Below are 61,046 nucleotides of genomic sequence, written 5' to 3' on the forward strand. Positions count from 1 at the left end.
TACGGCAAAAATTTGCAAATTATTGTATGTTCGCATGCATTTAATGTACAAAATGTATAATATACTGACTAAAGGTTAGGGTAAGTATCACCATGGTTACAAAATATATACATTTAAAGTACTTTTAGTTCAAATTGCTTCAATCCGACATATACTGGAGTCTGTTATTTATATCAACGCTCCAACTCTGCATTGAGTCGCAGCTATTTCTAATCCCGTACCGTACCCGTACCGTACATTCGTAAACTATAGGTTTTGTTAAAATAAAGGGCGGAAACTTTCATCGTTCTATGCCATCAAAATGCTTCAGAAACACATTAAAATCCGATTTTTAAGAAATCTGCCGTTTGATAATTTTATATATACATTTCTAAGTCATTTGCTCAAACACTGAAAGAGTATTTCGTACCAACCTGCGTTGTATAAATGCCCGCCACACCCCACCTCGTTGTAATTTGATTTAAGCGAAATCTAATATGGTGACCTATCAATTTTCTTTTTGTTTTAGATTAGGTAGACATAACCAAGGGTATGTGCAGAGTTTGATTAAATTCTATTATGTGAAACTAGATAAAATAGCAGAAGTACCTACTTAAAACTGACATATAAATGCAAAAATAGCCCTTGGGTCTGCTGAACAAGTATTCCTTTCATTACAAAATCATGTTCTTTTGATTTCTCTGAGCATGTTTCAAATAGATATATTGTTTTCCGTTATAAAAATGCTTAGATAATCAAATTTATGCTGATTATTGTACTTCACTGAAATATAGTTTAGGATTACAGAAATTTTGAAAAATGTTTAAAATAGCACCATATCTAGGGGCAAATTAAATTGAAACAAAGCTGGTGACCTAGTATTTTTATTTCATTTTTCAATACATCATAACATGATCTTTTAAGGATAACATGGTGTAATAGCCATATTTCATATCTTGTAACTGGATGGTAATATTTAAATGAAATTTGGTCACTTTAAAGTCATTCAAAATTAAAAACTTTTCACCGAGAGATTTTTTTAATTTTATCATTTTTTGGGGAGATAATCTGTATTGAAGTTAACACTTGATGTCTATGGGAAATATATAAATTCGTTGCTTACGAGAATCTAAACTTGAGTTTCGAGAAAATTTTGTGGTAGAAAGCTGCATTATATGATTCTGATACAAAAATCAAAAAGAAATCTAAAATTCCCCGTAGGAAAAAGGAGAAAATCATTTTTTTTTTCTAGTTTTCAGGGGAGATAACTCATGAAAAAAATTATCAGGGGAGGTAAACTAAAGGATTTTTTTGAGAAGTTCTGTCACTTTATAACTTGTCAATATGTACCTTATTTCTATCGTTTGACATTTTTAAAGCTTATATTATCGCTTTTGGTGAAATTGAGGCCTATTACACCATGTTATCCTTAATACAAAACATTTCATCAAAATCTATTATTGAGAAAACAATTACGAAACTGTAGCGAGCGTCCTTAACTGGAATATTGTACACATTTTTTTGTCATATATGGTAAAAGAACGACATGTAATGTATTATTGTGTTAAATCTAACTGACTTCCATCGATGAGTTGATTTGTATATATGTAATTTTAGTTTACACAGTTTTACTTTCAGTTTTTATTCGAGTGAGTTACTGTTCACCGATGATATGACTTATGCTTATTTTTGTCTGTTATCTGGAACTACCAGTACTAATTTCACAAAATATCAGGTAGTACCGTTACTAATTAGAAAACATACCAGGTAGTACCATTACGAATTTCACAGAAAATCTGGTAGTACCGTTACTAACTGCACAAAACCTTACCTGGAGCTCTGCTTGGACGAGTTCGATATTGGGTCATCTGGGGTCCAAAACTAGGTCATCAGGTCAAATCAAAGGAAAAGCTTGTTAACACTCTAGAGGTCACAATTTTGGCCCAATCTTAATGAAACTATCAGAATGATACTCCAATAAAATCTTGGACGAGTTCGATATTGGGTCATCTGGTGTCAAAAACTGGATCACCAGGTCAAATCAAAGGAAAAACTTGTTAACACTCTAGAGGTCACAGTTTTGGCCCAGTCTTAATGAAACTTGGTCGGAATGTTGCCCTCAATAAAGTCTTGGACGAATTTGCTATTGGGTCATCTGGGGTCAAAAACTAGGTCACCAGGTCAAATTAAAGGAAAAGCTTGTTAACACTTCAGAGGTCACAATTTTGGTCCAATCTTAATGAAACTTGGTCAGAATGTTACCTTCAATAAAATCTTGGACAAGTTAGATATTGGGTCATCTGGGGTCAAAAACTAGGTCACCAGGTAAAATGAATGGAAAAAGTTGTTGAAACTGTAGAGGCCACATTTATGACTGTATCTTGGTCAGAATGTTAATCTTGATAGTCTCAAGGTAGAGTTTGAATCTGGGTCATGTAGGATCAAAAACTAGGTCACCAGGTCAAATCAAAGGAAAAGCTAGTTAACACTGTAGAGGCCACATTTATGACCATATCTGTATGAAACATGGTCAGAATGTTGATCTTGATGATCTATAGGTCAAGTTCAGATCTGGGGTGAAAAACTAGGTCACTGGGTCAAATCAAAGGAAAAGCTTGTTAACACTCTAGAGACCACATTTATGACCATATCTTAATGAAACTTGGTCAGAATGTTAATCTTGATGGTCATTAGGTCAATTGGTCAGGTGAGCGATACTGGGCCTTCATGGCCCTCTTGTTTTTTTTTTTTTTTTTTTTTTTATAAAAGATAAGGGTAAAGGTCTTGTTTATTATAGTGTGACACCTTTTAAAAGGGCCAGCCAATTTGGTCTATGAGATGGCTTTATTGTACGTAGAAATTACCTTCCAACTCCTACCACTTTGCTAGGCGCCAGGCGGATAGACGTCGGTAACCATTCATTTAACTGGCTCACGGCTCATGAACCAGTATTTTCGGAATGAGTCCCATGACAAACATCCCCTTTCAACCTCCCGATCCCGAGATGTACGCCTTAACCACTGGGCCATGGTGACTGGTTGTAAGTAAACATAAAATATAAAGAACATGAAAATGTGAATAAATGCAAGGGCCATAACTCCCCTCTAATCACCTGACAACTCGTTTTGCAGATTCTTATTCACATTTGTTTTTAAATTTAGCTCAATATTTGCATGTTTGGAGACAAAGGTTTTGACACCTTTTATAAGAAGACATTTTAGAATTTAGGCCGTGAGCTGGACAAAAAATTGGTACCATTTTTCTGGCAAATTCTCTGTCACTTTTTGAAAGATATATATGTGCACTTCTAAAAAAATTCAGGGGGGCCTGTCAACGGCACAGCTTAAGGTCTGAAATCAAGCGATTTCAAAATGGCTTCCAAGATGGTGGCCATTTATTTGAATATGTAAATTATTCTTATATTTTACCTACCTACTACGTCTTAATGTCTGAAGACATATTCTTGATAGTTTTTAGCACTTACTGATGTGTTTCATACATTAGTACAAAGAAAACAACATTTTGACTTTAAAAAATTGAATTTCCGTGGCAATAAATTAATACAACAACAACAACAACATAATTTTTCATCAAAATAGTATATTTTTTCATTTTACATATGCTGATAATGGTATTTACCGTGATATTTTAACTGAAAATGTCAATTAGGATTATATCTTAAGATAAACACCACTTATTTTAGCTGATGAGGTCTTATTTTTAGTGAATCATGCGAAATAAATGTGGGTGGGGTAATCACATTTAAACACTATTTTTACTGATAGTAACTATAATTCAGGTGTATGCATATAGCTAGCATTTTATTTCCATTTAATTACATTAATTAAGTCCATAAATAAGAAAAATTGAATTTTGAAATATGAAGATGAAGTGTAAAAAGACTAAAAAGGAAAGTGTAACAGTCTTCGGATAGTCACTATTATCCGGATTTTCATAATTGATTGAGCCATGCTCTTAAATAAGTCACTTTATTGCAGTAAACATTGTATACTCAGTTGTACTAGCATCTACCGCACGGCCTTTTCTCATCTATTTAAAACTTAATGAATATCAGTGAAAACAGATCAACAAATACCAGACTTTTCAGAATAAAAAGGTACACAATCACTGTCTTGTAAGCTGTACGGCCGCAAATGTTTAGACACTTCCAAGATGGCGGACGCTGAAAGTCAACACAGGTAGGTGTTTCAGTTTTTCATTGATAACATGTTTTCTTCAACACTTTTAACGGCCACACTTATAGCAAATGATAGCGGGATAACATGTTCCTCCTCGGCATTATCTAAAAGTTTGTTGATTTCATTGTTTCTCGAATTATATTGACGCAAAATGTGCCAATTTGATGAAATTAAAATCGAATCGAGGAACGCACATTATTTTCGGTCGTATCTTATTCAATAATCATATCTGTTTGAATATTTCTGTGGTATTTTGAAGCTTTTTACCAGTTCTTTACGATGGTAATGCTTGATTTTACGAAACATATCTGGAAATATCAATTTTTTTACGATTTCTAAATTGTCAATACAGCGGCGTAGACTATACCAACATATCATGCTGAGCGGTGTAGACATGGTTTATTGTGAACGGTTTATACATAGAATTAAGCGAAAAAACTGAACGGTGTAGATACAAGTTAATTTCGTCTATGCTAAAAATGCCACTTAAAAATATATGTAAATTAACTACGGTTCTGTAATCGTGGCCTCCGAGTATAGGATAAAGGAAGTTCCGACCGTATACTTAGACAACTCTACCAGAAAAGGATAGGATTACGGCAGCATTTGAGGGATATCATACATTATATTTGTTCGGATCCGTAATCCTAGCCACTGCCATTAGTTTTTCACTTTTTTTGTGAATTGTTTAGCAATTTGTTTTTTACCATCAAAATTTATTTTAAATTCAGTTTTTTTATTATTATTCGTAGATATAATGTTTATATTGTTAACAGTTTCACCTTAGTTTAAAGTGTTGTCGGGGACACACGTTGTACGTAGGTTAGGTATTTTTGCCGTCTTCAGACGCAGTATTTGAAAGGGAGATCATTATTTGGCGCTAATAAAAGACGCACTACGGATTTTAACCCTCTCTTGCGATGTTACCGTAATTTAATACCCTGACAAGAAAAATAAATATTTGATATTTTAGTTATATTTGAATAGCTAATAAAATGATTCAAAAGGCGAGTCTAAAATATGCTCGAACTTTGATAATACTTTTATTTTTATTATCCTGTTTGCGTCTTGAGGTAGAAAAGGGGAGATAATAAATGTTAAACAGATGTGGATTCCTATTAATTTTCAGTTTAAAAATTGCAACTTCAATTTTTAGCTCACCTGAGCAATGCTCAGGTGAGTTTTTCTGATCGCTCGATGTCCGGCGTCCGTCGTCCGTCGTCTGTCGTCTGGCGTCTGTCGTCTGTCGTCTGTCGTCCGTCGTCTGTCAACATTTAGCTTGTGTATGCGATAGAGGCTGTATTTTTCAATTAATCTTCATGAATATTGGTCAGAATGATAACCTTGATGAAATCTAGGCCGAGTTCGAAAATGGGTCATCTCGGGTCAAAAACTAGGTCACTAGGTCAAATCAAAGAAAAACCTTGTGTATGCGATAGAGGCTGTATTTTTCATTTAATCTTCATGAATATTGGTCAGAATGATAACTTTGATGAAATCTAGGCCGAGTTCGAAAATGGGTCATCTCGGGTCAAAAACTAGGTCACTAGGTCAAATCAAAGAAAAACCTTGTGTATGCGATAGAGGTGGTATTTTTCAATTAATCTTCATGAATATTGGTCAGAATGATAACCTTGATGAAATCTAAGCCGAGTTCGAAAATGGGTCATCTCGGGTCAAAAACTAGGTCACTAGGTCAAATCAAAGAAAAACCTTGTGTATGCGATAGAAGCTGTATTTTTCAATTCTTCTTCATGAATATTGGTCAGAATGATAACCTTGATGAAATCTAGGCCGAGTTCGAAAATGGGTCATCTCGGGTCAAAAACTAGGTCACTAGGTCAAATCAAAGAAAAACCTTGTGTATGCGATAGAGGCTGTATTTTTCAATTGATCTTCATGAATTTTGGTCAGAATGATTGCCTTGATGAAATCTAGGCCGAGTTCGAAAATGGGTCATCTCGGGTCAAAAACTAGGTCACAAGGTCAAATCAAAGAAAAACCTTGTGTATGCGATAGAGGCGGTATTTTTCAATTGATCTTCATGAATTTTGGTCAGAATGTTTACCTTGATGAAATCTAGGCCGAGTTCGAAAATTTGTCATCTGGGGTCAAAAACTAGGTCACTAGGTCATATCGCGTAAAAACCTTGTGTATGCGATAGAGGCTGTATTTTTCAATTGATCTTCATGAATTTTGGTCAGAATGATTGCCTTGATGAAATTTAGACCAAGTTCGAAAATGGGTCATCTGGGGTCAAAAACTAGGTCACTAGGTCAAATCAAAGAAAAACCTTGTGTATGCAATAGAGGCTGTATTTTCCAACTGATCTTCATGAAATTTAGCCAGAATGATTACCTTGATAAAATCTAGGCTGATTTCGAAAATGGGTCATCTGGGGTCAAAAACTAGGTCACTAGGTCAAATCAAAGAAAAACATTGTGTATGCAATAGAGGATGTATTTTTCAATTGATCTTCATGAAATTTGGTCAGAGTGATTGCCTTGATGAAAACTAGGTCGGTTTTGAATATGGGTTATCTGAGGTCAAAAACTAGGTCACTAGGTCAAATTAAAGAAAAATCTTGTGTATGCGATAGAGACTGTTTTTTTCAGTTGATATTTATGAAATTTGGTCAGGTTGATTTCCTTAATGAAATCTAGGTCGAATTTGAATATGGGTCATCTGAGGTCAAAAACTAGGTCACTTGGTCAAATCAAAGAAAAAACTTCTGTATGTGATAGAGGCTGTATTTTTCAGTTGATCTTCATGAATTTTGGTCAGAATGATTGCCTTGATAAAATCTAGGTCGAGTTTGAACATGGGTCATCTAGGGTCAAAAACTAGGTCATATCTAAGAAAATGCTTGTTTTATCGCAAGAGACCAATTTTTTGGTCCAGTCTTAATGAAAATTGGTCAGAATATTTGTTTCCATGAAATCACTAGGTCAAACATGTTTTACACTGTTATGGAGTGTTTCTTAGGTGAGCGACCTAGGGCCATCTTGGCCCTCTTGTTTAACAAATATGATACGGTTGTTTTTACGTTTATTTCAGATAACGATTTTGTAATAAAAATACTTTTGTTAACAACTTATCTTCGTTGTACAACTAGGCTAGGAAATACCTGATTTTAGAAATAATTAAAGTCGAAACATTCACATATAAGGTGCAAAACGGTTATCAATGAATGCATAAGATCAGTTGTCAAAGTTTAAGAGAAATCCACGGAAGATCAAAACAGATTACCACATTTTGCCACTCGCCGTTGTTGGTTCGAATCCAAAGATGGTACCATTCTTTCATGTATGGAAGCTAAGATGGGTTATGGAAGATCGGTACTTTTACCTAGGTTCTGAAATTCTGAAATAATGCACAGAGGGGAACAGGTGGTGTTCCTCAACTATTTAGAGCTGTCATTTCAATGAAAGCTGTATTTTTTTTAAATGTCCGAGATATTTTTAAAATTTCCCCGAAACGAATTAGGTAGATTTTGCAAACGGCATTGCACCTTGTTCTTTTTCTTTGGCCTATCATTAAATTTTATTTGATTTCCTGTTTTAGGTTAACAATCAATGCACTTGAAGAATCATTTCATGAGGAAACACAGACAAAGCTATATGCTGATTGTAAGGAGAGAGTTCAAGACCAGGAGTGGGCTTAGAAAGCACATGATCCGGCATGAACGTTCGCACAAATACGAATGTGCAGAATGTCATCAGAAATTTGTAGAAAAACACCAGTATGAAGGTCACATGAGAAAACACGGATCAGATATGTTAACATGTGACAAATGCCATAAAAGCTTTACACATTTACAGTCCGTGAAGAGGCATATGAAGACATGCTCCATGAAGGAGGATAACAGTGGTGGTCACTCTTCTTTCAAACGTGATAAACATAATTGTGATTCAAAGCTTATTGTGATATGCATTACAATCATATGTAAATCATTTGGAAATATTCCGAAATAAAGAAGTTATTTTTTAACTTTAGAGATTTACCTTTATGAGATTAATCATTATACATGTTCTATGTTTTTATGTTATTTGATTATATACATGTACTTGTTTTGTTGTTTTATAATATTTATGATTTGCAATATTGAAGTCTAAATAAGACATTTAATAAAAAGATAAACTACATAATTATATGTTATATCATTTTTACTTTCCAATTATTAATAATCAGTTCTTAGCCAACAGTGTAAATATGAAGTATAAGTATTTAAGCAACTGTTGAAAATGGTAGCACATAAACTTATCAAGTTCATATACCACTGTGTAACCATTTTGACATTATGAGTCGTTAAAAGTGTCCAGTTTCTACGAGGTATTAAAAGAGTAGTGTTTCTATGAGTCCTTCAAAGAGTCTAGTTTCTATGAGTCGTTAAAAGTTTAAAGGTTTAACCCACGGCGCACATGGGGAAGTATCTTTGCCTCTGACGCCTTGTGGTACTCCCGAACTGGGAACGGATTTCGTGCTGGCTGATTTGGCTTAGACACTTTTCCAGATTTTCTGGTTCTTTTTCCTCGCTTTCTCTCCTCTAGATCAAACGAATGGTCCCTAATAAATGAAATTTTTAGTAATGAAAGGATTGCATTTGTCAATAAGATACACAAACAAAAACAGAACCTATATTTTTCAATGATTTTTACATGGAGTAATCGTTACCGTATCCAGAGCGGTGTATGGTTCAAGAGGATTGTAAATAAACGAAGTAGCAATACCTACAGATATAATGGTAACACTTTTAGTTATGAAGAAAATATTAATGATTATTGCTATTGGTGTACATACTTACAAATTAAATTACACAGTCAATAACTTGAAATTTCCTAATAGGATGAAAAAAGAGGAACAGACGCATTCAAAATCAATAAATATACCTTAAACGAATGGTTGATACGTCTCTTAAAGGCTCATCCCAGTCATCTATAATCTGCTGTGTTGTGCAGGCAGGCATTTTTTCTTTAGACGAATTTGATTGGAGTGGAGTTCTGTGCAGTGTTCAACAACCATATCAAAGTCGCCCTCGAAGCAACAGTAATAACACGTGAATGGCATAAGCCTGAATAGAAAACAATGTATTGATATCAGTATGTACACCATTCAAAACTTGTATCTACACCGTTCAGTTTTTTCGCTTAATTCTATGTATAAACCGTTCACAATAAACCGTGTCTACACCGCTCAGCGTGATATGTTGGTATAGTCTACGCCGCTGTATTGACAATTTAGAAATCGTAAAAAAATTGATATTTCCAGATATGTTTCGTAAAATCAAGCATTACGATCGTAAAGAACCGGTAAAAAGCTTCAAAATACCACAGAAATATTCAAACAGATATGATTATTGAATAAGATACGACCGAAAATAATGTGCGTTCCTCGATTCGATTTTAATTTCATCAAATTGGCACATTTTGCGTCAATATAATTCGAGAAACAATGAAATCAACAAACTTTTAGATAATGCCGAGGAGGAACATGTTATTCCGTTATCATTTGCTATAAGTGTGGCCGTTAAAAGTGTTGAAGAAAACATGTTATCAATGAAAAACTGGAACACCTACCTGTGTTGACTTTCAGCGTCCGCCATCTTGGAAGTGTCTAAACATTTACGGCCATACAGCTTACAAGACAGTGACAATGTATATCATAATTCATTACAACTGCACTTTATGAAGACTGTATCTGCAATTGTTGAGAAAAAATCTAAGATTGGTATCTGGTGGAAAAATATAAATTTTGCCTAAATTCCAAGTCCAGAAATCCACCACTAGTTATAGAAAATGGAGGCCAGCCAGCAAAAATATGCAATTATGAATCAAACAAATTAACACTTCATTGTTTGAAAGTAACTCATAACTAAATATATTCTAAACAATTTAATATCAATTTAAGATAATAATTTTATTTACTATAATGTCTTCAAACACAACAAAATAAAATAGTTAATATAATGAGTAATCCGCTTCGACCGTCCAACATCGATACTATTTCTTAATTATGTTTCTTTAGATTTAAATGTCTCCAACTTACTTCTATCTCAAATGTTGTTTAGAATCCTCCATACCCTTTCCCTGCCCTATATCACAAATTGTTTATTGTTGTATTGTTTTTGCAATTCTCACACTACCTTATATCTTATATCAAATATTGTTTCTAGTAAGTATTTCTAATACCCCAACCACACTTCTACCTTTCTTTTTCCAATGGCTTGTTTCGTCATTTTGATTCTTAGTACTTCAACCCTGCATTACACTCGTTTGATCAAGTACGTTTTTGAGAGATAATGAAGCGTGTAACACCCCTCAAACCCGCTGGCTTAACCAGAATACTATTACAGCAAAATTGAATAAACTTCATGATCTGTGGCATTCATAAAAGTGTTTAAGACATATTTATGCTAAAAATCACCCTTGCAATTTATGAAACATGACTTTATAGGTGTTATCAAACAAATTAAAAAATGTTTCAACATGAACTCGTATTTCCACACCAACAATGAACTTTCGTATGGACTAGGACAGTGAAATTAAAGTTTTGTTTCGTTAGGTTTAGAGTCACACTGACAGAATTAAGGTTATATGGTGACTTTTAATAGATAGAAAGCAATCTGCAATGATGCTTTCAACGATTGAGTCATTTTATTGTTGTATTCGGAGCAGATTTTCTCCATAGCTTGTTTTAATCAAATTGTGATTGGAATAGTTAAACTGGCCGTAACATTCACATCTGCTTGTATTCGAATTGTTGCTCCTGTAGATGACCCCTATTGATTTTGATATAAGTAGATAAAAGGTCAAGGTCACAGCGACCCTGAACAGTTAAATAATTTCTGGACCATATCTCAAGAATGCTTTGAAAACCGCCTCGGTAGCCTAGTGGTAGAGCGCCCGCTTCGAGTGCGGGAGGTTGTGGGTTCAATCCCCGGCCGCGTCATACCAAAGACGTTAAAAATGGTACTAGTAGCTTCCTCGCTTGGCGCTCAGCATTAAGAGGATAGTGCTAGGACTGGTCAGCCCGGTGTCAGTATAATGTGACTGGGTGAGGTTTCATGTCACGTGTCTACGGCGTGATATTCCAGTGAGGCAGCACTATAAAGTTGGGCATTGTGCTCACTGCTACAAGTAGACACCGTCGTTTATATGACTGAAAAATTGTTGAAAAAGACGTTAAACCCGAACACACACACACACACACACACAAGAATGCTTTGGTCAAGGATTAAACTTGCACACAACTTAATATGCCCCAATTCGGAGAAGGTGTATATTGTTTTGCAGATGTCGTCGGTATGTAGACCAATCTGTTTCCGGATGATAACTCAAGAACGCTTGGGCCTAGGATCATGAAAGTTCATAGGGTTATTGGTCATGACCAGCAGATGACCCCTATTGATTTTCAGGTCAGTAGATCAAGGTCAGGGTCAAAGTGACCTGGAATAGTTAAACTGTTTCTGGACGGTAACTCAAGGAGAACCAGCAGATGACCCCTATTGATTTTGATGTAAGTCAAAGGTCAAGGTCAAAGTGACCCAGAACAGTTAAACAGTTTCAGGACGATAACTTGAGAAAGCTTGGGCTTAGGATCAGGAGATTTAATAGCAAGGTTGATCATGATCAGCAGGTGACCCTTACAGTGACCAAATAGTTTTTGTTTCTTGTGCAATTACTGAATGCATCAAGGGAGCATTTCATGTTCTAAGAGCTCTTGTATTGGCATAATATCTTGATTCCATTTGAAAACTGTCCAGTTCTCATTCTGGGTTCCAGAGTTATGGCTCCTTAAAAAGCCAAAATTTGTTGTTTTTGGCTTGTGAACAAGATAGAGACAACATTTTGCAATCAGCTTTAATCAAACTTGCACACAACTTGTATTGGCATAATGTCTCTTTTTGAAAACTGGCCAGATCCCGTCATGGGTTCCAGAGTTATGGCCCCTTAAAGGTCCAAAATTTGCTATTTTGGCTTCTGTAGCCGTATAGATACTTCATTTATTGTTATGTCTCCCACCACACAGTGGTGTGGGAGACATATTGATTTACTCCAGTCTGTGTGTGTGTGTCTGTGTGTTTGTCACAAAGCTTGTCCGTACTCTAAAGTCGAACATTTCTCATCCGATTTTCACCAAACTTGAACAATATGTGTTTGACCATGAGACCTCGGCCATGTTTGATAACTAGCCAAATCGGTCCAGGCATCTTGGAGTTATGGCCCTTGAATTACCAAAAATCGACCTTTTTACTCTTGTCCGCACTCTAATTCAAACACTTCTCATCCAATCCTCACCAAACTTTAACAAAATGTGTTTGACCATGAGACCTCAGCTAAGTTCGATAACTAGCCAAATCGGTTGAGGCATTTTGGAGTTACGGCCCTTGAAATATTGAAAAATCTGCCTTTTTACTCTTGTCCGCACCCTAAGTCGAACATTTCTCATCCAATCTTCACCAAACTTGAACAAAATGTGTTTGACCATGAGACCTCGGCCAAGTTCGATAACTAGCCAAATCGGTCCAGGCATGTTGGAGTTAAGGCCCTTGACTTACTGAAAAATCTGCCTTTTTACTCTTGTCGGCTCTCTAAGTCGAACATTTCTCATCCAGTCTTCACCAAATTTGAACAAAATGTGTTTGGCCATAAGACCTTAGCCAAGTTCGATAACTAGCCCAATCCGCCCATGCTTTCTTGATTTATGGCCCTTGAATAACTGATTGGATCCAACGAGTTATTAGATTGGGGTATGTCGTTGGTCGGGCAGGCGGGCGGCGTCAAACTGGTGTTTCCGGTCAGTAACTTTTGTTTCGGTAAAGATATTTGAATAAAACTTGGTATGTATGTAGCTTATATCAAGACAAAGGCTGGGATTGATTTTGGGGTTTCTGGGGTCATGGTCAAGGTCACTGTTACTTAAAATAGAAAAAGGGTTTCCGGTCAATAACTTAACTTAGGAATGAGCTATCATGATGAAACTTGGTGTATAGGAAACTTATATAAAGTTGTAGCTTGGGATTGATTTTGGGGTTTCTGGGATCAAGGTCAAGGTCATTGTTACTAAAAATAGGGTTAGGTTTAGGGTTAGGGTTGTGCTTTAAAGTGGTGCACTGTGATTCAGTATACTTTTTTATTCTTATGAAAAGTGTTGAAAATCTGGTTTCATGGCATTGCCGCATTTCTTGTTTCAAATTAAAATGGGTATTTTATTTTTAGCTCACCTGTGAGTTTTTGTGATTGCTCGATGTCTGGCGTCCGGCGTCTGTCGCCTGTCTGTCAGCATTTAGCTTGTGTATGCGATACAGGCTGTATTTTTCAATTGATCTTCATGAAATTTTGTCAGAATGATTACCTTGATGAAATCTAGGCCAAGTCTGAAAATGGTTCATCTGGGGTCAAAATCTAGGTCACTAGGTCAAATCAAAGAAAAACCTTGTGTATGCAATAGGGGCTGTATTTTTCAATTGATCTTCATGAATTTTTATCGGAATGATTACCTTGATGAAATCTAGGCCAAGTTCGAAAATGGGTCATTTGGGGTCAAAAACTAGGTCACTAGGTCAAATCAAAGAAAAACCTTTCATATGCTATACAGGCTGTATTTTTCAACTGATCTTCATGAAATTTTTTCAGAATGATTGCCTTGATAAAATCTAGGCCAAGTTCGAAAATGGGTTATCTGGGGTCAAAAACTAGGTCACTAGGTCAAATCAAAGAAAAACCTTGTGAATGCGATAGAAGCTGTTTTTAGCTCACCTGAGCAATGCTCAGGTGAGTTTTTCTGATCGCTCGATGTCCGGCGTCCGTCGTCCGTCGTCTGTCGTCCGTCGTCCGTCGTCTGTCAACATTTAGCTTGTGTATGCGATAGAGGCTGTATTTTTCAATTAATCTTCATGAGTATTGGTCAGAATGATAATCTTGATGAAATTTAGGCCGAGTTCGAAAATGGGTCATCTCGGGTCAAAAACTAGGTCACTAGGTCAAATCAAAGAAAAACCTTGTGTATGCGATAGAGGCTGTATTTTTCATTTAATCTTCATGAATATTGGTCAGAGTGATAACTTTGATGAAATCTAGGCCGAGTTCGAAAATGGGTCATCTCGGGTCAAAAACTAGGTCACTAGGTCAAATCAAAGAAAAACCTTGTGTATGCGATAGAGGCGGTATTTTTCAATTAATCTTCATTAATATTGGTCAGAATGATAACCTTGATGAAATCTAAGCCGAGTTCGAAAATGGGTCATCTCGGGTCAAAAACTAGGTCACTAGGTCAAATCACAGAAAAACCTTGTGTATGCGATAGAGGCGGTATTTTTCAATTCTTCTTCATGAATATTGGTCAGAATGATAACCTTGATGAAATCTAGGCCAAGTTCGAAAATGGGTCATCTCGGATCAAAAACTAGGTCACTAGGTCAAATCAAAGAAAAATCTTGTGTATGCGATAGAGGCTGTATTTTTCAATTGATCTTCATGAATTTTGGTCAGAATGATTGCCTTGATGAAATCTAGGCCGAGTTCGAAAATGGGTCATCTCGGGTCAAAAACTAGGTCACTAGGTCAAATCAAAGAAAAACCTTGTGTATGCGATAGAGGCGGTATTTTTCAATTGATCTTCATGAATTTTGGTCAGAATGATTACCTTGATGAAATCTAGGCCGAGATCTAAAATGGGTCATCTGGGGTCAAAAACTAGGTCACTAGGTCATATCATGTAAAAACCTTGTGTATGCGATAGAGGCTGTATTTTTCAATTGATCTTCATGAATTTTGGTCAGAATGATTACCTTGATGAAATTTAGACCAAGTTCGAAAATGGGTCATCTGGGGTCAAAAACTAGGTCACTAGATCAAATCAAAGAAAAACCTTGTGTATGCAGTAGAGGCTGTATTTTTCAACTGATCTTCATGAAATTTAGCCAGAATGATTACCTTGATAAAATCTAGGCCGAGTTCGAAAATGGGTCATATGGGGTCAAAAACTAGGTCACTAGGTCAAATCGAAGAAAAACATTGTGTTTGCAATAGAGGATGTATTTTTCAATTGATCTTCATGAAATTTGGTCAGATTGATTGCCTTGATGAAATCTAGGTCGATTTTGAATATGGGTTATCTGAGGTCAAAAACTAGGTCACTAGGTCAAATTAAAGAAAAATCTTGTGTATGCGATAGAGACTGTTTTTTTCAATTGATTTTTATGAAATTTGGTCAGGTTGATTGCCTTAATGAAATCTAGGTCGAATTTGAATATGGGTCATCTGAGGTCAAAAACTAGGTCACTTGGTCAAATCAAAGAAAAAAATTCTGTATGTGATAGAGGCTGTATTTTTCAGTTGATCTTCATGAATTTTGGTCAGAATGATTGCCTTGATAAAATCTAGGTCGAGTTTGAACATGGGTCATCTTGGGTCAAAAACTAGGTCATATCTAAGAAAATGCTTGTTTTATCGCAAGAGACCAATTTTTTGGTCCAATCTTAATGAAAATTGGTCAGAATATTTGTTTCCATGAAATCACTAGGTCAAACATGTTTTACACTGTTATGGAGTGTTTCTTAGGTGAGCGACCTAGGGCCATCTTGGCCCTTTTGTTTCAAATGATCTTCATGAATTTTTGTAAGAATGATTGCCTTGATGAAATCTAGGTCAGGTTCGAATTTGGGTCATCTTGGATCAAAAACTAGGTCACTAGGTCAAATCAAAGAAAAACATTGTGTATGCAATAGGGGCTGCATTTTACACCGGATCTTCATGAAATTTGATCAGAATGTTTGTCCAGATGAAGTCTAGGTCAGATCAGAATATGGGTCATCCAGGGTCAAAAACTAGGTCACTACGTCAAATTAAAAAAAAATAAATTGTGTACGCAACAGGGGCTGCATTTTACACTGGATATTCATAAAATTTAGTCAGAATGATTGCCTTGATAAAATCTAGGTTAAGTCAGAATGTGGGTCATCTGGGGTCAGAAACTAGGTCACTAGGTCAAATGAAAGAAAAACCTTGTGTATGCAATAGAGACTGTATTTTTATGCCCCCAGCATCTACTGATGCGGGTGGCATATAGTGATTGTCCTATCCGTTTCGTCTAGCAACAATACCCCTTACTAGAATGACTTGATACTTATGCAGATGTAACCTATGACCATTCCTCATCTTCAGACATCACCTGACCTCAGTTTGACCTTGACATTGACCTCATTTTGGTCTTAAGTTGCTTTGTATGGGCCATCTCTTGGTTAACCAAATGGGACCATTTTGTCTAGCATTGATACCCCTTACAAGAAAGAATTGATACTAATACAGATGTAAACTGTGACCATTCCTTATCTTCAAACATCACCTGACCTCAGTTTGACCTTGACCTTAACCTTGTTTTGGACTCAAATGCAAAATCTATCGACAAGGATGCCACTGGGGGCATCAAGCATTTGTTGAACACAGCTTCTTGTTCTATTGATCTTCATGAAATTTGGTCAGAATGATTGCCTTGATGAAATTAATATCAAGTTTGAATATGGGTCATCTGGGGTCAAAAACTAGGTCGCTTGGACAAATCAGAGAAAAACATTTTGTATGTGATACAGGCTGTATTTTTCAATTGAGGTTGATGAAATTTGGTCAGAATGGTTGTCTGATCAAATCTAGGTCAAGTTCAAATAAGGTCATCTTGACTCAAAAAATAGGTCATTAGGTCAAATTGAAGAAAATAGTTGTTTACACTTTACAGACTACATTTTTGGTCCAATCTTAATGAGAATTGGTCAGAATATTTGTTTCCTTTAAATCACTAGGTCAGACATGTTAACACTGTTACGGTGTGTTTCTGAGATGAGCGACGTAGGGCCATCTTGGCCCTCCTGTTAACTAATGAAGATACTGATCTGAAATTTCATTTAAGCCATCAGATTGACTTGGACAATCAGTGAAGATACATATTGATTGAATTTATGACAAATTACTACCATTTACTTTTTTTGTAAATGAATAAACCTAGCAGCTTCTAACGAGACTGGTTTGATACATTATTTTTGTCATCCATGGTAAGAAATAGTCATGATTGAATGTTTATTGTTATGAATACTTTCCGACTATATGGTTGTAAAGGCTTGCAATCTGTATCTTCTACATGCATGATTACCTCCCCTGATTTTATTAAGAATGGATTTATCTCAGTAAGTAATTATATGACTCATTTGAAATTTCATTTTTATACCCCCACCAAACATGTTTGGAGGGGGGGTATATAGGAGTCAGTTTTGTCGCGTCGCGTCGTGTCCCGTCGCGTCCCGAAATCTATTATCTCAGTTATTACTAAATGGATTTGATTCAAACTTAAAATAGATGTTCCACCTTATCACCCACATGATGTGACATAAGGTGCATAACTCTGACACCAAGTTTTCATGAATTATGTCCCCTTTTACTTAGAATTTAAGGTTAATTTTGTTGTATTTTCACTATATCTCAGTTATTACTAAATGGATTTGATTCAAACTTAAAATAGTTGTTCCACCTCATCACCCACATCATGTGACATAAGGTGCTTAACTCTGACATCACTTTTTTTATGAATTATGTCCCCTTTTTACTTTAAATTTAAGGTTGATTTTGATGTATTTTCACCATATCTCAGTTATTGTACCCCCCGACAACAAAGTTGTAAGGGGGGGTATACTGGTTTCAGGTTGTCTGTCCGTCTGGCCGTCTGTCCGTCTGTCCGTAGACGCAATCTTGTGCGCACCATCTCTCCTTATCCCCTTGACAGAATTTAATGAAACTTCACACAAGTGATCAGTACCAACAGTAGTTGTACATGGGACATGTTAGGTTCTTTTAGAAAAAAAATTTGCAGAGTTATGGGACTTTGTTTTTTTGTTACTACAGTGTAACTTCCGAAAACCGAACGACCTCCGGACCAGCCTAAAAGTTCGGTATTTGGAAGTTTCCGGAATTCAGAAGTTTGGAAATTGGCAAAGCGGACAGGGCGCACTAGAGTTATCTTTTCTTACACATAGGATGAAGAGATTATTATCCTTTATGATAATTGTACAAGTTTGTAAAGTAATTAATTAATATATTAATGAATTAATTACAAACATTAAGGATATTCTAGTATGTATAAATAAAATACATACATACATACTGAAATATCAAAACATATCTTTAATACATGTAACAGCATTTACTCAAATATTATCCACAGTCCCCGGAGTTCGTCAATATTTAATTGATGTTTATAACGCATAGTTTACTCGATGTTACTAAATCAGTTAAAACATCGATCTTTCTTTCATTCAAACATATAGAAGGTTTTTTACACTTAAGCTATTTAATTCATCAAATTTTCATAAACTGAAAACAAATAAAAGTAATCGCCGATTACTTTACTTTTGCATCAAATGATCATTGTTATTATAATGCGTGTCAAAATAAACGCGTGCCGCTAATAGATACACAAAAGAACATGTTGACAACTTGCCATGGATGTTTTTGGATTTACAGGTGACACTTTTAATCCGGCAAATATTTTGCTGTTCGGTTTTCGGAAGTCAATTTAAGTGTTAAAATATAAACGGTCCTACAGAAACCGTCCGGTTTTCAGAATTCAGAAGTTCCAGTTTTCAGAAGTTAAAAATATATAGAAATAAGAACAAGAAAAACGGGACTTTAAGTTTTGTGCGGTTTTCAAAGGTTTCCGGTTTTCAGAAGGTCCGGTTTTTGGAAGTTACACTGTATACTATATACAGAGACACAATCTTGTGCGCACCATCTCTCCTCATCCCCTTGACACAATTTAATGAAACTTCACACAAGTGATCAGTACCAACAGTAGTTGTGCATGGGACATGTTAGGTTCTTTTAGAAAAAAAATTTGCAGAGTTATGGGACTTTGTTTTTTTTGTTATTATACTATATACAGAGACACAATCTTGTGCGCACCATCTCTCCTCATCCCCTTGACACAATTTAATGAAACTTCACACAAGTGATCAGTACCAACAGTAGTTGTGCATGGGGCATGTTAGGTTCCTTTAGAAAAATTTTTTGCAGAGTTATGGGACTTTGTTTTTTTGTTACTATACTATATACATAGACACAATCTTGTGCGCACCATCTCTCCTCATCCCCTTGACACAATTTAATTAAACTTCACACAAGTGATCAGTAACAACAGTAGTTGTGCATGGGGCATGTTAGGTTCTTTCAGAAAAAAAAATTGCAGAGTTATGGGACTTTGTTTTTTTGTTACTATACTATATACATAGACACAATCTTGTGCGCACCATCTCTCCTCATCCCCTTGACACAATTTAATGAAACTTCACACAAGTGATCAGTACCAACATTAGTTGTGCATGGGGCATGTTAGGTTCTTTCAGCGACAAAAATTGCAGAGTTATGGGACTTTGTTTCTTGTTAACATACTATGTACATACAGTCTGCATATGCAATCTTGTGTGTGCCTAATCTGCCAAACCCTTAAGCTTACACACAATTTAATGAAACTTCACACAAGTGATCAGTACCAACACTAGTTGTGCATGGTGCATGTTACATTCCTTAAGATAAATATTCTGCATAGTTATGGGACTTTGTTTTTTAGCTCGACTATTCAGAGAATAGTAGAGCTATTGGACTCACCCATGCGTCGGTGTCGGCGTCCAGATTTGGTTAAGGTTTTGTATGTAAGCTGGTATCTCAGTAACCACTTGTGGGAATGGATTGAAACTTCACACACTTATTCACTGTGATAAACTGACCTACATTGCACAGGTTCCATAACTCTATTTTGCTTTTTTACAAAATTATGCCCCTTTTTCGACTTAGAAATTCTTGGTTAAGGTTTTGTATGTAAGCTGGTATCTCAGTAACCACTTGTGGGAATGGATTGAAACTTCACACACTTGTTCACTGTGATAAACTGACCTATATTGCACAGGTTCCATAACTCTGTTTTGCTTTTTGACAAAATTATGCCCCCTTTTCGACTTAGAAATTCTTGGTTAAGGTTTTGTATGTAAGCTGGTATCTCAGTAACCACTTGTGGGAATGGATTGAAACTTCACACACTTGTTCACTGTGATAAACTGACCTACATTGCACAAGTTCCATAACTCTATTTTGCTTTTTTACAAAATTATGCCCCTTTTTCGACTTAGAAATTCTTGGTTAAGGTTTTGTATGTAAGGTGGTATCTTAGTACCCACTAAAGGGAATGGATTGAAACTTCACACACTTGTTTACTGTCATGATCTGACATGCACTGTGTAGGTCCCATAACTCTACTTTGCATTTTTTTCAAAATTATGCCCCTTTTTCGACTTAGCAGTTTTTGGTTAAGTTTTTGTATGTAAGCTGGTATTTCAGTATCCACTTATGGGAAAGGATTGAAACTTCACACACTTGTTCACTTTATGAGCTGATAAGCACTATGAAGGTTCCATAACCCTTTCTCCCATTTTTACAAAATTATGCCCCTTTTTCGACTTTTGTATTCATTCAGTTGACAAGGCTGTTGAATAGTCGAGCGTTGCTGTCCTCCGACAGCTCTTGTTGTTACTATACTGTATACGTACAGTCTATATACATACAGTCCACATAATTATGCAATCTTGTGTGCGTCAAATTGCAATGTACTGTGTCAGTGCATGTGGGGGATACATTCATCACCTTTAGTGATAGCTCTAGTTACAAAATGGATTTGATTCAAACTTAAAATAGATGTTCCACCTCATCACCCACATCATTTGACACAAGGTGCATAACTCTGACACCAATTTTTCATGAATTATGCCCCTTTTTACTTAGAATTTAAGGTTAATTTTGATGTATATTCACTGCATCTCAGTTACTACTAAATGGATTTGATTTAAACTTAAAATAGATGTTCCACCTCATCACCCACATCATGTGACACAAGGTGCATAACTCTGACACCAATTTTTCTTGAATTATGTCCCCTTTTACTTAGAATTTAAGGTTAATTTTGATGTATTTTCACTATATCTCATTCTGATTGGCTGAGAGCCAATTGGAAGTTACCTTTTTTTTAACTTTTGTACTGAGTTTCTTCCCCTTAAATTCCAGGAATTAGTCTATTTTTAGAAATCCTATTTTTAGATTTTCAATATTTTTTGTTATTTTTCTAACTTTTTCGGCAACGCCGTCTAAATTCGTTTTCGTTACCTATGCCACGTGACTTCAAACTGCAAATCAAACTGCTTGATAACGCATTATAGATAATTTATCAAAATGGAAGATTTATGCAACACTTGCCTGATTGGACGAGAGTGTCAATTTCTTTCACTCTGTTGATTGTGCTATGCTGAGTGAAATGTAGACAAAGCGTTTATCTTAAACGACGCTGTTCACAGTTTTAAAGGTAACTTTGACTCAGTATATTTAGCAAGAATATTGATATATCTCAAAATGATAAGTAAGTTTAATAAATATGATAAAAACCTGTTCAAATACCAACATATATCAAATTGAAGAAAGAGCTGAATACGGTCTGCGTATCACATGAATAAGGGTGTGATAAGAGTCTTTTATGTAGAGAAGTGCTTTTTAAAAGATTTTCCTTGTTACAATTGTCGTCTGTATATGAAAAGGTTTCTTGCTTTTGTGACTTATTCAGATTGCATATTAAAATGAGTACTTGTTTGCTTTGATATATTTGTTATAAATTATTTAACTGATTTATTATATATGAATATTTTTCTTTAGTATGGTATGCAAATATTGAACTCAGTTGAAATCTGTTTCATTATATATATGCTATATAATGACTGAATCTCATTACACTGTAATGAAGGTACGCTGCATACAGTTTATCTATGTGATATGACTACGGTCAAACTTTGCTTATGAAACAGAAATATTAAAATAATTACAATTGTATGTTTTGCTTGACCTTCACTTTTTTATAGGTGTGACGTCATTGTCCAAAGATTCATGAATAGCGAATATGCATTTGTTAAAGCGGGATCAGCTGTTTTAGAAATAAATAAAAATATAAATAAAAAAAATCCTTTGATTTTTTCTCATGTGTTCTAATCAAACTTGATTTGTAGCATCTTTATTATGCCCGCAGCCAACTTTGATCAGCTGGGACATTTGACCCCTTTTAGGGGCTGCTAGAAATACTAGAAATGCCTTTATACAGCGTCTCATGAACAGCTTGGTGGATCTTTGTCATACTTGGACTGGAGCATCATTACAAGGTCCTCTTCCAAATTTATTTATATAGGAACTTGGGCCCTATTAAGGACCACTATAGCTAAAAGTAGATATGCCTTTCTTCGCATTAACCACTAAAATTTTATGGATTTTTATCAAACTCGATGTGTAACAATATCGTAAGGTCTCCTGCTATTTTGTTACAAATGGGGATAGGGACCAATTTAGCTAAAAATATAAACACGTTTAATGACCTCTTCTCATGAACCGCTTCATCAAACTACTGCTGTAATTATTCGTCTAAGGATAAACGAAACAAAATTGCAACCCTACGAAACCTTTGCGAAAAATTAAAAGAGAACCATTTAAATTGTTAAAGTTCGGTGTTTAGTTTTGCAATTTGAAAAATGTTAGATGAAAGATGAATGTTAGATGAAAAATTCATAAACTTCTTTTCTTATTACAATTCGCCGACCATCATTTTTAAAGATATTTCTTGTTTATTATCAGTCTTGTGTAAAAAGTAAATACATTTTTCTGTGGTAACAAGGGTCGGTAAGACACTTTTTTGTATTCACTTTTAGTGTATCTCTTACCTCATCCCTCATCCAGGGCACATAATAATACTAGTATTACTTATATGTGGAAGCCCAGGATGAAGTACTCCAAAGACGAGTAAACTTCTTTTTAAGTATTAAGCTTTTTTGACATTTTTATATTATTCTAAGTATTTTTAAGATTACTTACAGTTGCCATTCTTCTGTGACAAGACCGTATGGTGGGGGTATGAGTCACTCCTGTGGCAGTTCTAGTTCTCATTAGTTGGACTGAGACAATCAGGGTAGATAACTACGGTCTGATTTATGTCAAATTACCTCCCTTTGTTTCAAATTAAAATCGGTGTATCTCTGTTACAAATAAAAATACAGTGTAACTTCCGAAAACCGGACCTTCTGAAAACCGGAAATCTTTGAAAACTGCACAAAACTCAAGGTCACGTTTTTTTCTGTTCTTATTTCTATATATTTTAAACTTCTGAAAACCGGAACTTTCGAATTCTGAAAACCAGACGATTTTTGAAGCACCGTTTATATTTTAACACTAAAATTGCCTTCCGAAAACCGGACAGCAAAATATTTGCTGGATTAGAAGTGTCACCTGATAATCTAAAATGCTGTCATCATGTTCTTTTGTTTATCTATTAGCGGCGCGTTTATTTTGACATGCTATATAACCACAATGATCACATGATGCAAATGTAAGGAAGTAATCAGTAATAACTTCATTTGTATTCAGTTTATGAAAACGTGATGAATTAAACATCTTACGTGTTAAAAACTTTCTTAATGTTTGAACAAAAGAAAGATATGTGTTTTAATTGATTTAGTTACATCCATGTCATACTATGCATTATCAACATTAATTAAAATTTAATGTTGACGAACTCGGGACTCCAAAGATAGTAAAATGTAAGTGGAAAATGTTTGCTAAAATGCTATTATTAAAGATATGTTGTTTCTTTTTACATTTGTTATTTATGTATTTATTATCCTTAATGTTTGTAATTAATGAATTAATCAATTAATTAACTTTTTTATATGAAATTGAAAAATTAAAAAGGATAATAATCTCCTTCATCCTATATGTAAGAAAACATAACTCTTGTGCACCACGTCCGTCCACTTTGCCTACAAACTTTTAAACTTCCGAATTCTGGAAACTTCCAAAAACCGAACTTTTAAGCCGTTCTGGAGGTCGTTCGGTTTTCGGAAGTTACACTGTACTGATTTGAAATGTCATTTATGCCATCAGATGGACTCGGACAACCAGGGTAGATAACTTTTGAGTGAATTGATGACAAATTACCTCCTTTTATTTTATGTAAGTGAATATACCTCAGTAGCAGCTAATGAGATTTGTTTTAAATGTTATTTCAGTCTTCCAGTATAAGGATTAGTCATGCTAGTACAAAAATGCAGCATTTGAGCCTAGGACCCTCAAACTTGGTATGGAGATTGGCCTTGACTAGTATGTGACACATAGGTCAAAAGGGAGTGTTACAAGAAAATATGTATCCTGATGATATTTAATGTGTATGCCTATGTGATCTATGTCTAAACTTGATTTTGTCATTTTGAGCAATTGTACTCAGATTAGCGATAAAGGGCCAACATGGCCCTGTTTTTGACTGTATTATCATGAAACTAGGTAAGAATGTTAATCTTGATGATCTTTAGGTTGAGTTCAAATCTGTATCAGGTCTAGTCAGAAACTAGGTAACCAGGTCAAATCAAAGGAAAAAATAGTTAACACTCTAGAGGCCACATTTATGGCAATATCTATGAAACTTGGGCAAAATGTTAATCTTGATGATCTTAGGGTAAGATTATATCTGGGTCAAGTTGGGTGAAAAAGTCGCCAGGTCAAAAAAAAAAATCAAAGAACAATCTTGTTAACACTCTAGAGGCTACATTTACGACTGTATCTTCATGAATCTTTTGGTCAAATTTGAATATGGGTCATGTGGGGTCAAAAACTAGGTCACCAGGGCAAACAAAGGAAAAACTAGTTAACCCTCTTGAGGCCACATGTATGACCGTATCTTAATAAATTTAGTCAGAATGTTAATCTTTAGGATCTTTAGGTAAGGTTCCAATCTTGGTCAGGTACGGCCAAAACCTAGGTCACCTGGAAAAGCTTTTAACTCATACACATTGTGATAACTGGTGATAACAGAATAACAAGCTGGAAATTAGCTGGAAAAAACTGAAGATATGCTTGGAATACAATGGTAAAACACTGACAAAAAGTTGGATTTACACCGACAATGTGCACAATAAAATTACCGAAAATATGTACTGAAAATTGTCATTGCTATCAGAAAAACTGTTGCTACTGAAGCACAATTATCTATCATTTACATATACTTGAACAAAAATTACCTGTAATCAGGTAAAAGTTTAAGCAACTCAGATGAATAACATTCCTGCTTCAGTCTATAATTTTTTGTAGTCCTGTGACATATTACAGGTTTAAATTACATTTGAAATTATAAAGTTTAATGTTTTACATTCTAAAAGCATTTTAGAGTTTCCATTTACACAATATTTAACTCCATTCCATGTGCCTCCAACAACAAGAACAAGGCGCTTCCTGTTTACATTCAATTTTTGAGTCGGCTAAACGCTGAAAGCATTTGACGAGTCCTTGCTATCGCCCGATTTCTCATTCACATTAAATGGCCTCACAACACAGCGAATTGATGTAGTTCCATTAGATTGTCTTTAATTTCAAAGAGTTCATTGATCGGATGAAGTTCAGTTATGTCAATCCCATTTGCTATGACCAATATACGATGTAATCTGTCAAATTTATATAGTGTAATTGTGCAATACTCGAATAAAGCCACGTATTTTCTTCTGCGGTAACTCATTAAGCATAAACACGCATAACGATTCTGCGGGATTTGGTAATACATTTGCGCATATGATCATGGTGACTTAATTTTATGCCCTTTTGCCACAAAATAGCAAATATGGTGTTTACAAATTCAAATAAAAACTACATATTAACTTATTAGCCAAATTATCCATTTGTTACCATGTCTGTTTCAAAAAATAATTTTTAAAATCATTGCGCAAATAACAAATTTATTGTGCTGTGCATTTCATGAATTGTGCGGGCTTACCAAGCTTGCGTAACATCCAGCGAAAGACAAAATATAGTTCCAGAACATACTGCTAGTATTTTTAGCCCACCATCATCAGCAGGGTTCCCACGGTCAGGCAAAAGTCAGGGAAAAACATATTTTTTTCAAGGTCAGGGAAAAGTCGGGGAATTTTGTAATTGGCCAGGGAAATTTGGAAATTTAGCAAAAGTCAGGGAAAAGTCAGGGAAATTTGAAACCAAAAGTCAAAAGCAGGAAAATAAAGTTGTGAAAAAAGTAAAAAGGATGAAAATAAAAGGCAAAAGCAGTTTCTTTTCATTTGGCTAAACCAAACATTTAAAAAAAAATACAGTCTGTTAAACAAAATTATTTTTTAACTTTTAACATAATTAAGACCGTATGAATGAATGCTGTGAACTGTGTAGTCCTGCATAGTTGCAAATTTATTTCATCATTTTACTATATAAGCCATAGTAAAACTTTTCTGTTATTTATGTTTGTATGGAAAAGTTATTTAAGAAAACTTAGTACATACCATTCTTACAGTCATATTTACCATTTTCTTTACTCAGATTACTGCTTACAGATTGTAATGTGCAAAACAATGCTATTTTGATTTACCGTAATAATTCTATTTATAGCCCATGCTCTAATAAACGCCCAGTCCCGACTTTTTGTAAAAAAAAACGGCCTTTTTTTTTCGAAAAAAATCAAAAATAGGATGTTATCTAATAAGCGCCCATCCTATGAATCTTAGAAAATAATCCTACCTTTTATCAGTTAAACAGCGAGTTTTCTTATTTCCCATCTGATGTAAGATCGTACATCACTTTTCTTGTCTTTAATTCCATATATTTTATATGAACACAGTATTTCAATGCCCATTCCTTGCACGAACAATAGCACTATCACTGTATTCATTTTCAAGTTCAAATATGCATGTCAGTATAGTTCCGAAAGGATGATTATTTTTATGAATATGATAACCTTTCATGGCTGCTTTAACTGAAACTAACACACATGCCGACATATCATATATACATTGTAATGTGTATTGACCCAGGTAAACATGTGCTAATGCAAAGGCGCGCGCTTTTCGTAATTACGTCACGTCACTAGTCTGGCATTTCGAGACAGGGGTCCCGCAAGGGAAATTTAATCAATATTGGATTCAAGGCGCTTTGATCTAAAACAATAGGGTGTTGTTTAAATTTGCTTGAAAACGACAGAATCACGAACAAAAATACTTGATACTATATTCATGACAGAATAAATTAAATTTAAATCATGTATTTTCTGAGTTTAGCTTGGCCGGTTATAGTACCGATCTAGTATGGCCGTTATCGATTTTTGTACGACTATCACATCATTACTTTCTTATAGTCACCGGTATGTTCGAAAATAAATATTACATCAAGATTTTGAATGTTTGCTGGTGATTTGTCTCTAATATTCACCCATCCCTAACTTCTGAGCCGACCGTGTTTCTAATAAACACCCGGGCTATAAATAGAATTATTATGGTATTTTATATCTAAATAGACCTTAGTCTTCTGGTCAACTCTTCTTAGTAAAGTTCAAAACTAGTTTTCAAGTGCAAAAGTGTTTATGGAAGTTCAGTGTTTAATAAGTTTGAATGGTTATTATTGGTGGATTTTGTTAAAAGTAAAAGTCTATTTTAATAGAATTCTATGCAGCATCTTAATTTTACTCTGTAATATTTTAGAATTCAGCTAACAGAGAAAGACTGAAAGATTAAGAGATATAGAAAAGATGCAAACAAATTGCATACTTAGGGTGGATATTAGGACTTATTTGGCATCATAGAGAAACAATTAAAAATGGAATGATAAACATAAAAGACATCAAACACTGATACCATTGTACATATAGAGGGTTTAAGTAAAGTTAACTACAGCTGGAAAAGTAATTCAGTATGGTAAAAATGTGTAAAGTATGATTTTTATAAGTCATTAAATACTGATGTGTTGAGGCATTTAAAGCTGTATTTCGAAAAATAAACAGGCATTTCTGCTTCAGAGCTCCAGATAAGCTTTTGGTGTAATTGGGTATTTACCCATCACTTTTTGTCTGAATTGGGTATTGGAAATTTAAATTGGGTAAAAATAATATCATTACCCAGCCTTTTCAGAAGTAATTGGGTATTTGCTAAAACTCACTGGGTATTTTACCAATCTCGCACTAACAATTGAGTATTTTTGCTTACAGTATACATGGTATATATCATTAAACAGGACTGACTAAGTACCTTAGTACTTCAATGGCACCCTTCAATGTTTAATACAAAAATGTATTTAAAATTGTAATGAATGTTCCATATTGTGAAGTGTTTTCTTTTTCACTTTTAATGCAGTAGGAGATCATTACATCCACAATATCCCGAACGATGTGGTCACCGCAATATGCATTATCCCAAAAGATGTCATCCAGTATTGGTGACACTACATCGTCACAAACAGATAACTGTCATTGCTGAACAGCAAAATATCCCACTAATTTGTTTGTTTGTGCTGCAACAATGTTTTTCCTACAACCTCTTTACATTTTATCGGCGTAAAATTGTTTACAAAGCATCCAAATAACACCGATCAGCCGACTGAATGGTCCTGTGATTTTTCCAATAAACTGCAACCTGTTCTGCGGTAACCAGTCAGTCAAATCTAGCGTTAAAGTCTCTTACCCGTTCTAGTAATAAGGAAAATGCGATATATTTGTAGAATGCAAACTCAAATACTGTAATGTATAAAGGAAACAAACAATTTCTAAATATATTGCAACATACATATGCTATTAAGTATACAAGAAGACTACCCCTATTAATTATGTGTAAAATGCCATTTTCTACAAAAAATGTACGAATAAAGGCAAATTTTCATAAAATGTTGTACATTTGTCAGAACAGACACAGTAGAAAAATCCAAAACTTGATCATAGGTAGTCTTTTAGTGAATAGTATGGACCTTTCTTGTTGTCTGTTACATCACACTAAAATAATATAGCGATCTGTTAAACTGGAACAAACTTTCCTTACACCCTTTAGTTATCAATATAACAAGAAATATGGTAAGGCTTGGCTGATGGTGAAAATGGAGGCCACATTAATCAATAGATGACCGGGTAAGCGCCCCAGAACGCGAAAGACTTGGTCAGGGAAAATTGGAGTTTGGTCAGTGAAAAGTCAGGGAAAAGTCAGGGAATTTTATTTTCTCTGCTTTGTGGGAACCCTGAATTTTAATTTCAGATATATAGAGACTTATATAGGGAAAAGCTTTTAAAATCTTCTTGTCAATAACCTACAACATTCAAATTTGGACCACATGTATGGTTTTGAGTGGCAAGATGAACCTTGACATGAGTTGACCTTGATTTTGACCTAGTGACCTACTTTCACATTTCTGTAGCTACAGCCTTCAAATTTGGACCACATGCATAGTTTTGTGCACCGAAAAAAACTTTGACCTTGACATTGACCTAGTGACCTACTTTCACATTTTTGAAGGTACAGTCTTCAAATTTGGACCACATGCATAGTTTCTTGTTCCGAAATGAAATTTGGCCTTGATTTTGACCTAATGACCTACTTTCACATTTCTCAAGCTACAGCCTTCAAATTTGGACCACATGCATAGTTTTGTATACCGAAACAAACTTTGACCTTGACATTGACCTAGTGACCTACTTTCTCATTTTTGAAGGTACAGGCTTCAAATTTGGACCACATGCATAGTTTTGTGTACCGAATTAAACTTTGACCTTGATTTTGACCTAGTGACCTACTTTCACATTTCTCAAACTACAGCCTTCAAATTTGGACCACTTGCATAGGATTGTTTACCGAAAAAAACTTTGACCTTGACATTGACCTAGTGACCTACTTTCACATTTTTGAAGGTACAGGCTTCAAATTTGGACCACATGCATAGATTTGTATTCTGAAATGAAATTTGACCTTGATTTTGACCTAGTGACCTACTTGCACATTTCTCAAGCTAAGCCTTCAAATTTGGACAACTTGCATAGTTTTGTGTACCGAAATAAACTTTGACCTTAAGATTGACTTAGTGACCTTCTTTCAGATTTCTCAAACTACAGCCTTCAAACTTGATGCACATGCATAGTTTTGTGTACAAAGAACTTTATCATTGAAATTGATCTAGTGACCTACTTTCACATTTCTCAAGCTACAGCTTTCAAATTTGGACCACATGCATGGACCATATGCCTAGTGTTGTGTACGGAAATGAAATTTGACCTTGAGCTAGTCAATAAGTCTTGAAATTGGGAACACTCAAAAATGGCACATTGGTGGGCGCCAAGATCACTCTGTGATCTCTTGTATTGCGTCAGGTACCTCAGAAAGCATTGGAATATCTCTTATCAAAGAGTTTACCACATTGATGAAATTAAATTATGACAGCTTCAGTTTAAATGACCCGAATAAGATATGTGTAGTACGTTAATTCTTCCGCGAGACTTTGCGGATGAATCCTCATTACATTTTGGGCAGTTGTCGGCGAACACACATGACCTGTTTATAACATCACTTTTACGACTTTGCGTTTGAAAATACGGACTTCGGTTTACCGAAAAAATACTACGAAGATCGGCCAGATAAAAATGATGCAAAATCGCGAGTGGCGAAAATGCAAACGTCTACATACAACTTCGTTCTAAATCGTAACCTTTCTGGAATTTTGACTGGTTCTGATAATTTGCTTACGATTCAGGTCGCAAAAAAATGAAACTGTCACCCATTCATGATGACACATGGGTTGAATTTTGCAGTCAGTAAGTGGATAAATTATCGGGAGAAGAAGCTTTTACTGGTTTGTTTAATTACTACTGATTTTAAAAATGATTTTATTTCTTATTTTTCGAGAAATAAACAATCGGTGCTACATTAAATTTTATTTTCTTGTAGTTTTCGAAATCGAAAATAGATCGTCTATGTTAGACTGCTTTGACGAAACGAAACAACTTTTTTATGAAATGATTTAAATAAGAGGTAATTTCACCGTAAACTTCAATGTCATATACTGCCAATTGCTGCTAAACTGTCTTCGTATCATCACAATTTGTAAAACATATTGTTGAAACTGGAGATTTTGGCAGTATTAAGAAAAGTGTAATTGTATCTGGATATAATATTTTGGGTAAATATCGAGCTGTGTTATGAAATTTTAACATTCAAGGAACAGACATGATAGATATTAATGTAACAGAAATGATTCTAGAATTTATTTTTTTAACACATACATAGAATCTATATCAGACTTATATTCTAGTCCTGAGGCATGACCTGAAAGTAAAAATATGAAGTGACAGTCATTCATACTTTGGATATTGTAATACTAAAAAGAATCTAGGTAATATTTAGAAATTGAAACATAAAATTTGCAGTTAGAAATAGCACCAAAGGCTGTATCAAGGGTGTACATTTTTCAAAATTTTCTTGTGGTGATACCCCAAACCCTACTAGCAGGAGGGGGTATCCTCCCACACCCTCCCCCCATATGGCCACTTTACAGTTTGATACATTTGGCCTTTTACCACCTGCCACAATGCCCATTTCAAAATCTGACTGCAATTCAAAGGAACACCCCTCACCACACCAACCTTGCTACCGACCACGTAAAAATGGCTCATATTTTTCAGCCCAGTCTGGGGGAATCAAAATGGATAATTGAAAGTGCATGGACTTGGGGACTACTGACATGGTTTTGAAGGAGTTAACAGGTCTGAAATAGAATAAATGATGGTTTCAACTAAAAAAGAACTGCATTTATTAATATCAGTTTTCTTTTCCGAAATTGGTAGCTAGTCCAAGTAACTTCCCTTAGTTTCGAATGCACAATTTTCCTGTCAGTGTAAACATTCATGACACTATATATTGACACTCGGCAACATTTACATATCTTTAAACGCAAAAGTAAGTATACTTTAAATTCACATCACTTATAATATGATTGAACAATACCTAATATATGACACGGTTATCGCCAGGCCCATTATCTGTGAAATATCTGAACAGTTCTTTCGTCCATCCGTTACAAATTGTATGTGGCAATCCGCGCTATAAAATTTCAATATATAAATTGTCATATTCAAATTTTATCATGTGCGAATATATACCAGTTGATAATTGCCTGTTTTGGTAATGCTGGAGGCAAATGTTTACTGGAAAAATCTATCATAGTTATGGGCAGTATCTTAGTGTCAGCTGTCAAATTGTAGTTTGTACTTTCAACATTTTTATTTTTGCGAACAACTCTTCAATTTTAGAGAAATATATTGGGTTTAAATACTTTATAATATCAATCAAAGTTTTACTAGGCATCAATTGAATGTCCATTTTATCATACAGTGGTGTGGGAGACATATTGATTTACTCCTGTCTGTTTGTGTGTCTGTCTGTCACAAATCTTGTCCGCACTCGTAGTTGAACATTTCTCATCCAATCTTCACAAAACTTGAACAAAATGTGTTTGACCATAAGTCCTCAGTCAGCTTTGATAACTAGCCAAATTGGCTCAGGCACATTGGAGTAATGGCCCTTGAATTTCCAAAAATCGGCCTTTTTACTCTTGTCTGCTCTCAAAGTCAAACATTTCTCATCTGATCTTCGCCTAACCTGACCAAAATGTTTTTGACCATAAGTCCTCGGCCAAGTTCAGTAATTAGCCCTTGAATTACCCAAAATCAGCCTTTTTACTCTTCAAATGTATATTTGTAGTGAGTAAACAGTGTATAAAGACTAACTATTTAGATGATTAGGCAGTTGTGGGAGATGTGCTTCTCAAAAGCACCTCTAGGTACTAAATTGATTTAATCCAAACTTGAAATAGTTGTTCCACATCATCACCTATATGACTCTTGGTTTTTGAGTTCAATTGGTCTAGTAGAATCTAGGTTACAGTATTTTTGATGCTCCAAATTGTTTGTAGACTTAGTACTTTTATTTTACATTTCAGGAATGCGATATTCCACTTCTGCTGTGGTCATTTATGGCAGTGAGAGAAGTAATGTAACATTACCATGTAGTTCCAGTAAGGATTACCCAGCATGGAAAGGACCTGAAGGAGTATATAATTACCGAGATACTGGAACCTTTAATCCTGCTCTCGGGGACAAATCTAGCCGACTGTCATGGGGGCAAAATAAAAGGGATCTTGTGATAAGCAATGCTATGAGGAATGACAGTGGACAATACTATTGTAATACTTTACCTATGAATCTTTCTGTGAGAGGTAAGTGTTATAAAAGGGTTACCATGTCCATTTTGATTAAGAAATAATATATCCAAATATTTTACTTTTATAGAAGTCTCATTCACATTCATACTTATACATATCCTTTGCGCACCTAGACAATCTTTACAGCGATTGCCTGTTAACAAGTAAAAATTTCGTTGCCTCAAAAACAGGCCAATTTTTACAGCGATTGCCTATTATGTTATAAGACGGGTGCCTTTTTAGCCCACCATCATCAGATGGTGGACTGTTCAAATCATTCTGCATCCGTGGTCCGTCCATCCGTTAACAATATTTCTCATCGCATCTCCTCAGAAACTATGGGGGGATTTTGACCAAACTTTGTCAAAATGATGTATTGGTACCCTAGTTGTGTACTCCTGAAAATCAGACTGGTTCAACAATATTTGAGTAAGTTATGGCCCTTTGTTTAATTTTAGCTTACCTGAGCAATGCTCAGATGAGTTTTTGTGATCGCTCGATGTCCGGCGTCTGTCGTCTGTCTGTCTGTCAACATTTAGCTTGTGTATGCGATAGAGGCTGTATTTTTCAACTGATCTTCATGAATTTTTGTCAGAATGATTATCTTGATAAAATCTAGGCCAAGATCAAAAATAGGTCATCTGGGGTCAAAAAGTAGGTCACTTGGTCAAATAAAAAAAAAACCTTGTGTATGCGATAGAGGCTGTATTTTTCAATTGATCTTCATGAATTTTGGTCAGAATGATTGCCTTGATAAAATCTAGGCTAAATTCGAAAATGGGTTATCTGGGGTCAAAAACTAGGTCACAAGGTCAAATCAAAGAAAAACATTATGTATGCGATAGAGGCTGTATTTTTCAATTGATTTTCATGAAATTCAGTCAGAATGATTGCCTTGATGAAATCTAGGTCGAGGTTGAATATGGGTCATCTAGGATCAAAAAGTAGGTCATTAGGTTAAATCAAAGAAAAACCTTGTGTATGCAATAGAGGCTGTATTTTTCAGTTGATCTTCATGAAATTTGGTCAGAATAATTGCCTTGATGAAATCTAGGTCAGGTTTGAATATGGGTCATCTGGGGTTAAAAACTAGGTCACTAGGTCAAATAAAAGAAAAACCTTGTGTATGCGATAGAGACTGTATTTTACAGTTTGTTTGGTCAGAATGATTACCTTGATGAAATCTAGGTCGAGTTTGAATATGGGTCATCTGGGTTAAAAAAGTAGGTCACTAGGTCAAATAAAAAAAACCTTGTTTATGTGATAGAGGCTGTATTTTTCAATTGATCTTCATAAAATTTAGTCAGAATGATTGATTTGATAAAATCTAGGTCAAGTTTGAATATTGGTCATCTGGGGTCAAAAATTAGGTCACTAGGTCACATCTAAGAAAATACTGGTTTAAACTTGAGAGACTACATTTTTGGTCCAATCTTAATCAAAATTGGCCAGAATATTTGTTTTCACGAATCACTAGGTCAAACATGTTTACACTGTTATGGTGTGTTTCTCAGGTGAGAGACCTAGGGCCATCTTGGCCCTCTTGTTATAATTTACATAAATTTATATAGGGAAAAACTTTAAAAATCTTCTTGTCCAAAACCACAGGCCTAGGGCTTTGATATTTGGTATGTAGCATGATCTAGTGGTCCCCTACCAAGGTTGATCAAATTATTGCCCTGGGGCCCCGCCCCGGGGTCACATGGATTATATAGATTTATATCGGGAAAAACTTTGAAAATCTTCTTGTCCAAACCACAAAGCCTAGGGCTTTGATATTTGTAATGTAGCATCATCTAGTGGTTCTCTACCAAGTTTGTTCAAATTATCCCCCTAGGATCAAATATGACCCCGCCCCGGGGGATGACATGGTTCATATAGACTGATATAGGGAAAATTTTTTAGAATCTTTATGTCCATAACCTCACGGTGCACAATCACGTGACTTGTGACGTTTCAACTGGGGTATCACGCCAAGCAGAATTCGTAAACAAAATGTTGTTTTTCAGGGTAAAGATTTTATGCCCCCACTTTTGGGGGGGGGGGGGGGCATATAGATTTGCCCTTGTCCATCCGTCCTTCCGAGAATGTTGTGTCGTGCCTAGCTCACTTTTTTTGCACACTTTAGGCATGGTATAAGGCATATTTTGTGTTTTGATAGGCTATGTTTGTCTCCTCTAACACACCTATTATTATAAATAAACTAAAATGCTGCTTGTATTTTACTTTGCATTGATTATCAACCTGTAACATTTCTTTGTTATTGTTAATTGAATAGCAATATCTATGTGTTAAAGAAATAAAAGCTTGAATTTATCTCAGTTGCAATAACATTTTAATAATGGGTTTAGGCCAATTTTACTTGTTACAATTTCAGAACACATCATTCTTCGCATGTAATTGATATTTATAAATTTATACATGCAACATACAGAAGATAAATTTTAAACTTCCACTTAAATAAATGAAATAAGGCAAAGTTTTTAACTTACAACACTCTAAATGCAAGTATATAGACTTAAACCTCCTTCAGCATGATGTTATGCATCAATCATATGTTACTTCTTGATTTTATTATAAATACTTCGAAATTTGTTTAGTATTATGTAACGGCCGATTTCAATAAAAGAATTGCCCAGAAACCGATTCCGCAGACGGTCTGAACTCCTGTACAAAATATCATAAAAAGATCGCCAATATCTACAAAATTGGTACTGCTTTCTAAAAGATTAATAAATAATCAATTAAATGTAGGAATCGGAACAAGTTGATGCAAGAATCGGGCATTATTAAAACCAGAGAACCGAAACATGTTTGAAAATTTTCGCGGCATTATGATCGTGCACCTGATAAATTCATGAGTTTTGGATAGGTAAATTTTGGTTATGAATTTAAAGTCTTTAAAGAACTTTTTAGCCCACCATCATCAGATGGTGGGCTATTCAAATCACTCTGCGTCCATGGTCCGTCGTCCGTCCGTCCGTCCGTTAACAATTTCTCATCGCATCTCCTCAGAAACTACTGGGGGGATTTTGACCAAACTTTGTCAGAATGATGAGTTGGTACCCTAGTGTCCCCCTGAAAATCAGACTGGTTCAACAATTTTTGAGTGAGTTATGGCCCTTTGTTTATTTTTATAATTTACATAGATTTATATAGGGAAAAACTTCGATAATCTTCTTGTCCAAAACCACAGAGCCTAGGGCTTTGATATTTGGTATGTAGCATCATCTAGTGGTCCTCTACCAAGATGATTCAATTTTTTTCCCTGGGGTCAAATATGGCCCCGCCCGGGGGTCACATGGTTTATATAGACTTATATAGGGAAAAACTTTGAAAAACCTCTTGACCAAAACCACAGGGCCTAGGGCTTTGATATTTTGTATGTGACATAATCTAATGGTCTTCTGCTAAGATGGTTCAAATTATTCCCCTAGGGTCAAATATGGCCCCGCCCTGGGGGTCTCATGGTTTACATAGACTTATATAGGGAAAAACTTTGAAAATCTTCTTGTCAAAACCACAAAGCATAGGGCTTTGATATTTGTAATATAGCATCATCTTGTGGTTCTCTACCAAGTTTGTTCAAATTATCCCCCAAGGGTCAAATATGGCCCCGCCCGGGGGTCTCATGGTTCATATAGACTTATATAGGGAAAAGCTTTTAAAATCTTCTTGTCAATAATTTACAACATTCAGATTAGGACCTTATGTATAGTAATTTTTTTTGTATAGCTTTGAGTGGCAAGATGAACCTTAACATGAGTTGACCTTGATTTTGACCTAATGACCTACTTTCACATTTCTGTAGCTACAGCCTTCAAATAAGGACCACATGCATAGTTTTGTGCACTGAAAAGAACTTTTACCTTGACATTGACCTAGTGACCTACTTTCACATTTTTGAAGATACAGGCTTCAAATTTGGACCACATGCATAGTTTTGTGTTCAGAAATGAAATTTTACCTTGATTTTGACCTAGTGACCTAATTTCACATTTCTCAAGCTACAGCCTTCAAATTTGAACCACATGCATAGTTTTGTGCACCGAAAAAAACTTGACCTTGACATTGACCTAGTGACCTACTTTCACATTTTTGAAGGTACACTGTAACAGGCTTTAAATTTGGACCACATGCATAGTTTTGTATAGCTTTGAGTGGCAAGATGAACCTTGACATGAGTTGATCTTGGTTTTGACCTAGTGACCTACTTTCACATTTCTGTAGCTACAGCCTTCAAATTTGGACCACATGCATAGTTTTGTGCACTGAAAAAAACTTTTACCTTGACATTGACCTAGTGACCTACTTTCACATTTTTGAAGATACAGGCTTCAAATTTGGACCACATGCATAGTTTTGTGTTCAGAAATGAAATTTGACCTTGATTTTGACCTAGTGACCACCTTTCTCATTTCTCAAGCTACAGCCTTCAAAGTTGGACTACATGCATAGTTTTGTGTACTGAAATGAACTTTGATCTTGAGATTGAACTAGTGACCTACTTTCACATTTCTGAAGCTACAGGCTTCTAATTTAGACCACATGCATATTATTGTGTTCTGAACTGAAATTTGACATTGATTTTTACCTAGTACCTACTTTCACATTTCTCAAGCTACAACCTCCAAATTTAAAGCACATGCATAGTTTTATATACCAAAATGAACGTTGACCTTGAAATTGATCTAGTGACCTACTTTCACATTTCTCAAGCTACAGCTTTCAAATTTGGACCACCTGCTTGGACCACATGCACAGTGTTGTGTACCGAAATAAAATTTGACCTTGATTTTGACCTTGAGCTAGTCTTGAAATTTAGGGGCTTGTGTGGCCGAGTGGTTAAGGTCGCTGACTTCAAATCGCTTGCCCCGCATTGATGTGGGTTCGAGCCTCACTCAGGGCGTTGAATTCTTCATGTGAAGAAGCCATCCAGCTGGCGTACGGAAGGTTGGTGGTTCTACCCAGGTGCCCGCTCATGATGAAATAATGCATGGAGGGGCACTTGGTCTTCCTCCACCATTAAAGCCGAAAAGTCGCCATATGACCTATCATATGTCGGTGCGACGTTAAATCAAAAAAAAAAAAAAAAAAGTCTTGAAATTTGGAACATTCAAAAATGGCTCAATGGTGGGCGCCAAGATCACTCTGTGATCTCTTGTTTCAATCGAGCTAATTTGTACTTTATTAAGAATTGAATTTCCTTTTGTTATGTCAAATAGTTATAAATTTTATATGTGTATGAAATGCTAAATTTAAAGAAAATAATGGCACTGAACTATTTAACGATTTAGAAATAAAATGTGACCTTGGTCAGTTTTAGCAAACTTTCTAAATTTAATCTAATTCTTATATTTTTTGACAACATTTTAGGCCAGAGTTTTTTTGTTACTCGGACTTTGGGCAGAAAAATGTTGACAGGAGGAGGAAAAAAAATAAAAATAAAAATGCAGTACTTAAAATTTACTAAAACAACAGACTATAAGTGATCACTTCAAATGTGTTGCCTGAAAAGATTTTAACACTACTTTAATATGCATTTAACATGTACAACAAAGAAAATTACCATTCTGTGTTTAACCTTTTTATTATTATCTTGAACATAAAATTGATGATTTCAAAAACTTTAACAAAATCACTCTTTGGGCATGGGTACTATTTGCTCTTGGTCATATGACTCATAACATCTCCGGTATTAAATTGATGATTGAATAGCAATTTTCAATGGTCTGATCGGCTGGTTTCATTTTTAGCATGTGCATACTTTTATTTTTAATTCATAAACTTTTCTGACCAAGATCTTTATTTAATACATTTTAATATTTATTTGTTGTGTTATAAGTCACACTGACACAATTTTATAGGTCATATGGTGACTTTCCAGACTTAAATGGTGCAGGATGACCCCAGGTACTCCTCTGGGCACCATCTCAGGCATCTGGGTAGAACGGCCTACCTTCCGTCAGCCAGCTGGATATCTTTTTCACATGATGACCTGAGTGGGGCTCGATCCCACAGTGATTAGGGGCAAGCGATTCAGTCGGGCCACTCTTTATTTAATATTCAATGGCCAGAAAATGACTGAAAGCATAAGTAGCTAGATAGGTCCCTGAAAAGGATTTGTATGCAATGGAATATATAGATAAATACCTCCAATCAGGCAACTTGTAATATATATATGTCTTCATAAGCATATCACAGAGTTTTATCCCCTTCATAATAGGGTCCTTCCCTCAGAAAATATCTTTTACATTATGCAGTTTTCCCCAAAAACTGACTTTACATCAGGTTTTTTATTCCCCTTTGCTCAAACACCGAGCTGTTTTTGCTCCAAATCACAGGCCTGGGCCCCTTTCCCTCATGGTAAAGAAAACAACCCAAAATCTAAAACGGATGACTCCTTTGTTTGACAGCACTTTGTTGCTCCTATACCTCATCCCCATGTAATATATATATAACTGCCAAAGGCATGTCAAATTCACATTCAATGTTGCTGTTGTTATTTATGTTGGGTAAATCTATGTTTTTCTAACATTTTGAGACACCGTTACTGACCTTAACCTTTACAGAACTTGTTTTTCGTTGTTTTCTTGTCTATATACTAGATCACAAACCAAATATTCCGCTTTTCCATCGCGCATAAATCGTTCAAAGACAATCTTAAATTTCACCCAAGTTTTTGTTTACGTACGAGAGATGCTTCTATTTGAGCAGAAATTGCGCCTGTATGACACTGACGGATAATACGCTGACGAATATCGGTCAGCGGGTCTGAGTAACGAAAAATCAAAGAACTCTGGCCTTAGAAGTGTTCATCACTTTGTACAATGGAGAAAAAATTGTTTTTAGCTCTGTTTGAGATTGCATGATATATTTAATAACTTTTGCATTCATAAAATAGGTCCATAAAAATAGTTTTTTTGTTTTTTTTGCTGTGTGAATTTTTATTTTATTTTTGAGTTCAATAGGTCATATGTCAAGGTCACAGTGGCCCAGAACAGTTAACGGTTTCCAGATGATAACTCTAGAATGCTTGGACCTAGGATTATGAAGGTTAATAGTAGTGATTTCCCGATTGTCGCCGACAATTGAATAATCGTCGTTAATTTTTCCAGGTCGGCAACAATCGATTGTGTGTGAGGCAATCAATTGTCGGGAAATAATAGATCTATTTTCCATGTATTAATTTACTTAACCTGCTGAATAGGGCTGCACTTATTCAGGACCCAATTTGAGTTGTTCCACCATTTTACCAAAATTTCTGTTCAAGGAAGAACACTCGTTTGCATTGAAATTTTGGGAACTTGGATAATTTTCTGTTCTTGTAAGTTCGGATAGTATGTGAAGCAATTGTTTACCAAAAAAAGTGAGAAAAATCGAGGGGAAATATAATAATATTCTTGTTTAAATGGATTTGTCACAAGGGTTTGATACCGATTCCTGGTATCGGTACCTTACTGAATAATCACTTCGAAAAGTACTGGTATATACCGTTTCGTAAAGAACTGGTTCCGATTTATGTATTTCCATAAAAGTAAATAAACAAAATAATTACCAAATCCGCGGCAAAAGAAAGCAGAAAATAAGCAAATAGTATTTGAAACACAGTAATAACGCGATCGACATTGTTTACTGTGACGCCGCTCCGAGTAACATGGAGAGCTGGCCTTGCGAATAATTTTGTATGCTAAATATTATTATAAAAACTTCTTTTCCCGTCGTTTTAAACTTAGTACGTAAATCATACTTAATTGCAAAATATACGACTTTTTTTTTGCTCTTTGTCATATTCTATCAAAACAAATGAAAAAAAAAATGATTTGAATAAAAAGTTACGAAAACAAGTCATCGGTTTTCGTGAACTAATAGAAATACGTTATTGTTGGTTGTTTCAAGCATTTTGAGGGTTAGTTTTCAATGAAAATTGTGTTGAAAAAAATGTTGCACTTTGAATACATTACTAGTTAACCTGGTTGAAGATTTATCATGAGTGACAATGAGTCTGACTTGTTAAATGGGTTAATTTGAAAGCTAGTAAGTGTTGAATTTAACAGTTCTTGTCAGTGCTGAGCAAGCATTACCACAGCCAGTGAGTCCTAGATTTAAATTGCACAGTGAGCAACGTATCAACTCTGTTTTTTAGCTCATCTGTCACATAGTGACAAGGTGAGCTTTTGTGATCACACAGCGTCCGTGCGTGCGTGCGTGCGTGCGTCCGTAAACTTTTGCTTGTGACCACTCTAGAGGTCACATTTTTTGTGGGATCTTTATGAAAGTTGGTCAGAATGTTAACCTTGATGATATCTAGGTCAAGTTCGAAACTGGGTCACGTGCCTTCAAAAACTAGGTCAGTAGGTCTAAAAATAGTAAAACCTTGTGACCTCTCTAGAGGCCATATATTTCACAAGATCTTCATGAAAATTGGTCAGAATGTTCACCTTGATGATATCTAGGTCAAGTTCGAAACTGGGTCACGTGCCATCAAAAACTAGGTCAGTAGGTCTAAAAACCTTGTGACCTCTCTAGAGGCCATATATTTCACAAGATCTTCATGAAAATTGGTCAGAAACGTTCATCTTGATGATATCTAGGTCAAGTTCGAAACTGGGTCCACGTGCCATCAAAAACTAGGTCAGTAGGTCAAATAATAGAAAAACCTTGTGACCTCTCTAAAGGCCATATTTTTCATGGGATCTGTATGAAAGTTGGTCTGAATGTTCATCTTGATGATATCTAGGCCAAGTTTGAAACTGGGTCACGTGCGGTCAAAAACTAGGTCAGTAGGTCTAAAAATAGAAAAACCTTGTGACCTCTCTAGAGGCCATATATTTCATGAGATCTTCATGAAAATTGGTCAGAATGTTCACCTTGATGATATCTAGGTCAAGTTTGAAAGTGGGTCACGTGCCATCAAAAACTAGGTCGTAGGTCAAATAATAGAAAAACCTTGTGACCTCTCTAGAGGCCATATTTTTCATGGGATCTGTATGAAAGTTTGTCTGAATGTTCATCTTGATGATATCTAGGTCAAGTTCGAAAGTGGGTCACGTGCCTTCAAAACTAGGTCAGTAGGTCAAATAATAGAAAACCTTTGTGACCTCTCTAAAGGCCATATTTTTCATGGGATCTGTATGAAAGTTGGTCGAATGTTCATCTTGATGATATCTAGGTCAAGTTCGAAACAGGGTCATGTGCGATCAAAAACTAGGTCAGTGGTCTAAATAGAAAAACCTTGTGACCTCTCTAGGGGCCCATACTTGTGAATGGATCTCCATAAAAAATTGGTTCTGAATGTTTATCTTGATGATATCTAGGTCAAGTTCGAAAGTGGGTCACGTGCCGTCAAAAAGTAGGTCGTAGGTCAATAATGAAAAAAAACGTTGTGACCTCTCTAGAGGCCCTATTTTTCATGGGATCTGTATGAAATTTGGTTGAATGTTCATCTTGATGATATATAGGTCAAGGTTTGAAATGGGTCATCTGCGATCAAAACTAGGTCAGTAGGCTTGAATAGAAAAACCTTTGTGACCTTCTAGAGGCCAAAACCTTGAATGGATCTCATGAAAATTGGTCAGAATGTTCACCTTGATGATATCTAGGTCAATTTTGAAATGGGTTACGTCCCCTAAAAAACTAGGTCAGTAGGTCAAATAATAAAAAACCTTGTGACCTCTCTAGAGGCCATACTTTTCATGGGATCTGTATGAAAGTTGGTCTGAATGTTCATCTTGATGATATCTAGATCAAGTTTGAAACTGGGTCAACTGCTGTCAAAACTAGGTCAGTAGATCTAAAATTATTAAAATTTTTTGCCCTCTCTAGAGGCCATATTTTTCAATGGATCTTCATGAAAATTGATCTGAATGTTCACCTTGATGATATCTAGGTCAGTTTCGAAAACTGGGTCACTTTGCGGTCAAAAAACTAGGCCAGTAGGTATAAAAATAGAAAAACCTTGTGACGTCTCTAGAGGCCATATTTTTCATGGATCTTCATGAAAATTAGTGAGAATGTTCCCCTTGTTTGATTTCTAGGTAAAGTTTAAAACAGGGTCACGTACCTTCGAAACTAGGTCAATAGGTCAATTATAGAAAACCTTGTGACCTCTCGAGGCCATATTTTTCATGGGATCTGTATGAAAGTTGGTCTGAATGTTCATCTGATGATATCTAGGTCAAGTTCCCGAAACAGGGTCATGTGCGGTCAAAAAACTAGGTCAGTAGGTCTAAAAAATAGAAAAACCTTGTGACCTCTCTAGAGGCCATACTTGTGAATGGATCTCCATAAAAATTGGTCTGAATGTTCATCCATATTTTTCAATGGATCTTCATGAAAAATGATCAGAATTTTTATCTTGATAATATCTAGGTCAAGTTCAAAACTGGGTCACATGAGCTCAAAAACTAGCTCACTATGTCAAATAATAGAAAAAATGACGTCATACTAGCTCACTATGTCAAAAAATAGAAAAAATAAACGTCATACTCAAACTGGGTCATGTGGGAAGAGGTGAGCGATTCAGGCCATCATGGCCCTCTTGTTTTTTTATTTTGGAAAACTCTAGTTTGTAAGTTATGTTTATTTTTTTACTTCTTTCATTTTTTTACAACTCAAATTAAAGACTTAAAATGTTTATATATGAAAGCAAATTTTCCTGTATAACTACTTAAAAGGGTGTATTTAATACAACCCGATTCATTGCTTATGTGATGTACTTCAAATCTTGGTATCGGTATCGCTAAAAATACCGTATCGTTTCGTTGGTATCCGCAGGGCTCCGGAAATTTTGATAACTCAATCGGTCCGAAACAAAAATCCCGACATCGGCGCTACCCACCCACCGCATTCCCCAAAATTACATATTTTTGTAATATGGGGATAGAGTAAAGAAATAAGCTTTTCATGCATTAAAACTGAGTTACCGGTCCCCTGCGAGTTACCATACAATGAAGACAGTTATTCAGTGTTATGTGTGATCGTTACTTTGTTTAAATTTCGATGTTTTTCCGAGAAATTTCTTGCAAGGATAAAATTGCCGAGGCATTGACACCGTGTACGTAACTAGTCTAAAAGCCAACACACGTGACTTCGGTACCTTATACACGGCAGATACTTTGTGATGTTTCCTCATTCTTTGACGGGAATTTTTTAAAATACAATGCGTCAAAGTGAAATACACGTCACATTTTCTCTGCTAAACAGCCTCAAATATTTTAAGAATACTCTGACGCGGACCGAATGTGTCGTTATTGTGAACGCTTGAGATCGAATTTCCGCATGTATAGTACCAAAAGGTCAAGGGGGTTGGCCACGGATATTTCATTTCACTTACGTTGTACTTCAGTAAGCAACTACATTTTATAAAGTTATATGTTCTCTTCTGATGTAAACAAAATTTCATTTTGAAACGTTTTTTAAAAGACCGATTTGATAAACAGCGCCACTCCGGTTTTCTTTATCATTCGTTTTTGCCAATCCATTTTTTTCTTTTTCTTTTTTGTACAGTCGGGTTGCAAAGACGATTTTCTGCACTTGTTTCAACTGGAGCATCAACAAATGAATCAGGCTTAAAATAAAATTAAGTTTGTTTGACCTTTACCTACCGACCCGATAAAATTGCCCGACTCAAATAATTTTATTGCATTCCAGAGAAAAAAATTATTTTTATTTTCTTATCAAAGGGAAAAACTTATTTTGGTGCTTGAAACTGGCGATTATTTTATTTAACAAATGCGTAAATAATTATGGCAAGTAAGAAAGTAACCCGCGGTCAGCTAGTAGAAAATCGATAAAGCGGACCGTTTATTGTCTCGTGTATTCCGAAAACGTGTCAACTATGCCGATAACGTTGCCTAAGGCTATAGGATGCAGACGACAATCAAACCGCTTATAACGGGAAGGCAATCTGACAAAAGGACATAATTTTACAAATCTAGTATCTAATTTACCCGCGAAACGTAGATACCAAAACGTCATGCCGGTAATTTTCCATTCCACGAGCACCTATCGTAATATCTAATTTCCATCGCTCGACGTTACTTTTGTTTACACATTCACAAAATATCGTGCGTAGTGCATTTAGTTTTTGTTATTATCGCATCAATATTTTTTAGCACCGCTTAAGAAGTAATATAGTTTCAATTCTATAACGATTTTAATAAGATATCGACAGGAATGTAGGCCAAATTCTATAAAAACGGTCAAATTTAAAGGTGGTCAATCACATTTAACCCTTTACCACACAGAGCAGAAGCCAAAGTAACCTCCTTTACGTAACACTGATAAGTGATAATCAATAATCAATAATCGGTATATGGCTGATAAGCGTGACTGTCTTATCTGAACAGAGGTGTTGGCATTATTTTGTGATTACACACACCTATGTTAAAAATATCATTATTTTAATATTTTCTGTAAGTTTGACATTATTTTTGTCAATATAAAGTTTATAGCAATTTAAATTCTCTTTCCGATGATACAAAATTCATTGTAGTTTCTCTTTGAGTTTCGAAGATATAAAGTGTTAAAGTAAGGGAAATATATTTTTAGGCGTAAAATTCTGTTTTGGATTACTTTCACATTGAAATTCATATACAATTTCATTTTGATGTTTGAAAGTTTGATTTATAGTTAATAAACTCATCTTCCGAATTGGAATCGGTAAGTATTTATATAAAAAACAACAACCATCAAACTGAATAACACCATAAATAACGGATCGTAAAATTTCTGAAAGTGCAAAAAGATCACTGACATCGAGACTCGTAACCGACTAGAGTATTCTTGTGCTAAAATTTAAAATATTTTTAGATAATATTACGTAATATTTTGCTGATCAAACGTCGGTACATAACGGGTGACTTCCGCTGCAATTAACTCTTGGGGTGTCATAAAATATTTGGAAGTCGGGGTCCTTCTGTTTTGATTAACACTTCCCGTTATGTAAGGCCATAAATTCCAAGCCATCGTATACACAAATTGTTGTTTAGGGGAAATCCGCATGTATCACGCGTGACCTTCATGACCTAACACATTTAAAAATACTTAGATGTTAAATGGTTGTTATTTTTAGAACGAGGAAAGTCCTGCGAACCGGCCAGTTGCAGGTAGTTTTCACAGTAATTTTCCATGACGTAGCGTCGTGCACATGTAGGAAAAAACCCCGGTGTCTATTTTTGCAAAGTACTCGATAAATTTAAATAGTAACCACATGATATTTTACGCAAATATTGATGACGAAATCCCATATTTTGCGTTAGTAAACATCCGGAATTCTTTTCTTTAGGAAAAGAATGAAAATAAAGCGATTGATTATGAGATACGGGGATAGACGTTTCTGTTCAAATGGCCGATACTCGATAATATATGTTTCTATCGGGTAATCGATAGACACGGGTCAATACGTTTCTGTTTGGTAATCGATAGATACGGTGATAAACGTATCGATGTGGGAAAGGGTTAAACAACATTTAATGACATTTTTTACTTTTTGTGTATTCTGGTAGAGAATTATTTAAGGATCAAAAAGACCGATTACATAGAGTTAGATTGCTATTTGAAATGTATATTTTATTATTTTTATAAAATTTTGTAATTACTCCCCTTTAATATGAAAGTATATAAAAAGCTGGGTATTTCTTTTTATTTCGATACAATGTCTAGTTTTACATTTGCATTTGATAGACATATCAACTATTGAACAATCTGAACCAAAATGCAAGTTTTAAAGCTGTGTGTAGCTTCTGAATTCATTTATTTCCAATCTATCTCGGTTGCGCAACCAAGATAGGCAAAGGGAGGTAATAATAATTTTTCAAACTTCATTTCTAATGAATTCCATCTAAATACATAATTTTTAATGCAAATATTTTACAAATATATTACAATATGTCTAATATTTATACATTTCCTTAGGCAAAGTATGTTTATCAAATTTATACTTATGATAAAATAACTTTATCTTGGTTGGGCAACCAGGATAGGAAAATGAAATTTTAAAAATACCTCCAGTGAAAATCTAATTTGTATTAAGTGTTAAGTGAACATAAATGAGTCTTGAGAAAGTGAAAATAACTAGTCCTAACACTTCCTAACGGTAGGGGCTAGACTAGCTGTGATTATTAATACTATCGATGCAGTTATTGATGCAGAACTTTATTATGGAGAGCAACTAGGTGGTGGAAATTACAAAAATACAGTGAAAGAAAAGTGTCTGCTGTGAAAAGGAAATTTATTTAAGAACAAATATGATTGATTACAAAGGAAACGTAGTGTCCATGTGAATATTATTTGTCTACTATGTGTTATATTTGAAATTTGCTTGTACATAATACTGCTTTCATAACAGTGACAGTATTACGGCAATTGACATCACTGGCCTGTCAATTGCTTGCCGTAATACTGTCACTGTCACTGGCAGTGATGGGAAATTTAATTATCTGTGAAAATATATTATAAACTGACTTAATTGTTGATTTCAAAATGTCTTTAATCAGAGATCGTTTTGAAATGCATTTGTTCGAAGTGAGAAAATCTCAGTTTTCGAATTTCAAGAATTTGACAAGAACGTAAATGTGTTGAAATATGACAAGCTAGATAGTTTTAATATTTTAATTTTGTAATGCCAGAACAAAGAACTATAAAAATCTTATACTTCTTTTGCCAGGACAATGGCATAATAAATGTCTGATGTCTGGAAACCCAAACTTGTTTCTGTTTTTAGTAACAGTTTTGTTTCTGTTTTTAGTTTTGCTTGCATATACTGCCATAACCATTATAAAAACCTTCTAAAACTCATAAAAAGTTATTATCTATTGAACTAAGCATCAAACACTTGTTGAAAATAAGCTGTAATTCAATAGTGTGTTTAGATACCAAATATCGCATATTTTCGCGACTATATTGTTTTGTACAAGATACTCAAAGACTTGGTGAACTTTGCCTTATGTGCAAATTAAGTCTGTGCCCATATTGTGTGTGCATGAATAGGGCTAGGGGTTTATTACAAGCATACATTTAACAGAGCATCTTCAGAGAATGTCTACAAGAAATAGGTATTAATAAATAGACTTTATTACTGAGACAACAAACATTTAAAAAAAACTAAAATATAATAAAATTATTTACCTACCTACCTACCCACTGTAAAAATACTGGGTCGGTAAAGGTCAAACAAACTTAATTTTAATTTAGGCCTCATGTAATTTTTTCAAATCAAGTAATTATAAAAATTATTTTTATTGGTTTTCCGTGTGATGTCTCATTAAATCAAAGACCTATAATGTACAATTATAGCTCTTTGATTAAATGCAGTGACCATTTGTTTTTTACCCGTGATCAAACATAGCCTTTTGAAATAAACCATCCGTCGGATTCTAAATAAAAGAAGTGGATCCCCGTCGAAATGATTTGGATCCTGTCAGAAACATTTGGAAACAGTCAAAAATGTTTAATACATTGCTGTCGGCTGTCTGCACTGATTGCGTCACGTGCTAATTACGGACCGATTATCAAAGTGACAATCAGACCCTCTGACACGTTTATTATCTGAGGGTGCGACCAACAATTTCCTACTTGGCAGGTGATCGTGTATTAAGATATCAGACCGAAATTTACACTTTTCTCCTTTTTTATGGGACCGATATTTTTCGTTTTTTCACTTTACAAATCTGTCTGAAAAGTCAAAAAATCGGTCCAAAACCGACAAACAAGCAAATTTCCGAAGCCCTGGGTATCGGTATCGGACCGCTTCGTCCTTAACGATATCCAGCCCTCCCGTGCGAAAACAGGCCAGGAAATCCTGGGATTATCCTGGGATATCTCAGGTTATCTCAGGAGAAATTCCTGCCATTTTCCTGGGATATCCTGGGATATCTCAAGATTTTTCACACCTGTAATTGGAACAGGATTTATTCCTGCACATTCCTGGCCATTCCTGTATAAGCAGGAAATGCCAGGATGTAAAAGATAACATTTTGAGGTCCAGGAAATCCCAGGATATCCTGGGAAGCCAAGATGGAAAGAAGTGTCCTGAGGTCAGGATATCCTGGGATTTCCTGGAAGGTAGAGTCCCAGGACCAGGATATCCCAGGATGGTAGAAAGTGTCCTAGGGCCAGGATATCCTGGGATTTCCTGGAGTGTAGATTCCCAGGACCAGGATATCCCAGGATAGTAGAAAGTGTCCTGGGGCCAGGATATCCTGGGATTTCTTAGCAAGTAGGAGTGCCAGGGCCATCCAAGGTTATCCTGGGTGCAGGACTTTACCTTATTAGAAATGATCAATCCTTGTATCTCATTTGGAAAGAATTTAATTTTTGTACATGTAGTTTTAAAATTATTATTACACTGAAATGAGATTCTAAAGACAAATACAAGTTGCAAGCTTTCAATACTTCTGGGGGGCAATTCATATAATAGGTATCTCACAAAGACTGACAACAGTAAACAAAATTTAATAAAAAAAAATGTTAAATGTTATTTTGACACTAAAATATGATCATAGTTGACAGGTTGTATTGTTTTTCTTTCACAATTTGGCATAATTCAACATCTTTTTTCATACTCAATTCATTTCATCAACTGTTGAATGTAATTACCCTTTGCCTTCAGCCTGCCCCTCATTATATTTAGGCACCCATGTAATTAAGTCAGTGGTTCAAATTTATTTATGCACTAATTACCTTAAGTTTATACAAGTATTAGATAAACTCTTGCTACAGAAGCATAATTATCTATCATTCACAGATACCTAACAAAAAATTACCTGTGACCAGGTAAAGTTTAAGCACTGAGATGAATAAAGTTCATGTTTTAGTCTAATAATTTTTTCTAGTCCTGTGACATATTATAGGTTTAAATTACATTTTAAATGAGAAAGTTTAAAGTTCTTACCTGATGTCCTTCTTAAAGCATTTTTAGTTTCCAGTTAAAAATATTTAGCTCCATTCTATGTGCCACCAACAACATGAACAAAGCACTTCCTGTTTACATTCAAATTTTTGGTATTCATGAGCAATTTCTCCAGTACAGTTAGTTATCGAAGGGAATATCTATAATGTTATTGATATAAATATATACAGTACAAAAGTGAACTTGACCATTTTTTAGCTCACAGAATTTGCAAAGATCACAGAAAAACAAGTGGAAAAATAGGGGATTATTTTTATGCCCCCGAAGGGAGGCATATAGTTTTTGAACCATCTGTCTGTCTGTCGGTCTGTCGGTCTGTCCGCAATTTTCGTGTCCGGTCCATATCTTTGTCATCAATGGATGGATTTTCAAATAACTTGGCATGAATGTGTACCACAGTAAGACGACGTGCAGTGCGCAAGACCCAGGTCCGTAGCTCAAAGGTCAAGGTCACACTTAGACGTTAAAGGATAGTGCATTGATGGGCGTGTCCGGTCCATATCTTTGTCATCGATGGATGGATTTTCAAATAACTTGGCATGAATGTGTACCACAGTAAGACGACGTGCAGTGCGCAAGACCCAGGTCCGTAGCTCAAAGGTCAGGTCACACTTAGATGTTAAAGGATAGTGCATTGATGGGCGTGTCCGGTCCATATCTTTGTCATCGATGGATGGATTTTCAAATAACTTGGCATGAATGTGTACCACAGTAAGACGACGTGTCACACGCAAGACCCAGGTCCATAGCTCAAAGGTCAAGGTCACACTTAGACGTTAAAGATCATTTTTCATGATAGTGCATTGATGGGAATGTCCGGTCCATGTCTTTGTCATTCATGCATGGATTTTAAAATAACTATGCATGAATGTGTGACACAGTAAGACGATGTGTCACGCGCAAGACCCAGCTCCGTAGGTCAAAGGTCCTAAACTCTAACATCGGCCATAACTATTCATTCAAAGTGCCATCGGGGGCATGTGTCATCCTACGGAGACAGCTCTTGTTTTGGCTCAGGTATAACAGCTTCAGAAGCAAGCCTGCATTTTCATTGGTTCCTATCTTGATGCAGGATTTCTCAGGACATCCTGGGATTTCCTGCTGGAAGGACATAATGATAACATTTGTTACAGCTTATTGAATCTTATTTTGAGAAGTCCTGGCTTGTCCTGCTTTATCCTGTCTTCATTTATTTAGGTCCTGGCTTTTCCTGTCTTAAGCTGAGCTCTTAAAATATCAAGTAGGATATCCCAGGATATCTCAGGATTTACCTGGGATATCCTGGCCTCCAGGATTTATTTCTGCACGGGCTATTTCGTCACCTAAACGCAACAAAGTCGTATCTTATTATAAATTTATAGTAAGATACGACTTTGTTGCGTTGAGGTGACGATTTGTCACACATCACAAAAGATAGTTAGAATCAGCTATTTGACTGATCTTAAGGTGATATCATTTTGTCAATTGCATATATGTATAACATTAACAATCATGAATTAATTACAATAATAATTTCTCAAACAATTATACAAACAAATATTAATTTCAGTTTCAATCTTTTCTCAGTGCATAATTTTTTCAATCTGCTTCTGAGGATTAAACTACACTGATATTTCACAAGGCAAATAAACGTGTCAAAATATTACACAAACAAAATTTTCTTACCCTAAAATTTTATAAAAGTTAAAACATCCTGTTAATCCAATAACCCTAACTGAGGAAAGAAATTCATAAGATTATTGTATTTTCAATACACAGTGTTACATCACACCCAGATGTAAGCTTCTACCTGTCAATCAAAATTCTTAAACTTCAAACAGTGTATGGCTTTGATCTTTGACATGAATGGACTGCTGATGTGATGCACTATTCTTTAGATATCTCTGTAGGTCACTCTGGTGTGCTTTAAAAAAATATAGTGGACTTGTTGGTTTTTTCAAGCAGAAATATTCAGTAGCTAGTGTGCGTTTGTTTTTTTCTTTCTTTTTTTTTGTTGTTAATATTTCACTACTGGTTCAGTGCCTAAATCCGGACAGTGCTTAATTATTTGGACACCGTTTAAAAATGCTGTACGATCATGATTTTTTACTAAAATGAACAGGATCGACGCAAACGAAAACTTTGATGACCAGCTGTCAACAACAGTGTACAAATGTATGCTTTTCCAGAGAAAACTACCTTCAAATATCCGCACCGCTTAAAATTAAGATTGTGTGTGTTGGGGGATGACGTCATACAGCGCGCGCCAGTTATTTGAGGTGCGACGAGGTACTGATTAAATAAGAAAAGTATTCTGCCTATTGCAGACGACTCTTTGTTTGCTGATCGAAACTGATGTAAAAACATGTTTTAGAATTCTGTACTACCCTCAGTATTTATTTAAAAGATTTAACCAATTTCTGTTATATATCAATTAATACAATAGAGAAATGCCAGCATTTTGCAGACAAGGGAAGCAATTCATTAGATAAAATTGGCGCAGTGTCATTATAATGATCCCCGTAGTTGTGTCAAAATGTATAACGTCAGTGACAGAATCTACATGTAAGAAAGAATAATTTTAAACATTAATTTTTGCTTAGATAAATTTTATTATATTATTGTAAGTTAGAAACTAGTCCATATGTTGTTTTGCAAAGAGATTTATAAAGAACTTAAAATTATACAGTTAAAATTTTATGCACGTGTGGTTTCATAATGCAAAGTTAATGTCAAAAACCCACCTAAAGTGTCCGGATTTAGGCACTGGACCAGTATAAATATTTTTGTTTTGTGTGTGTGTACGAAACACTTGGGAGGAAATAGAAAATAGAAGTATGAAGTCCGTCCGTCAGCAATTTCTTGTCTGCACGATACTGGTTTCATTTATGATTTTATTTTAACCAAACTTGCACACAACTTACATCACCATAAGATCTCGGTTCCTTTCTTGAACTGGCCAGATCCCATTATGGGTTCCAGAGTTATGGCCCCTGAAAGGGCCAAAATTAGCTATTTTGACCTTGTCTGCACAATAGCAGCTTCATTATGTCTCCCACCACACAGTGGTGTGGGAGACATATTGATTTACTCCGTCTGTGTGTGTGTGTGTGTCTGTCTGTCTGTGTGTCTGTCACAAAGCTTGTCCGCACTCTAAGTCGAACATTTCTCATCCGATTTTCACCAAACTTGAACAAAATGTGTTTGACCATAAGACCTCAGCCAAGTTCGATAACTAGCCAAATTGGTCCAGGCGTCTTGTAGTTTATGGCCCTTGAATTACCAAAATCGGTCTTTTTACCTTTGTCCGCACTCTAATTCAAATATTTCTCATCCAATCTTCACCAAACTTAAACAAAATGTGTTTGACCATAAGACCTCAGCCAAGTTCGATAACTAGCCAAATCAGTCTTGGAGTTATGGCCCTTGAATTACCAAAAATCGGTCTTTTTACTCTTGTCCGCACTCTAATTCGAATATTTCTCATCCAATCTTCACCAAACTTGAACAAAATGTGTTTGACCATAAGACCTCGGCCAAGTTCTATAACTAGCCAAATGGTCCAGGCATTTTGGAGTTACGGCCCTAGAATTATCGAAAAATTGGCCTTTTTACTCATGTCCGCACTCTTAATCAAACATTTCTCTTCCGATCTTCACCAGACTTGAACAAAATGTGTTTGACCATGAGACCTCAGCCAAGTTCGATAACTAGCCAAATCGGTCCAGGCATTTTGGAGTTACGGCCCTTGAATTATCGAAAAATTGGCCTTTTTACTCTTGTCCGCACTCTAAGTTGAACATTTCTCATCCGATCTTCACCAAACTTGAACAAAATGTGTTTGACCATAAGACCTCAGCCAAGTTCGATAACTAGCCAAATCGGTCCAGGCATTTTAGTGTTACGACCCTTGAATTACCAAAAACATCCGTCTGTTTACTCTTGTCCGCACTCTAAGTCGAACATTTCTCATCCGATCTTCACCAAACTTGAACAAAATGTGTTTGACCATGAGACCTCGGCCAAGTTCGATAACTAGCCAAATCGGTCCAGGCATTTTGGAGTTACGGCCTTGAATTATCGAAAATTGGCCTTTTTACTCATGTCCGCACTCTTAATCAACATTTCTCATCTGATCTTCACCAAACTTGACAAAATGTGTTTGACCATGAGACCTTAGCCAAGTTCGATAACTAGCCAAATCGGTCCAGGCATTTTGGAGTTACGGCCCTTGAATTATCGAAAAATTGGCCTTTTTACTCTGTCCGCACTCTTAAGTCGAACATTTTCATCCGATCTTCACCAAACTTGAACAAAATGTGTTTGACCATGAGACCTCGGCCAAGTTCGATAACTAGCCAAATCGGTCCGGCATTTTAGAGTTACGGCCCTTGAATTACCGAAAAAATCCGTCTGTTTACTTTGTTCCGCTCTCTAAGTCGAACATTTCTCAATCCGATCTTCACCAAACTTGAACAAAATGTGTTTGGCCATAAGATCTTACCCAAGTTCGATAACTAGCCAAATCCGCCCAGGCACTTTTGATTTATGGCCCTTGAATTACTGATTGGATCCACTCATTCAGACCATCTAATTGGATCCACTCGTCTAAAACATCTAGAGAAACTAACATTTTTCATAGGGGCAGTTGTGGGAGACATGCGCTTTTCTCAAAAGCATCTCTAGTTTATGATTTGATTTTAACCAAACTTGCACACAACTTGTATCACCATAAGATCTCGTTTCCTTTTTATACGCCCGCAGGGACGTATTATGTTATCGCCTCGGTGTCCGTCTGTCTGTGTGTTGGTTAGCAATTTCCCTTCCGCTCTGTAACTTTTGAACCTCTTTATGGATTTCAGAAACCTGACACCAATGTTCCCTCATTGAAACGACGTGCAGAGCGCATGTTTGGATGGCTCACTCAATGTCAAGGTCACACTTAGGGGGTTAAAGGTCATATGACTTTGTTTTGTGTGAATATTGCTCTGCATTTGCGTTGCATTGCAGTGCTTTTGTTTTTATGTGGCAGATCCTTCTTTTGTTCGCTTACAATAATTTTTTTATGCCCTTGAAGTTAGGCATATTAGTTTTCAACTGTCCATCCGTTCGTTCGTTCGTCACAATGTTAACTTTTTGCATGAAGACCAGCGTTAACTTTAGCATGAAAGCTTTTTACTCGCGAACGACTGCACCCAGGACCTTCAAACTTAACATGCTGATAGTACTTACTGAGTTCACGACCCCTACTGACATTGGGGTCACCAGGTCAAAGGTCAAGGTCACAGGGGCCAATGTTAACTTTTTGCATGAAGGCACTTTACTCGCGAACCACTGCACCCAGGACCTTCAAACTTCACATGCTGATAGTACTTACTGAGTACACGACCCCTACTGTCTTTGGGGTCACCAGGTCAAAGGTCAAGGTCACAGGGGCCAATGTTAACTTTTTGCATGAAGGCACTTTACCTGCGAACCACTGCACCCAGGACCTTTAAACTTTACATGCTGATAGTACTTATTGAGTACACAACCCCTACTGACTTTGATATTTTGACATATCTATACCTTGTGAGAATTTTTTCTTTTTGTTTTTGGTTAAAGCAATGGTACTCAGGTGAACGATATAGGGCCATCATGGCCCTCTTGTTTTTTTTTAGATATTTTGCTGATTTGGCTATTTTCACGTGGAAACACCTCTGAAACAAGAATGGTGACCAATGTATTTTATTTCATATATCCATTTTAATTATTATCTGGAGTTAATAATATCAATATACCAAATGTAAAGAAAATTGTTAGTTAGAAACGTGTGACAATACAATTTTTTCAGACAAATATTGATTCTTGTTGTTTTGAATGTTATTCTTGTCAGTACATGTACATTTTGTATACATTTAAACTGAAATAAATTAAAGAACAATATATTGTCATTCTGTTCTTGAGTGTAGACGGTGGTGAAACCAATTAACATTACTATGTGTAATATATGAGTGTTTCGACTAATAATCAATCGATTGTATCCTTCTGATTCGTTTTGATAATCGATAGCATTCTGGGTCCGATTATGAAACACTAGTTAATAGAGAGGATGGTCATGACCAGTAGATGATCGCTAATTTAAGGTCAGTAGGTCAAAGTAAGGACAAAATGGCCTGGAACAGTTAAACAGTTTCTTGACTATAAATTGAGAATGCATGGGTCTAGGATCATGAAACTTATTGGGGATGTTGATCATGACCTGCAGATGACCCCTATTGATTTTGAGGTCAGTAGATCAAAGGTCAAGGTCGTCTTGACCCGTAACAGTTAACAGGTTTCTGGATGATAACTTAAGAACACTTGGGTCTAGGATCATGAAAATTGAATAGGAGGTTGTTCTTGACCAACAGATGACCCTATGAGTCATGGGCAGTCCGTTATATAATATATATTTAAACCAGTGTAAGGGAAGAGTTGTCCTCACCCCTGTTAACACATATCTCTGAACATTTAGTAATATAAGTTGTATTCAAAACATTTGGAGTTTCTGCATGAATATAAATGTTTAATTTATTGGAGCTTTTAAACATTTGTAACGGCTTTGTTTTCCTAACACTAGAAAATTCCCTGTAAAAGTATCATGAGCTAAAACATGATGAAAAATTAAAGAATTTATTTTATCTCTCGAACATATTGCTGCAAAGCAGGACTCAAGTCTGCATGAAAATACATGTATTGGCAAATTTCAGTAGTTAAGTAGAAAAATTTCAGATCTGCCATGTTCTGTATCCCCAAATTCTGAAGTATCCATATTTTGCAAAGGCAGAGGGTACATGTACCCATAATTTTAAAAATGAGTTGGCATGCTGCATGTGTGGTATTTGTAAAAAGTTCCCTCTGAAGATCACGTATTACACTCTTGACAGTAGTTTGATTGGCTTTAAGGTGAATGAACGTTTTGCCATTCACATTAATTATTATTCTCTGCTCGTATTCAAAAATTGATATACTTTTATTATTTATGATGTTGTTTTCAGTGATGGAAACTGAGTACAAAAATTTTTTTGGGCATTATTTTGATTGGTTTGTAAGCCTTTGCCATTTACATTCATCATTATTGTCAGTGCATATTCTTACACTGAACTTGTCATTTTTTCTGATTTTTCAGTTCAACCATCTGCACCAACCGTGATGGAATCTGAGCACAAAGGCAATGTAGGTTTAATAGTTAGGGGCTCCGAGGGTGTTGAGATGACACTTGCCTGTTGTTCAACTGGTGGCTTTCCAGACTCAGATATGGTTTGGATGAAAGGGAGTACAAATTTGCAGACGATTAAAAATGAAACGTACATCAATTCAAACAAAACATATGCCATCATTGGAACTTATACATTCAAGCCTTCATCATCAGATGACAGAGTCCAGTTTATATGTAAGACATTCTTTAAAATAGGTCCAGACAATGCACAACAGACGGAAGTCACCCTGTTTTTGAATTGTAAGTATCATTTAGTATTGTGTAGCTAAAATTTTATAAAGAATGATGTTTATATTTCTTTTAGTTTCCTGAACTAAATATTCAGGGTGACTAGAGCTAAAAATAGGAAAAACCTTTAAATGATTTTTTTCTCGTGAATCGCTTGATAGATCTTCATTACTTGGAGTATAGCATCAGTTTAAGGTTCTGTTCAAAATTTTAAGCAAAGCTTGAATTGAAAATACATTAAACAACTTCTTCTGTTGAAGTGCTGTTTCTATCTTCAATAAATTTGATTTGTAGCACCATTATAAGGTCTTATAAAGTTTCTTCAAATGGGGATGCTTGGCCTCTTTTAGGCCGCTGGAGCTAAAAATTGAAAAATCTCTAGAGGACTTCTGGTCATACATTGATGGATCTTAATTAGTCCCCTGAAAACCAGTTTTGGGGACTATGGGAATGCACCTTTCTGTCAGCGGACTAACAAATAGGTACTTTAGTTGGCTACAACATCTAAAACATGATGTGTCTAAAAGATATCATGTGGTTACTATTTTTATGTGGCTAAACAATGTATTAGAGGCTTTCACTGTCCATATCTCTTAAGTGGCCAAAAAGTCCATCAATAGAAATATGTGGCTGTTCAATTCAAAATAAAATTAAGCTTAAGTACCATTATTAAGATTAGGGTTATTGCTATTAGAAGAATTTATGTTGCTAAGGTAAAGGTTAGTAGATAATGCAGGTTTGCACTGAATGAAATGCTGTTTTCCTATGGTCACTGTCATTATGTGGCTGTCAGTCCAAATATTCTGAGGCTAGCTAGCCTCAGTGTATTTGGATAGACAGCCACATAATGATCTTTAAGGACACTTTGGACATCTAACTAGATGGAAACTTTAACACCATAACATAAAGAGGCAAAATTCTTAATGTGCAAGGGTTACCCCCCCCCCCCCCCCCTTAGCTGTTTTATACAATTTATATATTGCTCTTCTGTGGCTCTTAAGTGGCTAGCCACCTAAGAGATTTTAGCCACATTATACCCCAAAATACAAAGTCAGAGCCACATTAGTATATATTTGTAAACACGGAACGTCATTCCGTCCGTCCGTGCTAGAGCTAAAACCAGAAATATCTTTAAACAACTTCTTATGAACCGTTTGATGGATTTTGATTAAACTTGGTCTGTAACACCATTATAAGGTCCTTTCTCAAATTTGTTCAAATGGGGTCTCTTTATACCATTTAGAGGCTGTAAGGGCTGAAAATAGAAAAACCTTGAAACTACTTTTTCTCATGAATCGCTTGATTGATCTTCATCAGACTTGGTCCAAAGCCTCATTAGATGTTTTCTTTTCCAAGTTTGTTCAAATGGGGGCATTAGGCCCCGTGAAGGGGCAGCTAGAGCTAAAATTAGAAATACACTTAAACAACTTAACTTGCACCACTTGATGGATTTTCATAAAACTTGGGCTGTGGCATCATTATATGGTCCTCTCCAAAGTTTGTTCAAATGGGGACACTTGGCCCTTTTCAGAGTCTGCTAGAGCTAAAAATAGGAATACTTCTTCTCATGAAGCGCTTGATGGATCTTCATCAAACTAGGTCTGTGTCATCATAATATGGTCCTCTCCCAAGTTTGTTAAAATGGGGGCAGTTTGCTTCCTTTTCGGGCTGCTAGAGGGAAAAATAGTAATACTTTTTAAATATAAAATTAAAAAAAAATATTTTTTTAATTTAATGCTTTTTCACAAGCAAGATCTAATTAGGTCAAAGTGGGTCCCAAGTGAGAGACTTAGGCCCACTTGGGTCTCATGTTCTTGTTATTTAGAATTAAAGGTTAATTTTGTTGCCTTTCCACTGTATCTTTGTTATTACAGAAATGATTTGGTATAAACTTAAATATTGATCCACATTATCCTTCACATCATATGACACAAAGGCAATAACTCTTGTATCAGTACCAATTTTTAGCTCACCTCAGGTGAGCTTTTATAACTGATCAATGTCCTTCATGCATCATCAGTGCGCTTTGTGCATATGTCATAATTTTCAAAAAATATCTTCTTTAAAACAAGATTTACACCAAACTTGACAGGAATGATCCTTAGGTGCCCCCCCCCCCATCCCCTTTCAAAAATTTTCAAAGAATTGAACTCTGCACAGATCTGTGGTTGTTACCACAGCAGCCGAAAGGAAAACCTTTAAAAATCTTCCTGTCCAAAACCGCAAGGTGTACAGCTTTGATATTTGACCTGTGACATCATCTAATGATCCTCTATGAAGATAGTTCAAATAAGGTCCCCTTGTCAAATTATGCCCCTGGTGTGAAAAGAGGCCCTACCCCTGGGTCCCAATTTTTACATAGACGTATATAGGAAAAAGACTGTAAAATCTTCTTGTCTGAAACCACAAAATCTAGGACTGGTCTTTGATATTTGGTATGTAGAATTGCCTTGTGTAAGTTGTGGTTCTCTATCAAGATTGTTCAGCCTGCCCACTTCGCTCAGTAGGGAGAGCATTGGTCTATGGATAGCAGGGTCACAAGTTAGATCCCAGGACGGGCGTATGTTTTCGTGACGATTTGATAAAAAGCGTTGTGTCTGAAATTGTTCGTCCTCCACGTCTGATAATTCATGCGGGGTAGTTGACAGTAACTTGCAGAGAACAAGTTTGTACTGGTACAGAATCCAGACCACTGGTTATTTTTATTCAAATCACTCTGCGTCCGTGGTCCGTCCGTCATTCCGTCCGTCCGTTAACAATTTCTCGTTATCGCATCTCCTCAGAAACTATTGGGGGGGGATTTTGACCAAACTTTGTCAGAATGATGTATTGGTACCCTAGTTGTGTCCCCCTGAAATTTTTGAGTGAGTTATGGCCCTTTGTTATCCCCCGACGAAAGTTGGAGGGATATAGTTTTGGCGTCGTCCGTCCGTCTTTCCGTCCGTCCGTCCGTCCGGAGCCATATCTAGGAAATGGTTGGGAATATTTATTTAAAACTTCATATACATGTTCACCACAATGAGTTCTTGCGGCCCGTCAAGTTTCAGTCAGATTGCCCAGTAACACCAGAGTTATGGCCCTTAGAAGTTTCTAGTGTTAACTATATAGGGTACTATAAATATGGCAATTTCTGCATCATAACTTTTGATATATTTGACCTAGAACTATGAAACTTAAACAGAATTTAGATCACCATAATGTGGTTGTGTACACACAATTTCATTTGGATTTATTTGTAAATTAAGAGTTATTGCCCTTTAATTGTATAAAAATCCACATATTTGTACATAACAAACTTATCATTTGGTACAATTTCATTAAATTTCTTTCATTCTTTTCCATGAACATTTATTGTAAACATGTGAAGTTGTGTACCCACACCTGGTCACCCCCTTACCTTGATC

General features: G+C 35.7%; 1 protein-coding gene across 1 annotated transcript; it reads left to right on the plus strand.

Annotated features, from left to right (window-relative positions):
- Positions 1-33,022: 33,022 nt before the first annotated feature.
- LOC128554186 (uncharacterized) lies at positions 33,023-57,654 on the plus strand (the record flags this gene model as incomplete). The annotated part of the gene is made up of 2 exons (XM_053535433.1): positions 33,023-33,298; positions 57,325-57,654. Coding segments are annotated over 2 exons (606 nt in total), but the record flags the coding sequence as incomplete, so codon positions are not given.
- Between the last annotated feature and the right edge of the window lie 3,392 nt (positions 57,655-61,046).

The sequence above is a fragment of the Mercenaria mercenaria genome, unplaced genomic scaffold (genome assembly GCF_021730395.1).
Source record: "Mercenaria mercenaria strain notata unplaced genomic scaffold, MADL_Memer_1 contig_4809, whole genome shotgun sequence".
NCBI lineage: Eukaryota > Metazoa > Mollusca > Bivalvia > Venerida > Veneridae > Mercenaria > Mercenaria mercenaria.